The 72,089-nt window shown below is 47.4% G+C and overlaps 1 protein-coding gene, 1 long non-coding RNA gene and 1 other non-coding gene across 5 annotated transcripts; 2 read left to right on the plus strand and 1 right to left on the minus strand.

The window, feature by feature from the left end:
• Positions 1 to 2,251: 2,251 nt before the first annotated feature.
• Positions 2,252 to 26,047, minus strand: LOC140421669 (uncharacterized). Of its 3 annotated transcripts, XR_011946977.1 has the most exons (5): positions 25,890 to 26,047; positions 13,964 to 14,070; positions 13,358 to 13,481; positions 10,321 to 10,465; positions 2,252 to 4,305 (listed from the first exon to the last, which is right to left on the minus strand). It is a non-coding gene; the product is annotated as an uncharacterized lncRNA (long non-coding RNA). The 3 variants fall into 3 exon arrangements; XR_011946976.1 differs by having other exon boundaries at positions 2,252 to 10,465; XR_011946978.1 differs by lacking the exon at positions 13,358 to 13,481 and having other exon boundaries at positions 2,252 to 10,465.
• trnak-cuu (transfer RNA lysine (anticodon CUU)) lies at positions 16,122 to 16,194 on the plus strand. Its single transcript has one exon. It is a non-coding gene; the product is annotated as a tRNA-Lys (tRNA).
• A 345-nt stretch (positions 26,048 to 26,392) lies between the features above and the next one.
• On the plus strand, positions 26,393 to 31,360 carry LOC140421653 (uncharacterized). The gene is made up of 3 exons (XM_072506457.1): positions 26,393 to 26,593; positions 26,764 to 28,636; positions 29,943 to 31,360. The coding sequence occupies exon 2, from the start codon at positions 27,089 to 27,091 to the stop codon at positions 28,157 to 28,159; it is 1,071 nt and encodes a 356-aa protein (XP_072362558.1). The 5' UTR covers positions 26,393 to 26,593; positions 26,764 to 27,088; the 3' UTR covers positions 28,160 to 28,636; positions 29,943 to 31,360.
• The last annotated feature ends 40,729 nt before the right edge of the window (positions 31,361 to 72,089 follow it).

Here is a 72,089-nt window from a genome sequence, read left to right on the forward strand (position 1 = left end):
AAACGAACATCTTGCCAAGGTCATCAACACTACTTGCCTCTAAACAACTGCGCAACCTCAAACAGACCATTGATTGCAGCAAACTACCCAGCATTCAGAATAGCTATCATGACACCACACAACCCTGCCATGGTAACCTCTGCAAGACGTGCCAGATCATCAACATGGGTATCACCAACACGTGTAATGGTGCGACTTGGCCAACATTATGTACTTCATACGCTGCAGCAAAGGATGCCCTGAGGCGTGGTACATTGGCGAGGCCATGCAGATGCTGCAACACGAATGAATGGACATTGTGCAACAATCGCCAGGCAGGAATGTTCCCTTCCAGTCGGGGAACACTTCAGCAGTCAAGGGCATTCAGCCTCTGATCTTCGGGTAAGCGTTCGGCCTTCAGGACGTGCAACAACACAGAATGGCCGAACAGAAACTGATAGCCAAGCACAACATACATGAGTCCGGCCTCAACTGGGACCCTGGATTCATGTTACATTACATGTGCTTGCGAAATCCTACCAACTGTCCTGGCTTGAGACAATTCACACCTCTTTAACCTGTGATTATCCCTCTCTCTTATTGCACCGTCTGGACCTGTAAAGACTTAATTACCCGCAAAGACTCGTATTCAAAGTACCATTTGGCATCATTGAATTTTTCTACATATGTGTTTGTGGAACCTACATCTTCATTCACCTGAGGAAGGAGCTGCACTCCGAAAGCTAGTGATTCTAAACAAACCTGTTGGACTTTAACCTGGTGTTGTAAGACTTCTTACTGTGCCCACCCCAGTCCAACGCTGGCATCTCCACATCCTAAATGAGAAGCATTAAATGCTTCTGCCAGTTTCGGACCAGGCACCTTTTGCGCGTTAGGTGAATGTGATAACCTCCATGCTACAGAAACAGCTGGAAGCACAGTACCCAATGGTCTCAACTTGTAAGACCATAAGATATTGAACTTTAGCATTTGTTCAGCAAATATCTAATGGGACAATGCTCTCTGTTGAATCATTAATGCATCATTCTTATCATCCTGTAGAAAATTTCCATAAATTTTACTCAATATTTGTTTAATTATTCTATGTTGAACATCAGTATATTTATTTGTTATATATGACTTCATTTTGAATTGAATAGATCTCGAATCTTCACCCTGAATAAACTCTGAAATATACACCATTGAATTAAATTGCAAACATGACTGACCAAGAAAAGAAAGCGTTTCACTGGGTAACAGAAGTCGCATGAATCTTTGTTCAGTTTGACCACAGTCAGCTTTTAAACAAAGTCAAATATAGTTAAATGGAAGTGAATTGTGTGTTGCTTAGATTTGACCCCTCTGTGTTTTGGTGTGAAACATTATGCAGCCTAAATCCCGTTCATGTATAAGAAAGGAGGGGTGACAGCAAATCCGTACTGAGCCTGGATTTCCTCATCTCCCTGAGTGGCTTTTCCTGTTTCTCTGTCATTAAGGCCGAATTTTTCAAAAATGTGGTTCAGTTAAATCTCTGCCATTTCCTCTAATTCAGTTACAGTATCGTTTGTGTCTGTCTATATGAGCTGTCTGGATATGTTTCGGAGGCTGATTAAAATCTTAAGAATTTAATGGCTTTGTAGACGTAGATTTTGTGAACTGAGCAAACTGCCAAGATCCGCACTTTGTTTTTTCATGTATGGAACGATCTGTCTGGACTGTACACAGAACAATACTTTTCACTGTACCACGGTACACGTGACAATAAATCAATTCCAATCAAAGAGACAGTTTCTTACTCGCCTTAAGATTGAACAATGAGCCTTCTTAAAAATTATTCATTTCTGGGAGGTGCGGGTCACTGGCGGGGCCAGCATTTTCTGTTCATTCCAATTGCCCTTGAACTGCGTGTCTTGTGAGGCTATTTCAGAGGGCACTTACAAATCAACCACAACATTGCTGTGGATCTGGAGTCACGTGTAGGCCAGGCCACATAAGGAGAGCGGATTTCTTGAAGGATTTTAGTGAACCAGGTGAGTTTTCACAACAATCAAGAGTGTTATCATTAGACTTTTAATTCAAGACTTTTATTCAATTTCAGCATCTGTCATAGGCAGATTCGATCCCTGATCCCCAGAGCATTAACCTGGGTCTCCGGTTTACTCACCCAGTAACAATACCATTCCAATGCCTAGCGCACATATTCTTGGCAGAATATGGTGTCTCGTGTTGTGTTCTGTGATCTTGTCTTGCAATGATTCTACTGAACTGCTGGTGAATTAGCCAGAACGATGATTTATTAATGTACACGTGGTAAGGTAACAATCAGAATGCTACACAGACTGTTATCACAGAGCTACATTAGACTCTCTTGGAACTACCCTTATGTGCGACTGGTTTTGTGTACGCCTGACAACCTTCTGCTGGTAGCCAGTGTCACCTGACTGATGCCAACTACTGGTGGGAGGTCACACTGCTGAGTACATGTAATATTATATACAGGCTTATCAGGGGCTGGCTTAGCACAGTGGGCTAAACAGCTGGCTTGTAATGCAGAACAAGGCCAGCAGCGTGAGTTCAATTCCCGTACCAGCCTCCCTGAACAGGTGCCGGAATGTGGCGTCTAGGGGCTTTTCACAGTAACTTCATTGAAGCCTACTTGTGATAATAAGTGATTACTATTATTATCACCACATCTCGTAACTTCTCGAAATTATCAAGTAATTTATTTTTTCAAACAAATTCTGATAGCTCTGCAGTTTCTCGAAACATTTTGGTTGATCGTGTTATTTTTAAAAATAAAGATCTAATCTTTGCAGTATAATTACCCAATACAACAATTCACTAATCATAATCAATATTCACTTTTGAATAAACTTGAATTTCATTATTTTTTTTTGCGATGAAATCAATACATAGTTAATATAGAAAAGGTACAGAAGGCGAAATGGCTGCAGAAAGCACATGTTAGAGGTATAAAATGGCTTCCTTGACCTTATTACTAAGGCCTGTGAATACACTTTGAAAATAATAATTTACGGGCAACAAGGTGGCACAATGGTTAGCACTGCTGCCTCACGGCACCGAGGTCCTAGGTTCGATCCCCACCCTGCGTCACTGCCGTGTGGAGTTTGCACATTCTTCCCGTGGTTTTGTTGGTCTCACCCCCACATCACAATGATGTGCAGGGTAGGTGGATTGGCCACGCTAAATTGGAAAAACTGAATTGGGTACTCTAAATTTATTTTTTATAATGAAAATAACAATTTTAAAACTAAATGTGAGTACACATGCGCACTTCCAGCTTCCTACATTACAACAGTGAATATGTTTCAAAAGTACTCTGTGAAAGTGTACAAACTCAGCAATAGCATGGTGGGAAAAATAGCCAACTTATGTAACCATGTATAAGAAAGCTGTGTCAGCTATTGCCAAGACCAGACCCTGACAAACTAGACAAAGCTAAGAATCCACATAATCGTATCATACAAGGCCAGAAGAGGGAAAATAGTGCCTAGTAAAACCTGATAACAAAGTCACGATCTAGGAATGTCCTAATAACACAACCTCCTCATGACCTAGGTCCATCTGTGTCAAGGCATCATGAGGGCAGAGGTAAAAGCAAAATAGGACCACGTCTTAAACCCTCTAAAGACAAAATACTGCAAATAAGCCGAGTCAGGGTCTTTCCATGACAACATGTTTGGTCAGAAGTTATGACTGTATTGATTCCTTACTACTGATCTCTCACTACTGATTACATTTGTGAACAAGGTCTGTTTTTGTAAAATGATACAGCTTTTGTATAAATATTGAACGTTTTCTCCATGTCTTTGCGAGCTTGAGAAGGAATGAGCAGTTTTGCTTTAACTGCTCTCTCTCTCTTCAAACTGTAGCCATACTGCCTGCAGACTTTGGTCAATAAAGACAAAGTTATTTTTATCGAAACAGAGTTGTAAAGTTGTTTTCTTCACAGTCTCAAAGTAGGAAAGATTTTAAAGACGACAACTCCATTGGCTTTAAAACACTTTAGGAGGTCCAGTGGAAGTGAGAAGTTTCATAGAAATGTACATTTGTTCTAATTGTCCACAAACGAGGATATATTACACTTGGTGTCCTCACCAATTTATTGATGAAGGTTGAGTCTTAATTTTGTGTAATAACCACTTCATTGACACCATTTCGAATACTCTGTTAAACTCCAGACACACCATAGGCACAATTATTTATTGTAAAGCACGGCGAGTTGTTGTGATTTGGAATGCACTGTCCATACATGGTGCCAGAATCTCATTGGACTGCAACTTCCAAAAGGGAATTTGGTACATTCTGAAAAAGAAAACAAAATAGTCGAACTACGGGGTTAAATGGGTCACTGTACAAAGAGCTGGCACGGGAAAAATGGGCCAAATAGACTCCTCTGTGCTCGAGCAGCCTTGTGTACAAGGAAAGGGAGTGGTAACAACCTGGAACCTACTGCCTATGAGGGGAGGAGATGCAGAGATGACGGAAGGATTTCAATAAGAAATTGGACAGGCACGGAGAGAAATAACCGACAGGGATTTGGGGATAGAACGGGGCAATGGACAGACTGGCTTGCTCCACAGAGAGCCGACATGTTCTCAAAGGGCTGGTTTAGCACACTGGGCTAAATCGCTGGCTTTTAAAGCAGACCAAGCAGGCCAGCAGCACGGTTCAATTCCCATACCAGCCTCCCCGAACAGGCGCCGGAATGTGGCGACTAGGGGCTTTTCACAGTAACTTCGTTGAAGCCTACTTGTGACAATAAGCAATTTTCATATCATTTCATTTCATGGCCCCATTCCCCACCCTCCAGATGCTGTGATCTCAGGAGAGAAATTCAGCTGCTCCAGTCTCTCAAACTGACTGGAGTCCCTTCTCTCTGGTGCCATTCTAGCACGATGGTTAGCACTGTTGCTTGACAGTTCCAGGGTCCCAGGTTGAAAGATTCTTATTTGAAGGATCTTATCCTGCCGAACTACGACAAGTTGTTAGATTCCTAGTATTATTCGACTGTGTAAAGTTGAAGGAATTTATAGTATTCCTACTATTCGGTTACCAGTAGCACTTTGCGATTACTGGGACTCAGCAGAAATGTAAGTTAAAAAAAATTGTTTTATTTTTCTTCTATTGATTACAATTTGAAAGTCATTTAAAAGGCAATTCGTAGACAATTTGAAGCTTTCAGAGAATCAAGACATTATCTTCTTGCTTAGGCAGACAGCTCGAAAGTAACTTTTAAAAGGTCAAAGTCTGGAAATGAAGCATGAAAAAGAGAGAGAGAGAGCTAAACTAAAACTAAACGTCAAGACTTCAAAAACACTCTCCAAAACTACACTCCAAAAACACACTAAACACTACTACAGAAACACACTAAAACACTACATCACTACAAAGACAGACAGACAGACTAAAATGGCGGGGGGAAACGTTTCAGTTATACCCTTCCATATCTGTCTTAAATCATCTAATTAAGCTAGCTTGGCTAATGTAACAATGGAGACTTCATGTCGAGAAAGCTGGAATCAAATATATATTTGATTCAATGTTTTATCCATTAAAATGTTTCGGCCTTATAAGCTATGGAATGTGGTTCACGCTGTAATCACTAATGGCCTGAAAAGAGAACTATAGAGCTTTAGTTACTGGAGTCTTGTCACCTCGTTGCCATGGAATTCAGCCCTTGTCCTTGACAGCAGCACAAGCATAGTGTCAAATTGTCTTGCAACTGTGCTGTTTTAATCTATGATGGAATTATGCTGTTTCATGTATCTATTGAAGCTATATGTTTTGAGATGACCTGAGGTTATGGGTGCTGAAATTCTCATTTTTAAATGGGTATTTAAAACTGGGGCTAAATATTTATGTTTAAACAGCTATCTTTTACCTATACTAGTTGTATTAGAAATACCTGGCTTCTACACAGGTTCGATTCCCGGTTTGGGTCACTGTCGGTGCGGAGTCTGAGTGTCCCCGTGTTTGGGTGAGTTTCCTCCGGGTGCTCCAATTTTCTCCCACAAGTCCCGAAAGATGTGGTTAGGTGAATTGGACATTCTGAATTCTCTCTCGGTGAACCAGAACAGGCTCCGGAGTGTGGCAACTAGGGGATTTTCACAGTAACTTCAATAGAGCGTTAATGTAAGCCTACTTGTGACATTATTTTTATTGTAAATGTCCTCTACACCCCCTCTAAGAACTTCACATCCTTCATAAAGTGTGGGGTTCATCTATAGGGTTCCATTCTAGAGGGATAGAATTGAAAAGTACGGACGAAATGTTCAACTTGTTTAGAACCAGGGTTAGACTACACTGGGAGCACTGTCAACATTGGTGATCTCCATTTAGAAAAAGGAAATAAAGGCATTGGATAAAGTGCAAGATTCATAATATACAGAACTGAGAGCATTTAACACTCAGGAAAGGCTGGGGCTGCTTTTTTCTGGAAAAGAGAAGACTGATGGGTGACCTGATGTTATCTTTAAGATTATGAAGGGATTCAATAATCCAATAGGACTTTCAGCAGAAACCTCTTTACCCAGCGAGTGGTGAGAATGTGGAACTCACTCCACAGCGAGTGGTTGAGGTGAACAGCATGAATACATTGAACGGAAACCTAGATACATACATGAGGGAGAAAGAATAGGAGATGCTGATGGGGGAAATATAGAGGGGTGGGTGGAGGATCATGTGGAATATAAATACTGACACCGACCATGGATAATCTCAGCCGGTATGGGAATTTAACGTGTGCTGTTGGTGTCACGCAGCACAAACCAGCCATCCAGCCAACTGAGCTAACCGATCCCCGTGTAAATCTGTAATAATTCCTTAAATATTAGTGATTGCCTGTCTCCCACCATACTATTTAATGTAGTTTCCCAGTGCACCTCAGACAACATGCCCCTCAGACCCTGATATTCTGTGAGAAGCATCAAGATAACTTAAACAAAAGAACCATCGGGCATCACGGTGGCGCAGTGGGTTAGCCCTGCTGCCTCACGGAGCCGAGGTCCCAGGTTCAATCCCAGCTCTGGGTCATTGTCTGTGTGGAGTTTGCACATTCTCCTCGTATTTGCGTGGGTTCACCCCTACAACCCAAAGATGTGCAGGCTAGGTGGATTGGCCACGCTAAATTGCCCCTTAATTGGAAAAAATGAATTGGGTACTCTACATTAAAAAAAAAAGAACCATGTAACCACCATAGCCCATCGTCATGGCAATGTGGCATGCTTTTTGGGGTTTCTAAACAGAAATGGCAATGAAACATCTTCCAACCTCCAAACCCCCTTTCACCCCTTGTGAAAGGGCAGCACGGTAGCATTATGGTTAGCACAATTGCTTTACAGCTCCAGGGTCCCAGGTTCGATTCCTGACTTGGGTCACTGTCTGTGCGGAGTCTGCACATCCTCCCAGTGTGCGCGTGGGTTTCCTCCGGGTGCTTGGGTTTCCTCCCACAGTCCAAAGATGTGCGGGTTAGGTGGATTGGTCATACTAAATTGCCCATAGTGTCCAAAATTGCCCTTAGAGTTGGGTGGGGTTACTGGGTTCTGGGGATAGGGTGGAGCTGTGGACCTTGGGTAGGGTGCTCTTTCCAAGAGCCGGTGCAGACTCGACTCGATGGGCCGAATGGCCTCCTTCTGCACTGTAAATTCTATGATCTATGAAATGTGCAACCAGATATTCGCAAGAAGGCTCAGAGAGAATCAGCCCACTAGAGGCGAAGTTGTGAGACCGGCCAGTCCAGCAGAAAGAAACCCTCTGACCATCCCCATTGACCAACAGAATGAACAAACTGCAGTCCTGGATGTAATTGAGAACAGAAACAATAACAGCAGAATCCAATCCCTGTAATCAGTTGTGAACTTGTTGGTGTCTCAGGGAGTGCGATGAATTACAAAATCCCTTTGCACATTGAGAGCAGGTGAACGGCCTCTCCCAGTATGAACTCCCTGGTGTGACTGCAGATGGCATAACCGAGTGAATCGCGCAAATAGACATAAACGGGTGTGAGATAATCGGGATTATGGAGACATGGCTGCAGGATGACCAGGGATGGGAATTGAATATATTCAGTATTTAGGAAGGACAGACAAAAAGGAAAAGGAAGTGGTGAGGCAGTGCTGGTTAAAGAGGAAATTAATGCAATAGTGAGGAAGGATATTAGCTCCGACAATGTGGAATCTGTATGGGTAGAGCTCAGAAACACTAAGGGGGAAATAAATTAGTAAAGAGACCCCAAAACTGCAGTGGTGATGTTGGGAATGGCCGAATACAGGAAATTAGGCTGATTGTAAAAGTTCCTATGGGTACATGAAGAGAAAAAGATTGGTGAAGACACATTTAGGTTCCTTTCAGCCAGAAACAGTGGAATGTATAATAGGGGACAAAGAAATGGGTGAGCAAATAAATACATAATTTGGTTCTGTCTTCACAAATGAGGGCACAAATCAGATACCAGAAATGTTGGGGAACGCAGGATTTAGTGAGAGGGAGGAACTGAAGGAGATCAATATTAGTAAAGAAATGGTGTTGGGGAAATTTATGGGATTGAAGGCCGATAAATCCCCAGGGCCTGATAATCTGCATCCCAAAGTACTGAGGGAAGTGGCTCTAGAAATAATGGATGCATTGGTGTCACCTTCTATAGACTCTGAAGCAGTTCCTGCAGATTGGAGGGTGGCTTATGTAACACCACTATTTAAAATGAGAGAGAAAACAGGGAATTATAGATCAGTAAGCCTGACATCAGCAGTGGGAAAAATTCTAGAATCCATTATCAAAGATTTTATAGCAAAGCACTTAGAAACCAGTGGCAGGATCGGACAGAGTCAGCATGGATTTATGAAGGGGAAATCATGCTTGATGAAATTGACTGGAATTCTTCGAGGGTGTAACTGGTAGAGTTGACGAGGGGGAGCAAGTGGATGTGGTATATTTGGACTTTCAGGTGGCGTTTGACAAAATCACTCACAAGAGATTAGTGTGTAAAATTAAAGCACACGGGATTACGGGTAGTGCATTGAGATGCACAAGAAACTGGTTGGCACACAGGAAACAAAGAGTAGGAATTAATGGTCTTTTTCAAAGTGGCAGGCACTGACTAGTGGGGTACTGCAGGGATCGGTGCTAGGAGCCCAGATGTTCAGAAGACAGATTAATGATTTTTTAAAAAATTTAAAATACCCAATTCTTTTTTCCAATTAAGAGGCAATTTAGCGTGGCCATTTCACCTACGCTGCACATCTTAAGAAGAATAATCTTTATTGTCACAAGTAGGCTTGCATTCACACTGCAATGAAGTTGCTGTGAAAAGAGTTGGATGATAAGCCATGATCATAATGAATGGCAGAGCAGGCGCGAAGGGACAAATGGCCTCTTCCTGCTCCTATTTTCTATGTCATCCCTTCCCACACTAAGAGCAGGTGAATGGCCTCTCCCCAGTGTGAACTCGCTGGTGTGTCTGCAGGATGGATAACTGTGTGAATCCATTCCCACAGAGGGAGCAGGTGAATGGCTTCTCCCCAGTGTGAACTCGCTGATGTCTCTGCAGACTGGATAACTGTGTGAATCCCTTCCCACACTGACAGCAGGTGAATGGCCTCTCCCCAGTGTGAACTCGCTGATGTTTCTGCATGCTGGATAGCTGTGTGAATCCCTTCCCACAGAGGGAGCAGGGGAATGGTCTCACCCCAGTGTGAACTCGCTGATGTTTCTGCAGATTGGATGAATGTGTGAATCCCTTCCCACAGAGGGAGCAGGTGAATGGCCTCTCCCCAGTGTGAATTCGCTGATGTTCCCGCAGGTTGGATGAATCACTGAATCCCTTCCCACACACAGAACAGATGAACGGCCGCTCGCCAGTGTGAATTCGCTGGTGTCTCTGCAGGGCGGCTGAATCACTGAATCCCTTCCCACACTGAGAGCAGGTGAATGGCCTCTCTTCAGTGTGAACTCGCTGGTGTGACTGGAGGGTGGATAACTGAGCAAATCCCTTCCCACACACAGAGCAGGTGAACGGCCTCTCCCCAGTGTGACTGCGTCGATGAGACTCCAGCCGAGATGGGACTCTGAATCCCTTCCCACAGTCCCCACATTTCCACGGTTTCTCCATGTTTTGGGTCTCCTGGTGTCTCTCCAGATTGAACAATCAGTGGAAGCCTTGTCCACACACAGAACATGTGCACTGTCTCTCCTCACTGTGAATGGTGCGATGTTTTTTCAGGCTGTGTAACTAGTTAAAGCTCTTTCCACAGTCAGTTCAATGGAACACTCTCACTCGGGTGTGTATTCTGTGGGTCTCGGTGCTTTTCCAGTCACACTCACGTTTAAAATCTTTTGAAGCCAACAGATCGGACAAATATTTTGCCTTCTCGCTGAGGATATTCAGTTCAGGAGGAATCGATTGAGTTTGTCACATCGAGACGTGACCTTTGAGATTTCTGTCTATAATTCCTCCTCTTCCAATATCCTTTGAAAACAATTAGCAAAAGTCATCATTGTTAGTACAGGATAGAAACTCAGAACAGACAATTCTAGTTCGTATGAAATGTAATTTCCTCTATTGTTCTCCAAAAGCTGTAAATCTCCATCCCGCACAATCTCACTCCATTCTCACTCTGCTGTATCTAATATTCACCCTCCCAACTCTCCTGCAGGTGCTGATTCATGTTGATTGACAGATCAGAGCTCAGCTCACTGCTTCCTGACCAGGACACAGAGATTATAATAGGAGCAAGAGTAGGCCATTCGGCCCACCAAGTCTACTCAACCATTCATTGAGATCCCTGGCCGATCTACTTCAGCACCATTTTCCCACATGGTCCCCATATCCCTCGATATCTTCAATATCTAGAATCCTAGCAATATTTGTCTTGAACATACCTGATGACTGAGGCTGCACATTCCTCTGGGGTAGAGAATTCCAAAGCTTCACCACATCCTCGCGTGAAGAAATCCCTCCTCATCTCAGCTTTCTCTCTATTTTCCTACCTGTTCCCCATAACCCTTAACTCCATTGTCAATAAAATATCTGTCAAACTTGTGCTTCAATATATTCAATGACCCCCAGATACAACTGGTCCCTATGGAAGAGAAATCCAAAGACTAACAACCCCCTGAGGGAAGAGACGACTGGAAATCTATAACGTAGCTACAGTCTTATATTACAAAGTGAAAAATATTACATTTACTTTATTACACAACGGTAAATAATATATCTAATCTGTACCATGTAACAACACTGGACATATCCCTGTCCATTATTAATTTAATTGCCCTGAAATGCCAGCCATCTCCTGGGGAACCCACCCCTTTAATTGTGAACATGAGGAAAGAGACAAGCCTTTTTTGAAATAAATTTAGAATAACCAATTTTTTTTTTGCAATTAAGGTGCAATTTAGCGTCGCCATTCCACCTACCCTGCACATCTTTGGGTTGTGGAGCTGAGACCCACACAAACACGGGGAGAATGTGCAAACTCCGCACAGACAGTGACCTGGGGCCAGGATCGAACCGGGTCCTTGGTGTTGTGAGGCAGCAGTGCTAACCACTGTGCTGCCAGAGACCATCCTTTTAGTCAGTCAAATAAATGCGTCAACCTGTTAAGGAGATGGGTGGGAGGAGATGGAAACACTTTGTGCAGCCGCTAACCTTCATGTAATTCTTTTCCCCAATTAAGGGGCAATTTAGCGTGGTTCCAGGTTGGGCTCAAAGCATCAATGAGGACTCTGATCTCTGGCAAGGAAGGAAACCCTGGCAGGCGGGAGGGAAGAATTCACAAACACCCCCTGGAGACCCCAAACCCCCCAATAACACCCATTGATTTTATTGTCAGTCTGCAGACAGGAGCTGGAGAACTGAACCCAGGCAGAGGAGAGGGAGGGAGAAAACTGGGAGTGGAGGAAAGAAATGGTGCAGATGGTGAGATGGGTTTGGATTTCAGCCCAGGGAGGAGGGAGAGTGTGTGGGACGGGGATTTACAGCTTTGGGGGAACAAGAGAGGAACAAATGTTCAAGAGAAACTAGAATTGTCTGTTTAGAATTTCTACCCTGGATTGACAGTGATGTCTTTTGTTTATTTTTAATTAAAAGTTGTTTTTTTTTAAAAAAAAGAGTACCCAATATTTTTCCCCCAATTGAGGCGTAATCTTTGCGAGGCCAATTCATCGACCTGCACATCTTTTTGGATTGTAGGGGTGAGTCCCACACAGACACGGGGAGAATATGCAAACTCTGTACGGGCAGTGACCCGGGCCGGGATCAAACCCCGGTCCTCGGTTAACCAGATGGAAACTCAAATCAAACTTCACATCAAGACTTAAGTCACTTCATTCATCAGGACCTGAATATCATTGGCCTGTGAATGTGGAAGACAAAATGTTTGTCTGTTCTGTCCGTAGGTAAAGATTTTCTTTTTTAAAATAAATCTAGAGTACCCAATTATTTTTTTCCACTTATGGGGCAAGAGAGATAGGAGGGAGAGAGAGGAGAGAGACGGGCCCGTTGGAAACTAGATCTAGTAAGGGACTGCATTCCGAAATATGTTTTACCCTCGAAGTGGGTAATATTGTTGTTTTGCTTTTCTTGGTGTCCTAAGAGAGCTGCCCCGGCAGCAGTAAGCTGGTGAATGAGAGTGAGAAGGGGGGGTGGGTAAAGCTGCAGCCGGTGAACCAGTTTTGGCTGGTTCGGCAAGCTTAGCTTCTGGGTCAGAGCCTGGGGAGTGGGTTTGATTTCAATTTGTGTGTCTAGCTGGGGCGTTGGTGGGAAATGGGGGCATGGGGGGAATGTGGTAGCTCACTGATGATGACTATAGAACTGTTTTTGATTTACTCTGAGGATAGGGGTATGGCAGTCATCTTGGGTGGACCCTATGCCTGTACTTTTTGAAGATTTGCTGGATAGTCCCTCACAGTGGAAATGGCTGATTCCGTGATTTTCATAGAATTTTACAGTGCAGAAGGAGGTCATTCGGCCCATCAAGTCTGCACCGGCTCTTGGAAAGAGCACCCTACCCAAGGTCAACACCTCCACCCTATCCCCACAACCCAGTAACCCCACCCAACACTAAGGACAATTTTGGACACTAAGGGCAATTTAGCATGGCCACTCCGCCTAACCTGCACATCTTTGGACTGTGGGAGGAAACCGGAGCACCCGGAGGAAACCCACGGGGAGGATGTGCAGACTCCGCACAGACAGTGCCGGAATCGAACCTGGGACCCTGGAGCTGTGAAGCAATTGTGCTATCCACAATGCTACCGTGATGGGAGGGGCGGGGGGGGTGATCCCCTAATTCAGGGCTGGTCACCTGGACCGTAAAGGAATTGGGTGAACCAGTGAAGGTCAAGGGTTTTCACTCACCTGAAGATTCTAAATGCTGGTGTGGTGTTCTTGCAGGAGACTCACTTGCAGGTTAGAGATCCGACCAGATGCGGAGGGGTGAGCCAAGTGTTTCACTCGGGCTTTGACGGAAGGGCTCGATATGCTGCAATTTTAATCAATAAAGGGGTCACTAGGGTCATTGCGGACACTAATGGGAGATACATGGTGGTCAGTGGGTTACTGGCGGGTACATTGGTGGTGCTGGTGAATGTCTATGCCCCTAACTGGGACGATGTGTCATTTTAAAATTAAATTGTTGGGACCTATCTCAGACCGGGATACACATCAATTAATTCTTGGAGCGAACTTCAATTGTGAACTGGATCCAAAAATGGACTGGTACAAGCCCATTCGGCCACTATAAACACAGAAAAATGGAGTGAAATCTGGACGAACCACCCAGCACGACCCAGGCACCGGAAACGACCACAGCAAACCCAGCAAAGGATAAAGAAATCTGTTCCCATCAGTAGATTGTAAAAGGATTATGGGACACAGATTTAAGATTATGAGCAAGATCTACAGGGGGGATATGAGGAAGAAATTTTACACAGTGAGTGATAATGATCTGAACTCAATGCTTACACACAAAGGTTGATAACCTCCAGGTCCTGATAACTCGAATGGTGCTGTCAGAATTTGATGTGAGGATAGGTTGTGAGTTTCCTGTCTGCGAATCCCTTTCTAAGCCCCTGTGAAAGAAGTTTACAAAGGCATCACTGTCAGTCCAGAAATAAAATTCTGGAAAGATAAATATTTCTCCCGGTTTGAATTTGCGGTGTGTAAATCTACCCCGACTAATCCCTGTAAAAGGAGTTTCCAAAATTAATCACTATCAGTCCAGGATAGAAATTCACCACATTCTCTCCTCCTGCTCCCTGGTCCAGGATGACCGCTCATGCCCTCCCGCTCCCCCTCACCGCTGCACACTGCCCTCATCATCAGCAGTCCCCTGATTTTAGGGTGATGTTGACTCAGGGTTGTGAGTTTCTGCCCTGGGTCTTTGTGTGACTGAACAGAGCCTCAGAGCTTTCGACACATGGGACAGGACATCCAATGAGACAGTGACATCCAGAGACCAGGATTGGCTTCCTTTCCATCTCTGCCACCGCTTTGCATCATCAATAAGACATTGGGACTCAAAGACTAATCCAGTTTGATGGACAAGTTGCCTCCATTCTGAACAATGAGGAACAAGCTCCTCCCACTCACTGAAACATCGCCCCCTACAAAGATGACAAACGCGCGTGCGCCCTGATGCACATCCAATAAAGATGGCGGCCGTTAACCCGAGCCGAACATGAGGAGCCGTAGCTCCGCTCAGTACAAACTGGGTACCTTAAACTCTTTTCCTTTTAAAAAAAAAAAACTTTTTATTGGCATTTCTCATATTTATAAACAATCTTAAACTCTTTTCCGAGGTTTGCGGCTTACAACAGCTTTACACGACGTTTCCGCCCACCCCCACGATCTCTCGCTCCCTCCATATTGTTAATCGCCTCGCACCAATTTCGGATCTGAAGACACAGCCCTTCTGCATTGCCATTACCCACACAGCGCATGCTTCAATCGCAGCGGGCCCCGCCACTCATTCATTGGTTGGAGGACCAGCGCTCTCGTCCTCCAGTCCTGCCCCTCCACCTTCTATTGGTCCAGAGCTGCCGTCAATCACCCGGGCATTGTGACGGTTACAGATCGTGAGAGCAGCCACAGGCTCAGGCTGACTCGCTGATTGTCCAATAATAACAGTGAGAGTCTCAGTGGGACAATCAGACAATAATAGTGGAGATGGGGCCCAGAGGAGAAACAGCAAAGTGTTCACTCACTTTGAGAGGAACAAACACAGTGTCTGTTCCAATAATAAGAGTCAGGCTGCAGTGTGTGAGTGAATATATCATTGGGTCCAATGGAGAATCATAGAATCCCCTCAGTGTAGCAGGAGGCCATTCGGCCCATCGAGTCTGTGGCAACCCTCTGAAAGAGCACGCTACCATGGCGAATTCCCCACCCTATCCACGTAACACTTCCAGGGGACAATTTAGCACAGCCAATCCACCTAATCTGCACATTTTTGGACTGTGGGAGGAAACCAGAGCACCCAGAAAGGAAATCTATGCAGACGCAGGCAAACTCCACAGAGACAGTGACCCAAGGTCGGAATTAATCATAGAATCTACAGTGCAGAAGGAGACCATTCGGCCCATCGAGTCTGCACCGGCGTTACCGGATTTGGCCAACTCACTGAAATGTGGTTAATTCTGAATTGCCTAGCAAGCCACTCAGTTTAAGGACAATTAGAAATGGGCAACCAAGCTGGTTTGCCCGTGACACTCACATCCCATAAAGAATAGAGAAAATAAAAGGGCTGTTTCCAGTGCCGGTTTCAAAGGAATCAGTACTGGGCCCTTCACTCCTGGTTTACATCATTGATTTGAAAGTAAATGTAGGAACATGTGGAAGAAGTTTACCTGTGACACAAAAATGATTGAACACTTGATAGTGAGGAAGAAAGCTGGAGGGAAAACAAGGCAAAGGATTACATGATAAATGGCAGGACAGGACTAGTTAGGCCAGAGCTAGATTCCTGTAGAGGAAGATTGCACCAGAGAGAGCACAGAGGGGATTTAAGATCATTGACCTGAAATTGACAATGTTTGCTCAGAGGAAAGTTTGGATAAACTGGGGCTGTTTTCTTTGGAACAGAAAAGGCTGAGGGGAGACCAAAATGAAATTATGGAAAGCAGCCTGGCTGGCTCAGTCGGCAGAGCATGGGAGTCTTAATCCCAGGGCCGTGGGTTCAAGACCCACGTAGGGCGCTTCAGCTTCTTTAATCTGAGAACATTGAGCTCAACTGTTTTATGGACGGCACGGTAGCACAGTGGCTAGCACTGTTGCTTCACAGTGCCAGGGTCCCGGGGTTCAATTCCCACTTGGGACACTGTCTGCGCAGAGTCTACACATTCTCCCAGTCTCTGTATGGGTTCCCTCCCACAAGTCCCGATCGACGTGCTTGTTAGGTGAATTGGATATTCTGATTTCTCCCTCTGTGTACCTGAATAGGTGCTCGATTGTGGTTCCGGGGATTTTTACAGTAACTTCATTGCAGTGTTAATGTAAACCTACTTGTGATAATAGTAAAGATTATTCTAAAGGTATAAAATTCTGGGGGATCATGGTGGCACAGTGGTTGTGTGCCTGCGTGCTGGGGACGCGGGGTCGATCCTGGCCCTGGGTCACAGTCTGTAAGGAGTTTGCACATTCTCCCATTGTGTGCGTGGGTTTCACCCCCACAACCCAAATATGTGCAGGGTAGGAGGCTTGGCAAAATTAAATTGCCCCTCAATTGGAAAAAAATATAAATTTATATATTTTTAAAATTTCTGAGGGATCTAAATAGATTGGATAGGAAGGTCCGAATCCCTTTGATTAAGGGATACATATAAAAGGAGGCAGAGATTTAGTGAAGGACTAGGAGGTTTAGAGGGTGGTGAGGATCTGTGACATGCTGCCTGAAATAATGGGACAAACCCTCATAACAATTAAAAAGTATTTAGATAGACATTTGAATTGATATAACTTAAAAATCTACAGACCACAATCTGCAGAGGGCAGTAGAGTGGAGCTGCTGATTGGCTGTTGTGGGGGAAATTTACATACGTGCATTGTGGTCACTGTAACTTGAAGGTGTACCTGTGCAAGAGACCCTAGCTGTTCAAGTGAAGGCAAGCATCCAGCAGAGGGCAGTAGACCTTCACTGAGTGAGTGCTTCCTGAGAAGGGAAGTAATTTTTTTTTTTAAAAACTTACTGTAGGGAGTTTCCAGCTGAACCCAGTCGGAGTGAGGACTGAGTGACTGCTGGGTAAGTAGTAAAGATTTAAATTGTTTGCGCAGGCCCATAACAGCTGATTGCTGTTTTCGTGTGGGGCGCAGTGGGTGCTGGTTAAGTGTTTTATTTTTACCTGTATTTAAGTTGGGCAGTTTCTAAACCCTAGACACTACACTTGTAGTGACCCCACCCTTCCACCTCCTTTAAACTAAGGGGTAGAGTGAATAACAGGTAAGCACTTTCTTTCTTTTTCTTTTTTTATCTAGAGGGGATGGCAGGGAAGGCAGTGCAATGTTCCTCCTGCAGAATGTTTGAGGTGAGGGATGCCGTCAGTGTCCCTGCTGATTTCATCTGGGCACTCATCTCCAGCTCCTCAGAAACCACGTTAGGGAACTGGAGCTGGATGAACTTCGTATTATTCGGGAGGCAGAGGTGGTTAGAGATAGAAGCTTCAGGGATGTAGATACTCCAAAGAATAAAGATAGATGGGTGATGGTGAGAGGGGCTGGGAAGAAGCAGTCAGTACAGGGATCCCCTGTGGTCGTTCCCCTTAGTAACAAGTATACCGCTTTGGATACTGTTGGGGGGGGGGGGGGGAGACGTACCAGGGGTAAGCCATGGGGTAGAGGTCTCTGGCACAGAGTCTGCCCCTGTTGCTCAGAAGGGAAGGGGGGAGAGGAATAGAGCATTAGTCATTGGAGATTCCATAGTTAGGGGGATAGATAGGAGATTCTGTGGGAACGAGAGAGACTCGTGATTTGTGTCGGCTCCCAGGTGGCAGGGTCCTTGATGTCTCGGATCGTGTTTTCGGGATCCTTAAGGGGGAGGGGGAGCAGCCCCAAGTCGTGGTCCACATAGGTACCAACGACATAGGTAGGAAAAGGGATAGGGATGTAAGGCAGGAATTCAGGGAGCTAGGATGGAAACTTAGATCTAAGGCAAACAGAGTTATTATCTCTGGGTTGTTACCCGTGCCACGTGCAAGCGAGACGAGGAATAGGGAGAGAGAGGAGTTGAACACGTGGCTACAGGCATGGTGCAGGAGGGAGGGTTTCAGATTTCTGGATAATTGGGGCTCATTCTGGGGTCGGTGGGACCTCTACAAACGAGATGGTCTACACCTGGACCAGAGGGGTACCAATATCCTGGGGAGAAATTTGCTAATGTTCTTCGGGAGGGTTTAAACTAGTTCAGCAGGGGATTGGGAACCTGAATTGTAGCTCCAGTTTACAGGAGGTTGAGAGTAGTGAGGTCATGAGTAAGGTTTCAAAGTTGCAGGAGTGTACCAGCAGGCAGGAAGCTGGTTTAAAGTGTGTCTCCTTCAATGCCAGGAGCATCCGGAATAAGGTGGGTGAACTTGCTGCATGGGTTGGTACCTGGGACTTCGATGTTGTGGCCATTTCGGAGACATGGATAGAGCAGGAACAGGAATGGTTGTTGCAGGTGCCGGGGTTTAGATATTTCAGTAAGCTCAGGGAAGGTGGTAAAAGAGGGGGAGGGGTGGCATTGTTAGTCAAGGACAGTATTACGGTGGCAGAAACGGCGTTTGATGAGGACTCGTCTACTGAGGTAGTATGGGCTGAGGTTAGAAACAGGAAAGGAGAGGTCACCCTGTTAGGGGTTTTCTATAGGCCTCCAAAAAGTTCCAGAGATGTAGAGGAAAGGATTGCAAAGATGATTCTGGATAGGAGCGAAAGCAACAGGGTAGTTGTTATGGGGGACTTTAACTTTCCAAATATTGACTAGAAACGCTATCGTTCAAGTACTTTAGATGGGTCAGTTTTTGTCCAATGTGTGCAGGAGGGTTTCCTGACACAGCATGTAGATAGGCCAACGAGAGGCGAGGCCATATTGGATTTGGTACTGGGTAATGAACCAGGACAGGTGTTAGATTTGGAAGTAGGTGAGCACTTTGGTGATAGTGACCACAATTCGATTACGTTTACTTTAGTGCTGGAAAGGGATAGGTATATGCCGCAGGGCAAGAGTTATATCTGGGGGAAAGGCAATTATGATGCGATGAGACAAGCCTTAGGATGCATGGGATGGAGAGGAAAACTGCAGGGGATGGGCACAATTCAAATGTGGAGCTTGTTCAAGGAACAGCTACTGCGTGTCCTTGATATGTATGTACCTGTCAGGCAGGGAGGAAGTGGTCAAGTGAGGGAACCGTGGTTTACTAAAGCAGTCAAAACACTTGTCAAGAGGAAGGAGGCGGCTTATGTAAAGATGAGACATGAAGGTTCAGTTAGGGCGCTCGAGAGTTACAAGTTAGCTAGGAAGGACTTAAAGAGAGAGCTAAGAAGAGCCAGGAGGGGACATGAGAAGTCTTTGGCAGGTAGGATCAAGGATAACCATAAAGCTTTCTATAGATATGTCAGGAATAAAAGAATGACTAGGGTAAGAGTAGGGCCAGTCAAGGACAGTAGTGGGAAGTTGTGCGTGGAGTCCGAGGAGATAGGAGAGGTGCTAAATGAATAATTTTCGGCAGTATTCACACAGGAAAAAGACAATGTTGTCGAGGAGAATACGGAGATTCAAGCTACTAGACTAGAAAGACTTGAGGTTCTTAAGGAGGAGATGTTAACAATTCTGGAAAGTGTGAAAATAGATAAGTCCCCTGGGCCGGATGGGATTTATCCTAGGATTCTCTGGGAAGCTAGGGAGGAGATTGATGAGCCTTTGGCTTTGATCTTCAAGTCATCTTTGTCTGCAGGAATAGTGGCAGAAGATTCGTGGATAGCAAATGTTGTCCCCTTGTTCAAGAAGGGGAGTAGAGACAACCCTGGTAACAATAGACCAGTGAGCCTTACTTCTGTTGAGGGCAAAGTCTTGGAAAGGTTTTGTGATGAATGATATCTGTATACACATGTACCTTTAATGCGTAGGCCCCTTTAAGACCGGGTTTGGAACCCTGGGGGACTCCGGCTCCGCCCCCAGGAAGCTGTATGTAAGGTTACGTTCAGTAGGCAGCGTGCAGTGAGCACACTTCTCGGCAGCTGTCTGGTTTTCTGGTAATTAAAGCCTTTGTATTATCAAACTCCTCTCCTGAGTCGTAATTGAGGGTATCTCAATTTAATTACCAGATTACATCAAGATGGACAGCGGTCTAAAGCCATAGAAGCTCAATTTGGACGCTCGGTCGCCGGAAGCCACTGAAATTTTTAAAAACTGCTCCGGTGCTTTGAGGCCTGTCTGAATTCCTCAGAGACTGAAGTTGACGGACCTCGCAAGCTGAGCTTACTACATGCCCTGGTGGGCCACCCACTATCCTCCGTGATCGAGAAAGCTACGACGTACGAAACGGCAGACATTTGCTCTCGCCCTGCTGCCAGGGCTCTGGGGAAACGAGCTCGCCAGGAACTGCGACCATAAAGAGGTGACGGCAAAAGTCCACATGAACTTCCATATTCGTGATGCTTTCATGTCCGGTATCCGATCCACGTACATCCGGCAGTGGCTCCTAGAAGACGGAGCGAAGGAACTCCAAGGCACGGTAACGCTCGCCTCTTCCCTGGAAGCGGCCCACCAAAATCTCTGCACGTACTCCGCGGAACTTGCGAACCCCTCCAGACTCGGCCACGCTTCAGGCCTGCGCCGCGTGGCGACCCGCTCACACCGGGGGGCCCCCAATGCCATTTCTGTGGGCAAGGCCAGCACTCACGCCAGCATTGCCCGGCCCGCTCCGCTATCTGCGGCGAATGCGGAAAGAAGGGGCACTTCGCAAAGGTCTGCCTGGCTGGGCCCAAAGGTCTCATCGGACCCAGAAATCGAACTCCCGGGACCACAGGCCCCGCAACGCGGCCGCGCGGTGGCTAGACACGCCTACTTCCGACGCACCGTAGGACTCGTGCGAGTCATGGGGTGGCCATCTTGGCGGCAGCCATCTTCAAAACTCAAAACATGCGACCGACGGCGGCGGCCATTTTGCAAGTCCGATTCAACCGAGGGCTCTGACTGCCCGCAACTAGGAGCGATCACGCTCTATCAATCTTGGCCAAAGCACCTGCGAAACTCAATGATGCAGGTTCAAATCAACGGCCGCGACACCCCTTGCCTTTTTGACTCCGGGAGCACGGAGAGTTTTATCCATCCAGACACGGTAAGACGCTGCTCCCTGCGCACCTAATCCCACCTCCCAAACTATCGCCCTCGCATCTGGGTCTCATTCGGTCCAAATCACTGAGTATTGTTTCGCGAACCTCGCTATCCAAGGCGCCAAATACGCCCGTTTTAAACTTTATGCCCTCCCTCACCTCTGCGCCGCCCTGCTGCTCGGTCTGGACTTTCAGTGCAGCCACCGAAGCCTGACCCTGAAGTTCGGCGGACCCCTGCCCATGCTCACGGTATGTAGCCTGGCGACATTCACAGTTGCAACCCCCCCCCTCTTCGCGGACCTCACCCCTGACTGTAAGCCCGTCGCCACCAGGAGTCGACGGTACAGTTCCCAAGACATGACTTTCATCAAGTCAGAGGTTCAGCGGCTACTAAAAGGGGTCATAGAGGCTAGCAACAGCTCTTGGAGGGCACAAGTACTGGTAGTCCGCTCCGGAGAAAAACAATGTATGGTGGTGGACTACAGCCAGACCATAAACCGCGTTACGCAACTCGATGCGTACCCACTTCCCCGCATTGCAGAAATGGTGAACCAAGTCGCCCAGTATCGCGTATTCTCCACAGTCGACCTAAAATCGGCCGATCATCAACTCCCTATCCGCCCAGAGGACGGCCCCTATACAGCCTTCGAAGCAGCCGGTCGGCTCTTCCACTTCCTCGGGGTCCCTCTTGGTGTCACAAACGGAGTCTCCGTTTTACAAAGGGCAATGGATCAAATGGTGGACCAGTACGGCTTACGGGCTACATACTCGTACTTGGACAACGTCACCATCTGTGGCCATGATCAGCAGGACCATGACGAAAACCTGAGGAAGTTCCTCCAGATCGCCCGGGCCCTCAATCTGACATACAATGAAGAGAAATGCGTGTTCCACACAACCCAGCTAGCCACCCTCGGCTATGTCGTGGAAAATGGGGTCCGAGGGCCAGACCCCGGCCGCATGCGCCCCCTGAAGGAACTTCCCCTCCCCCGTAGCCTCAAGGCACTCAAACGTTGCCTGGGCTCTTTTCCTATTATGCCCAGTGGGTCCCCAGATATGCGGACAAAGCCCGTCCACTCATTAAGACCACGGTTTTTCCCCTGACGGCTGAGGCTCAGTCAGCTTTCAGTCGTATCAAGGCCAATATCATCAAGGCCGCCATGCACGCGGTGGACAAAACTATTCCCTTCCAGGTAGAAAGCGACGCATCAGACGTCGCTCTGGCTGCTACCCTCAACCAGGCGGGCAGACCTGTAGTGTTCTTCTCCCGAACGCTCACCGCCTCGGAAATTCGACACTCTGCAGTCGGGAAGGAGGCACAAGCCATAGTGGAGGCCGTGCGGCACTGGAGGCACTACCGAGCCAGTAGGAGGTTCGACCTCGTCACCGACCAACGGTCGGTCGCCTTTATGTTCGATAACGTATAACGGGGCAAAATAAAGAATGATAACATTCTGAGGTGCAGGATCGAACTCTCCACCTACACGTACGATATTACATATCATCCGGGAAAGCTCAACGAGTCCCCAGATGCCCTGTCCCGCCACAGATGCGCCAACGCGCAGAAAGACCGTCCACGGGCCATCCACGATGACCTCTGCCACCCGGGGGTCACCCGGCTTGCCCATTTCATCAAGTCCCGCAGCCTGCCTTACTCCACCAAGGAGGTCAAGGCCATGACCATGGCTTGCCAGATCTGTGCGAAGTGCAGACCGCACTTTTATCGGCCAGACAAGGCTCACCGAGTCTCTGGGCCCTTTGAGCGATTAAGCGTGGACTTCAAAGGGCCCTTCCCTTCCACCAACCGCAACAGTTATTTCCTCACTGTCATCGATTAATTCTCCCGCTTCCCCTTCGCTGTCCCCCGCCCCGATATGACCTCGGCCTCCGTAATCAAGGCACTGCACAGCATCTTCACGCTGTTTGGTTTCCCCGCTTATATCCACAGCGACCGGGGTACATCGTTCATGAGCGATGAGCTGCATCGAGATCTGCTAAACAAGGGCATTGCCTCGAGCAGAACGACCAGCTATAACCCGCGGGGAAACGGGCAGGTGTAGAGGGAGAACGTGACAGTTTGGAAGGCTGTTCTTCTAGCCCTATGGTCAAGAAGTCTCCCAATCGCCTGCTGGCAGGAGGTCCTACCCGATGCCCTACACTCCATTACACTCGCTCCTCTGTATGGCCACAAACGAGACCCCTCACAACCGTTTGTTTGTCTTCCCCAGGAGGTCCACCTCTGGGGTCTCGCTTCCACGTTGGCTGACGACTCCGGGGCCAGTTCTACTCCGGAGGCACGCGAGGAGCCATAAGACAGATCCACTGGTCGAGAGGGTCCAACTACTACACGCAAACCCTCAATACGCCTACGTCGAGCACCTCGATGGCAGGCAGGACACCGTTTCCCTGCGAGACCTGGCACCCGCTGGTTCGCCCCCCCTTCCACCGATGCTCCCCTCCCAGCACCAGCAGTCGACTCCGACAGCGCCCCCCCCTCCCCTCCCCCAGCCGGCGCCGGCACCAATCACCCTAGACACCGCGGATACCCCCCCTGCTCCAACGCGGGAAAAGGCTCAGACAACCGTGCTCCCGGATATACCACCACCGAGGACGACCGTATCTGTCGCACCACCGCCGGAGCTGAGAAGGTCGACACGGGCAATCAGGCCACCCAAAAGACTGAACTTTTCATTCCACTTCACCCCCGATGAACTATGCATTTTTTTTAAACAGGGGGTGATTGTGATGAATGATATCTGTATACACATGTACCTTTAATGCGTAGGCCCCTTTAAGACCGGGTTTGGAACCCTGGGGGACTCCACCTCTGCCCCCAGGAAGCTGTATATAAGGTTATGTTCAGTAGGCAGCGTGCAGTGAGCACACTTCTCGGCAGCTGTCTGGTTCTCTGGTAATTAAAGCCTTTGTATTATCAAACTCCTCTCCGGAGTCATAATTGAGGGTATCTCAGGTTTATAAGAGATTGGATGTATAATCATCTGGAAAGGAATAATTTGATTAGAGATAGTCAACAAGGTTTTGTGAAGGGTAGGTCGTGCCTCACAAACCTTATTAAGTTCTTTGAGAAGGTGACCAAACAGGTGGATGAGGGAAAAGCAGTTGATGTGGTATACATGGATTTCAGTAAAGCGTTTGATAAGGTTCCCCATGGTAGGCTACTGCAGAAAATATGGTGGCATGGGATTCAGGGTGATTTAGCAGTTTGGATTAGAAATCGGCTAGCTGGAAGAAGACAAAGGATGGTGGTTGGTGGGAACTCTTCAGACTGGAGTCCAGTTACTAGTGGTGTACCATCAGGATCTGTTTTGGGGCCACTGCTGTTTGTCACTTTTATAAATGACCTGTGAAGAGGGCGTAGAAGGATGGGTGAGTAAATTTGCAGATGACACTAAAGTCGGTGTAGTTGTGGACCGTACGGAAGGATGTTACAAGTTACAGAGGGACATAGGTAACCTGCAGCACTGAGCTGAGGGGTGGCAAATGGAGTTTAATGCAGAAAAGTGTGAGGTGATTCATTTTGGAAGGAATAACAGGAAGACAGAGTATTGGGCTAATGGTAAAATTCTTGGCAGTGTGGATGAGCAGAGCGATCTCGGTGTCCATGTACATAGATCCCTGAAAGTTGCCACCTAGGTTGAGAGGGTTGTTAAGAAGGCATACGGTGTGTTAGCTTTTAATGGTAGAGGGATTGAGTTTCAGAGCCATGAGGTCATGTTGCAGCTGTACAAAACTCTGGGGCGGCCGCATTTGGAGTATTGTGTGCAATTCTGGTCGCCGCATTATAGGAAGGATGTGGAAGCAATGGAAAGGGTGCAGAGGAGATTTACCAGAATGTTGCCTGGTATGGAGGGAAGATCTTATGAGGAAAGGCTGAGGGACTTGAAGCTGTTTCCGTTAGAGAGAAGAAGGTTAAGAGGTGACTTAATTGAGGCACACAAGATGATCAGAGGATTGGATAGGGTGGACAGAGAGAGCCTTTTTCTTCGGATGGTGATGTCTCACATGAGGGGACATAGCTTTAAATTGAGGGGAGATAGATATAGGACAGATGTCAGAGGTAGGTTCTTTACTCAGAGTAGTAAGGGCGTGGAATGCCCTGCCTGCAACAGTAGTGGACTCGCCAATACTAAGGGCATTCAAATGGTCATTGGATAGACATATGGATGATAAGGGAATAGTGTAGATGGGCTTTAGAGTGGATTCACAGGTCGGCGCAACATCGAGGGCCGAAGGGCCTGTACTGCGCTGTAATGTTCTATGTTCTACGAATACCTACTTTGTAAACACGATGAGCGGAATGAAATGCAACAGGAACAACAAACCTAACAAAATCCCGGATCGTAACTCTCACTACTAAGAAGGTCAGCAGTTTGCCCAGTTGACCTGCCAAGTATGCTAATTCGGTAATTTCAAAATGTACCTGCATACATAAGAGTACAACAGCAAATTATTTAACTTCCCCAATGTGATGTATAATTAGTCTCAAATTTACCCTGGAATGGTCATTTAAAATTTCCCAGTCACTCTGAAATCTTTATCCACGGACAGAACAGACAAACCATTTTACCTCCCAATGATATTCAGGTCCTGATGAATTGAGTGATGATGATGATGTGATGTTTGGTTTGAAGTTCCCGTGAGTAAATCCTCCTCTTTCTAAAGGAGTTTCCAAAGAAACTCCACTCTCAATCCAGGAGAGAAATTCACAAGATTCTCTCTTCCGGCTTCCGGGTGAACGACGGCCGCGCATGCGCTCTGCTGCACCTGAGAAAGAGGCGGCCGCGCAGGCGCCCTGTGGCATATCGCCCCCTAAACAGATGACAGCCGTTAACAGGGACCGTTCAGAGAGAAAAACACCGATGCGGCCGCCCCATTCGGTACAAACAACGAACTGTATGAAAAGTGCCGGAACCAATTTAGCACCCTGAGGAACGTAATGAAATAATGGCGGGTAAGACTACCCCCAATGCCGGGCGAGGATGAATACGCCCTATCTTCGTCACTGGAGCCAGGACGCGCCCCGGAAGTCGCCTCTCTGTGTGGAGCATGCGCGGTGCTGCTCCGGGCTGAGCGCAGCCGCAGTGAGAGTGAGTGCGGCTTCCAGAGGCTGAATGAGAGCCGCTGCGAGCGGGGACAATGGTGAGAACCCAAACCCCCCAATAAGACCCATTGGTTTTATTGTCAGTCTGCAGACAGGAGCTGGAGAACTGAACCCAGGCAGAGGAGAGGGAGCGAGAAAACTGGGAGTGGAGGAAAGAAATGATGCAGATGGTGAGATGGGTTTGGATTTCAGCCCAGGGAGGAGGGTGAGTGTGTGGGACTGGGATTTACAGCTTTGGGGGAACAAGAGAGGGAAAATTGTTCCAGAGAAACTAGAATTGTCTGTTCAGAATTTCTACCCTGGATTGACAGGTGATGTCTTTTGTAAACTCCTTTTACAGGATATTGGAAGTGGAGGATTGGCCGACAGAAAACTCAAACCAAACATCACATCGAAATCTGACAGTCACTCAATTCATTGAGAGCTCAATATCGTCAGGCTTTGAATTTGGAAGGAGAAGTGTTTGTTCTGTTTCAGCAGTGTGACTGCAAAAGCACCAAGACCCACCCCCAATGAGAGTTTTCCAGTCCACTGACTGTGGAGAGAGTTTTAACCAGTTACACAGCCTCAAAAAAAGTATCGCATCATTCACGGCAGGGAGACATTAAACGCATGTTTGTGTGTGGACAAAGCTTCAACCGGGAGAGACATAAAGACCCCTCACCATGGAGAAACTGTGGAAATGTGCGGACTGTGGGAAGGCATTCAGTTACCCATCACAACTGGAAGTTCATCGTCGCAGTCACACTGGGGAGAGACCGTTCCTCTGCTCCATTTGTGGGAAGGGATTCACCCATTCATACAACCTTCTGACACACCAGCGAGTTCACACTGAGGAAAGGCCATTCACCTGCCCTGTGTGTGGGAAGGGATTCACTCGGTCATCCCACATTGTGACTCATCAACTTGTTCACACTGATAAAAGACCGTTTACATGTCCTGACTGTGAGAAGAGTTTTAAATGTAAAAAGGATCTGCTGACACATCAACGTATTCACACTGGGGAGAGACCGTTTTCGTGTTCCTTGTGTGGGAAAAGATTCATTCAGTCATCCCACCTGCAGACACATCAACTTGTTCACTCTGATAACAAATTTTTTAACTGTCCTGACTGTGAGAAGAGCTTTAAAAACAAAAAGGATTTACTAACACACCAATACGCTCACACTGGGGAGAGACCATTCACCTGCTCTGTGTGTGGGAAAGGATTCAGCCGTCCATCTGCCCTACTGAGCCACCAGAGAATTCACACTGGGGAGAGGCCATTCACCTGCTCTGACTGTGGGAAAGGATTCATTAATTCATCCAACCTTCTGATACACCAGCAACTTCATACAGGGGATAGACCGTTCACCTGCTCTGAATGTGGGAAGGGATTCACACGTTCGTGCAACCTTCTGACACATCAGCAGGTTCACAGCGAGGAGAGGCCGTTCACTTGCTCAGTGTGTGGGAAGGGATTCACACGTTCGTACAACCTTCTGACACATCAGCAGGTTCACAGTGAGGAGAGGCCGTTCACTTGCTCAGTGTGTGGGAAGGGATTCAGTCAGTCATCCAACCTGCTGACACACCAGAGAGTTCACAGTGGGGAGAGGCCGTTCACTTGCTCCATATGTGGGAAGGAATTTTCTCATTTATCTTATCTTCTGAAACATCATCGAGTTCACACTGGGAGCGGCCATTCAACTGCAATGTCTGAGGAAAGGGGTTTACTCACTCATCCCACCTGTTAACACACCAGCGAGTTCACAAGCGACTACAAGGTTTAGATTAAAGACTGATTGATGCTGTTAATCATGTCCAGCACTGAATAATGTTCACTCTGACAGTCTTAATCTGCTGATGAGGTTTATTATTCTGAATAAATGTGTTTGAAACGTTGTTGCAGATTTTTGTCTTTCCCACCTGAGTTTTGAACATCACTGGTCTGGAGCTCAGAAAGGACAATCTGGGGGAGGATCATTTGGCAGGAACAGAACTTCAGCCTGGACACAGTCCTTCAGGGTCACACTGAGAGGAACAAATGACACTTTGGTCTTTCTCATCACTCTTCACTGTCAGCAAAGTCCCCGTGTGGACTTAATCCTGAGATGTGTAAGAAATATGTTCCATCCGCTCTCCTCCAAATCTCAGAACCCCTAGACATGGAACAGCAGTCTTCTTTACAACTGTGTTCAGAGTCGGGAAGAACAATGGTGAATGCTGGAAATGTAATAATAATAATTGCTTATACATGTAGGCTTCAATGAAGTTCCTGTGAAAAGCCCCTAGTCGCTGCATTCCAGCGCCTATTCGAGGAGGCCGGTACGGGAATTAAACCCACGCTGCTAGCCTTGATCTGCATTACAAGCCTGCTGTTTAGCCCACTGTGCTGTCAAATCCGCGATTGGTGTAAAACTGATGTTCCTGATTGAATGCAAAGCAGCTGGTTTCAGTTTCCAGGCTGAAAATGCATTGGAATCGTCTAAAACATTTTAATGTGTTTGTGTGACAGTCACAATGAATTCATTGAATTGAAACCTACTTAAAATAGATTGGTTGACGTTTGCATTAAAAACCAGCAGGAGGTCATCACAGGAACCTGGTAACAGCAGGGAGAATTAGACAATAGTTTCATTCCCAGATAAAGAAGGAGCTGCAGCCTGTGTCCAAGAATTCCCAGTTTCACTGATCTGTGCTTCCCACATTCTGTCCTTTTAAATAAACCTCACCTCTACCAGCCTTTAACAATCATAAACATAACCGAGAAAAGGGCGAAGCTGTGCCTGCCCTTTTAACTGGGAGCTGAGCAGTGTCAGAGCTCCGACTGTCCCTTTAAGAATGTGTGATGTTTTCAGCTGAAGATTCCTATTGGCCGTTTTCTGGGTTGTCTCCTTATTCTGATCGTTCTCAGTGATCCTCGGGTATGTGAACCTGCTCTCCTGTCTCTCATTCTCTTCTCTCTCAGATTCTCACTTAACCTCTCTCCGCTCTCACACGCACTCATTTCACATACCTCCCACCTCTCTCTGTCTTTCTCTCTGACACTCACTCCTTTAACCTTTCTATTTCACAGAGCGCCTAAATTCACTAAACATTTCTCTCATTATCTCTCTCTGAAGAAGCACCGAACACACTGAACCTCTCCGTTTTCTGAGTGAACATCTCATTTATGGAGACTCAATCCTTTCTCTCTCCACCTCTCACTTTCTCTCTCTCTCCCTCTGATTGGCCCTGACTCACTTTATATCTCCTATTTTCTAATAACCCTCTTTGAGGAAAATGTAATTTTGTATAATGTCCCCTTATTTCTCCCAGTGATAATCCTCAGTCCATCTTCCAATTCAGTGAACATGTAAAAAAATTAAATAACCTCATATTTTGTTGTTTAAAATGGAAAGTGATGTGAATGTAATGCTGAGACCAGCAGCAATCTGTGTGGGTGTTCTTGATGCTGTCAGAGTGAGTTCACCCTCACAGGCAGGAAGACTGTTCACGGTGATAACATGAAACTGACGCCTGCTTTTTCATTCTCAGGTAACACAACTTCCTGTTTCTGTGCTGCCGGTTCCAATCCGCACATCTCACTTCTGAGCAGAAAATAAACCCATAGGCCACAATCTGGTGAGAACATCTGTCAGTGCGGCCTATATCTGTCCACAGAGTCAGGGCAGAGTCACACAGATCACATTGTGGTGACATTTACAAATGAGCCGGTTATTTCCGTTCAGAGTCTCCATTCCCGGACAGAACCGGCTGTGTCTGTGAATCAGTCACTGAGTTCCCTCTGCTCTCTGTAGCTGGGAACTGATAACCTGCTCCCTTATATTCTATATCATTCTTTCTGTGTTACTTGTTTCCTCCATTTCTCAGTTTTTATCTCTCGCCACCTCATCTTTCTGTTTTTTTAAATCTCTCAGTTCTTCTCCCAGTCAGTCTCTCTCCTTTCCTCTGTATCTCTCTTGATCTTTGTCTGTTCCTATTCAATTGAGGTGTTCAAATCATGAAGTGTTTGTGATAGATTGAAGAAAGAAAAAGAGGGAGAAAAACATAAAATGTTGGAAAAAACTTTTTTTTTCTTTTTTTGTCTGTAGGAAAAACTCAGCAGTTCTGGCAGCATCGGTACAGAGAGAAACAGAGTTAACATTTTGAGTCCTTAGAAATCATAGAATTTACAGTGCAGGAGTCCATTCAGCCCATCGAGTCTGCACCGGCTCTTGGAAAGACCACCCTTCCCAAGCCCACACCTCCACCCTATCCCCATAATCCAGTAACCCCACCCAACACTAAGGGAAATTTAGCATGGCCAATCCACCTAACCTGCACATCTTTGGACTGTGGGAGGAAACCGGAGTACCCGGAGGAAACCCACGCACACACCGGGAGAACGGGCAGACTCCACACAGACAGTGACCCAAGCCGGGAATCGAACCTGGGACCCTGGAGCCGTGACGCAATTGTACTAACCACTATGCTCCGAGCTGCCTTGTGACTCTTCAGTGCAGGGTAAACCGGGATTGTCCCTCTGATATCAGGGAAGGTGAAGAGGAGATGTAATAGAGGTGTTTAAAATGAGGAAGGATTTGTGATAGTGTCGATGGGGAGAAACTGTTTCCCAAGAGCAGGAGGGTTTGTAACCAGAGGACACAGAGATTTAAGGTATTTGACAACAGAACCCAAGGGGGTGATGAGGAGAATTGTTTTTACACAGTGATGTGATGTGATCTGGAATTCACACCAACCGGCTGCTGGAAGCAGATTTCACAGTAACTTTCAAAGGGAATTGGATAAACACTTGCAGAGGGTAAATTGGCAGAGTTATGGTGAATGGGGTTAATTGGACAGTTCACTCATCTTTGTGACATTCTGAATTTTGCTCAAACTGATGTTTTAACATTTGACCTTTTCAATCACAGTGTGTCTCAAAGAGAAGATTAAAACTTTGGTTTTGATGAGCTGTCAGATACATTTCCTGTGTGACTGTGTAACTCGAGAACTGTGAGAAGGATCTGAAAATTTTCAGTTCCTCGACCAGATGTACCTCAGATATCAGAAATCTCTGGAGTTCCCCATGTCCTCATTGCTGTCTCCTTGGGTATAACAGCTCTCAGTCAGGTGGAGTCAGTCACACGTTTCCATTCCTGTTTCCATTCCTGTTTTATCCCACACCTCCCAGTGACACTCACCACAACACAACCCTCAAAATATCATTGCTTCCTTTCACCTTGTCCTCCTATTACAATTGGATGTTTATTGGGCCTTTTGTCTCCATTAACATCAGATTATCTGCAGTTGAAATGACCTCAGAGACACTGGAACCACACTCTGTTATACCAGACTCCAGTCAGCCCAGGACCTGCAGTGGTGACATACACCAGAATTGGAATAAAAGGCAGGTTATTGTCCAATAAAGGGGGCAGCACGGTGGGAGTGCTTAGCACTGCTGTCTCACGGTGCCAAGGTCCCGGGTTCGATCCCGGCCCAGGGTCACTGTCCGTGTGGAGTTTGCACATTCTCCCTGTGTCTGCGTGGGTCTCACCCCACAACACAAAGATGTGCAGGGTAGGTGGATTGACCACACTAAATTTCCCCTTAATGGGGAAAAAAATGAATTGGGTACTCTAATTTTTTTTTTTTTAAAGGTTATGGTCTAACAGTGGCAGAGTAACAGACACCAGAAGCGGATTATGTTATGTTGTCAACAAACCATGACTAACTCACTGTGAAAACCAAACTTTAGTTATGATTCTCTCGATACTGACTGTATTATCATTATATTGGATCCAATGATGTGTTCACTCTCACACTGCAGCCTGACTCTTATTATTGGAACAGACACTGTGTTTGTTACTCTAAAAGTGAATGAATCCTTTGCTGTTTCTCCTCTGGGCCTCAGCTCCACTATTTTTGTCTGAGACCCTGTGGTTTTACAGGGTTTAACAATTTCATATGAGAAGGGCAGATAATTATAACTTTTTTATTTTTTGTTTTTTGAGATTTGTGAGTGATAACCTGCTGCGTTTATCACCACACAGCATCCGCCACTTAATCTGGCGTGATACACTGTGTGAAAACTATGTAAAGGAACAAAAATTAACTTATGGTCAAAACAAAGGGGGCTGCTCCCAAACAACGAATGGAGCACAGCCCAAAAAGAACTGGAAAGGAAACGGAAACTTAACAAAACCCGTCAAATCAAAGTGCTGAAATCAGGGTCTATAAGGCAGCCCAACCCCTGAGGCGCCCACCGAGCACGGAAGGCCTCGACCGTACCCATGGACACCGCATGCTCCAGGGACACCCGGCCGCGAACAAGACTGCGGAAGAGGGTCAGACAGTCAGGTCGGATGACCCCCTTGGTCGCCGCTGCTTGGACCTATTAATGGCAAGTTTGGCCAGGCCCAGGAGCAGGTTCACAAGGAGGTCCTCCGCCTTCCCCGCCCCCCTCCGCACCGGACGTCCGTAGATCAGGAGCGTGGGGCTGAAGTGCAAACAAAATTCCAACAACAACATTGTAAGGAAAGCAAAAAGGAAGTGCAGCATAGGACAGACAACATACACGGTCCACAGTCTCCACCAGGCCGCAAAAGTGTGAGGTCTCTGGGGAGGCCGTGTGGTGGCTTAACTTTACTTAGTTTTCACACCGCGTATCACACCAGACTAAGTGCTGGATGCAGGATATACTCCAGTTGAACGGCACTGCCCTGTGCAACACCCTCCACCCCAGGTCCCCATGTTTTATGGGGAGGATGCGTCCGTAGAGGGACCTCCACCGCCGGACGACAACAAGGCACGCCAAGGCGTGTCCGGACGGCAGGCGAGGGCAAGGAGGTGGAAAGTGTGCAATTGCAGGCCATACAGGAAACCCCTCCGCGCGGTGCGAAAAGGAGGGTATTTTCGAAAGGCGGCTGGGATTGTGGGGCACCGCCGCCTGCGGAGGGGGGGGGGGGCGGGTCCCAGTGCCTGGGACAAGTGTAGAATTCCATCCAAGCTGGCATCCGCCCAGACGGGATGCCACCGCACAACTGCGCCGTCTCGAGTCCAAGTGTGCCCACTGGGCCAAGCACGACTGATTTGAGGCCTCGGATGCCTTTGGCCGCGCGCTGGACGGACACTTCTCTGTGCTCGGCGAGCTTGTAGGGCATTATCCAGCCCACACCTCCACCACCCAGCACGTCCCAATCCTGGTCACCCGGCATCCACAGCCCTCCGCTCGGCCAGTCACCGGAATGGATATTGGCGGAGGTGCGGATTCCTGAACAGCGGCTCCCTTACGTTAGCCACTACTCCTAACGGGGGAGAGCTGCGGTGCGTGGCGACCATGTTCCAGACTTTGAGGAGGTCCTGGTGCAAGATGGGCAGTGCCAACAAAGAACTCTGAAAACTTAGCTGGTCAACGAACAGGAGCTACACATGGTAGTTCAGGCCATACACCTGGCAGAAGAAATACGTCGCCAGGGCACACCATCGTGGAGGAGGCTCAACGTACAGGTAACGCTGCAGACTCTGAAGGCGGAAAGTCGCTCCCTGGGTGCGAAGGCACACCAGCGCCAAACTGCCCTCCGCAATCAGGAGATGCAACACCTCCGCAGCGACCCAGTGCAATCCACTGTTCCAGAAGAACCGAATCAGAATTCTCTGGATGCGTGTGACAAAGTCAGGGGGAGGAGTCAAAGTGACCAGCCGGTACCACAACATGGAGGCAACCAGCTGGTTTATGACGAGAACTCGACCCCTGTGGGACAGCACTCGGAGCAGTCCTGTCCAGCGTCCCATGCGAGCGGTGACCTCGGTCTCCAACTCCTGCCAGTTCACCGGCCAGGCTTCCTCTGCCGGGCAAAGATGGACTCCCAGGCAGAGGATGTTGGTCCGGCTCCGGCTGAAGGGCCTGAGCTCCTCTGGGAGGGGGTCCATTTGCCATGGACCGACCAGGAGTCCGGAACATTTAGCCCAGTTAATCCCAGCAGAAGACGCGGCAAAGTACACAGGCACTCTCGCATCCTCCGCAGGTCACCAGGATCAGTGAACATAAGGAGCACGTCCTCAGCATAAGCCGAAAGAACCACCCCAATGCCCGGTTCATGCAGAACCAGCTCCGACAACCTCCTCCGCAGGAGGCGCAGGAAAGGCTCCACGCAAATAGAATAAAACTGGCCGGACAAGGCGCAGCCCTGATGCACTCCTCTCCCAAAGCGAAGGGGCACCGTCAGGGACCCGTTAACCTTAATCAGACACTCCGAGGCAGCGTACAGTAATCGGATAAGGGCAACAAAGTGCGTCTGAACCTGAAAGCTCGCAAAGTCCCGAGCAAATACTCGTGCCCCACCCTGTCGAACGCCTTCTCCTGGTCAAGAGACAGGAAGGCGCTCGACATACCAGATCTCTGCTTTGGACACGAAAGCAGCGCCAGATTTCCCCAGCTCTCCAGGGCCAGCCGCACACAGTCCCGGTGACCATGATGCTCTTCAAAAATGCCCGGGGGGAGACTGAGTGCCGGGCATGAGGGCACTAGCTGCAGAGAGCATCTAAATCCTCCTCGCCCGCTACTGAGCAGCCTTCCTCCTGCGAGCGGTCACTGCCTGAGCACGAGCCCCCCGCTACGTGGAGTGTGGCGGGCGCCGTGGGCCCACCGGCTAGCCCTTGGTCCGAGTTGATCCAGGGCTGGTTTAGCACAGGGCTAAATAGCTGACTTTTAAAGCAGATCAAGGCAGGGCAGCAGCACAGTTCAATTCCTGTACCAGCCTCCCCAAACAGGCTCCGGAATGTGGCAATTAGGGGCTTTTCACAGGAACGTCATTTGAAGCCGATTTGTGACAAGCGATTTTCATTTAACTTCTCATTTCATTCCACCCCCAGGATCGTTCTCAGGCGGGTTCCTTGCAGGCTCCCCACCACGATACAATGTCCGTGGACGGCTCCGACCCCGCCGTCGATGCCGAGCCCTGGGAGAGACCACCAAGGAGGTCCGGGAACAGCTCTGGGATGGAACCTGGCATCATCTGCTTGGGTGTTGTGAGCGGGGAGCCTTCCTCGCCGTCGCACGCCCATGACCCGAATATATAAGGACACTGGTGGTTGCCGCGATGAACAAAAGGAGGTGACCGGGGTGTAAAACTGTACCGGGCGGAACGAGCCCTCGGGGGTCACGTCTCCGCCAGGCCCCGGGCCTCCATGCTCGGGCATCTCGGTGGCCTTGGAGGCCACCTTGACCTTTTTAACGGGACTGGGCATCAGGGTGATGGGAATAAACACAGGAGATACCAAACCCCGCTCGCCTGGAGAGGGGGTAGCGAGATGCACCAGCTCCTCCACCCGAGGCAGGCGGAGCTTGCAGGGGGCAGGATCACCTTGCTGCGGGGCCTCCACCGCTGGAGGGCCCTCAGCAGCGTCAACACCACCCCCCTCCCCCCCGCGCATCGCCCAGCCCCTGGGACTGTGGTGAGGCTGAAACAGCCTCATGCTCGGGGCCGTACATAGGGTCCCCACTGCCCTCTGGAGCCCGTGTGGTGGTCTCTCCAGGCACCCCAGGATGTTGCGAGGCGGCGGATGTGTCCCAAGGTCAGGCTGCGGCCTTAGAGTTGGTTGGGGCGGGCACAGGGTCAGTACCCGTGATGGGACCAAGTTGTGGATGGGCGCGGTCCAACCGCTGTGCCGTCTTTGGCCTTTTTAGGCCGCTCCTGGTCTAGCGGAGGCTCCTCCGGTGTTGTCAGGGGCCGGCTGTTGGGAAGACGAAGAGGAGATGGGGTCAGTGCCAGCCGCAGCCGCCCTGGAGGTGGTGTTGGTGGTGGCCATTAGGGTGGGGCAGTTCCGACGAATATGCCCCAGCCCTCTGCAGGCATGGCACCGCATGCCAGCCACAGACCAGAACACTTTATGGTCCTCCCCTTGGTGGGAAACCACAAAACCTCCCTCTGTGACCTCCTCCCGGGTCAGGTGGACAAAAACCTGACGCCGGAAGTGGTATACATGGCGGAGAGAGAGGTCCCGCAGGCCGAGTGTCAGTGGCTCCACCCCGGACCTGACCTCCCCCAGTAGGTTGAGATGGGGAGGAGAAGCTCGGTGGGGAGGTAGGCCAGGACGTTTGAAAGAACCACACGTTCAGCGATGGCCTCCAGTGGATCCACCGCCACGTGTGTCCCACCCACCGTGAGCTCCCTTTCCAGGACATGGTGGATCGCCTGCTCGGCCCTCAGGAAAATCATGCCCTTGCCGTACATCCTAGAGGCGGCTACAATGGTCGAGTCGCCGAAGCCCCCGGCCATCGCATGAGTGCACGCCTCGATGGGCATGGTGGGGTGGGCATAACATTTGACCCCCAGGTTGCCTCATTAGTAGGTGGAAAGGCGAGAGGGCCGCCCCCGCATTGGTTCTTGGCCGCCCTGCCCCCGGCAGAGTGGAGGATGCCCCTGACCATCCGAGGTACAGCTCGGCGGTGTAACTGAGACCAGGGTAGTAGGAAAAGGGGGGAATGGACGTGGCACCACAACAGCAGATGCCACGAGGAAAGGTGCTGCAGGGCAACAGCAGAACGGGACAGCGTTCTTCAGCCCTGGAGGGGCCTAAAACAATGTCCCAGGCTGCCCCACACCCGCCACAGGTGGTGAATAGGTGGGTGGACGGCACTCTTCAGCCCTGTGGGACCCAAAACAAAGCCCTTGGTCTTCACGACAGCCCCAGGTGGTCCCACTTCCACCTCAGACAGAGGGGTGGGAGGACAGAGGTCAGGGCCTGCAGTCCCAGGTGGCCCCACTCCCACCTCAGACAGAGTGGTGGGGGGGGGGGGGGGGGTCAGAGGACAGGGCCTGCAGTCCCAGGTGGTCCCACTCCCACCTCAGACAGAGGGCAGGGCCTGCAGTCCCAGGTGGTCCCATTCCAACCTCAGAGGGGAGGGAGGACAGAGGGTGGGGCAGCAGAAGAGGGGATTGGAGAGGCGGAGGAGTCAGAGACAGGAACAATCAGCGAGTCAGCCTGAGCCTGTGGCTGTTCTCACCATCTGTCACCGTCACAATGTCCAGGTGATTGACGGCAGGTCTCGACCAATAGGAAGAGGAGGCGGTAGTGGAGGACCGAGTGAGGGCGGCTGGTCCTCCAACCAATCGGAGTGAATGAGGGGCGGGGCCCGCTGTGATTGAAGCATGCGCAGTGTGGGTAATGGCGAAGGAGAAGGAAGTCTTTTTCAGATCGTAAATTGGTAAGAGGCGTTTAACAATATGGAGGGAGCGAGAGATGGAGAGGGTGGGCGGTAACGTTGTGTAAAGCTGTTGTCAGCCGCAAACCGCGGAAAAAAAGTTCCGGGACCCAGTTTGTACCGAGCAGAACTGCAACTCCTTTTGGCTGAGGTTAACGGCCGCCATCTTTATTGGATGTGCATCAGGGCGCATGCGCGTTTGTCATCTTTGTCGGGGCGATGTTTCAATGAGTGGGCGGAGCTTGTTCCCCATTGTTCAGAATGGAGACAACTTGTCCATTAAACTGGATTTGTCTTTGAGTCTAAATGTCTTATTGATGATGCAAAGCGGTGACAGAGATGGAAAGAAAAGGAAGCAAATCCTGCTCTCCGGATTTCACTGTCTCATTGGACATCCTGCCCATGTGTTCAAAGCTCTGTGGCTCTGTTCAGTCACATGAAGATGCAGGGCAGAAACTCGCAATCCTGTGTCAACATCACCTTCAAATCAGGGGAGTGCTGATGACAAGGGGGTGAGTGTGCATCCTGGATCAGGGAGCAGGAGGGGAGAATGTAGTGGATTTCTTTCCTGGACTGACGGTGATTAATTTTGGAAACTCGTTTTACAGGGGATTAGTAGGGGAGGATTTACACACAGCAAATTCAAACCAGGCGAAATATTTATCTTTCCTGAATTAAATTTCTGGACTGACAATGGTGCCTTTGTAAGCTTAGAAAGGGATTCGCAGACAGGAAACTCACAACCAATCCTCACATCAAATTCTGACACCACTGTTCGAATTATCAGGACCTGGAGATTATCAGCCTTTGTGTGTAAGCATTGAGTTCCAGATTGTATAAAATGACTACCTCCTATCTCCCCTGTAGATCTTGTTCACAACCTTAAATCTGTGTCCCGTCATCCTTTTATAATCTGCTGATGGGAACAGTTTTTAAAAATCTTTTGCCGGGTTTGCATTGTCGTTTCTGGTGCCTGGGTCGATGTTGGATGGTCTGTCTGGTTTCATTTCCTTTTTCTGTGATATTGTAGAGGTTGAATGGGCTTGGACCAGTTCATTTAAGATCCAGAACACAATTGAAGTCCCCTCCAAGAATCAATTGATCTGTGTCCAGGTCTGGGATGGATCCCAACATTTTTTTCACAAATGCTGCATAATAATAATCTTTATTATTGCCACATTCTTTATTGTTAACACTGCAGAGAAGTTACTGTGAAAATCCCCGAGTCACCTATTCCAGCGCCTGTTCAGGTACTCTGAGGGAGAATTCAGAATGTTCAAATTACCTAACAGCACATCTTTTGGAACTGTGGGAGGAAACCAGAACACCCGGAGGAAACCCACGCAGACACGGGGAGAACGTGCAGACTCCGCACAGTGACCCAAGCCGGGATTTGAACCTGGGTCCCTGGCGCTGTGAAGCAACAGTGCTAACCACTGGGCTGCCGTGCTGCCCATCGTCCCAGTAAGGGGCATAGACATTCACCACCAATGTACCTGCCAACGACCCATTGACCACCATGTATCTCCCATTAGTGTCCGCAACAAGCCCAGTGACCGAAAGAGGAATCTGTTTATTGATTAGAATTGCAGCAGCTCGAGCCCTTCGTCAAAGCCTGAGTGAAACTCTTGGCTCACCCCGCTGCCATCTGGTCTGATCTCTATTTTTTTCTTCTATATATTTAGAGTACCCAATTATTTTTTTTTCCAATTAAGGGGCAATTTCACGTGGCCAATACACCTAACCTGCACAGCTTTGGGTTGTGGGGCGAAGCCCATGCAGACATGGGGAGAATGAGCAAACTCCACACAGCCAATGACGCGGGGCCAGGATCGAACCTGGGACCTCAGCGCCATGAGGGAGCAGTGCTAACCACTGCGCCACTGTGCCACCCTGGTCTGATCTCTAACCTGCAAGTGAGTCTCCTGCAAGAACACCACACCAGCATTTAGATTCTCTCAGTGAGCAAAAACACTCGACCTCTTCACTGAACCACCCAATCCCCTAACATTCTAGATGACCAGCCGAATCCAGGGTCTCCCACCCCCACTTCCCCATCATGGAGTCAGCCATTTCCATCGTGAGGGACGATCGAGTAAATCCTCAAAAGATACAGGCCAAGGGCCCACACAAGATGGCCGCCACACACGCCCTGAGAGTAAAACAAAAACAGTTCTATAGTCATCACCAGCAAGCTAACCCCTCTCTCCCAACCCCATTTCCTGCCAACGCCCCACATAATACATAAATTGAAACCAAACCCCCCCAGGCTCAGACCCAGACAAGACCAGCCAAAACTGGTTCAACAACTGCAGCCCCCATCTCACTCTCATTCACCAGCTTCTGGCGGGGCAACCCCTCTCAGAACAAAAAGAAAAAGAACGATGATATTGCCCACCTCGAGGATAAATCCTCACTGGAATAACTGAGTGAATCCCTATCCACACTCAGAACAGGTGAATGGTCTGCCGCCGGTATGACTATGGTGATCAGTCTCCAGCTCACATGGGGACCTGAATCCCTTCCCGTATTTCCATGGTTTCAGCATGCTGCTGGTGTCCTTGTCGCTTTCCACGTTTGATGATCTGTTGAAGTCTTGTCCCAACAGAGAGCACGTATACGGTCTCTCCCCACTCTGAATGGTGAGGTATATTTTCAGACTGTGTAACTGGTTAAAGCTCTTTCCACAGTCAGTTCACTGGAACACTCTCACTCGAGTCATGTGTGAATCGGGTTTTTTTTTAGTCACACTGATCTTGAAAATCTTTTCCCACAGACACTCGAGTCATGTGTGAATCGTTTTTTTTTTAGTCACACTGATCTTGAAAATCTTTTCCCACAGACAAACATTTCTTCTTCCACATTCACGGGCCAATGATATTCAGGTCCTGATGAATGGAGTGACTCTGTAAAATCTTGATGTGAAGTTTGTTTTGAGTTTCCATCTGTAAATCCTCCCCTTGTAGTATCCTGTAAAAGGCGTTCACAAAAGTCATCACTATAAGGGCAGGTACAGTGGTTCAGTGGTTAGCCGAGGACCCGGGTTTGATCCTGGCCCTGGGCCACTGTCCGTATGGAGTTTGCACATTCTCCCCGTGTCTGTATGGGTCTCACCCCCAAAACCCAAAGATGTGCAGGGTAGGTGGATTGGCCACGCTAAATTGCCCCTTAATTGGAAAAAAATAATTGGTTACTCTAAATTTATTTCAAAAAAGGATTGTCTCTTTCCTAATGTTCACAATTAAATGGGTGGATTCCCCAGGAGATGGCAGACACTTCAGGGCAATTAAATTAATAATGGACAGAGATATGTCTAGTGTTGTTACATGGTACAGATTAGATATATTATTTACCGTTCTGTAATAAAGTAAATGTATAATTATTTCTCGTCTTGTAATATAAGACTGCAGCTCCATTATAGATTTCCAGTCATCTCTTCCCTCAGAGGGTTGTTAGTCTTTGGATTTCTCTTCCACAGGGACCAGTTGTATCTGGGGGTCATTGAATATATGAATATATTGAAGCACAAGTTTGACAGATATGAGGGCAGCATGTGGAGCAGTGGCTAGCACTGGGACTGCGGCGCTGAGGACCCGGGTTCGAATCCCGGCCCTGGGTCACTCTCTGTGTGGAGTTTGCACATTCTCCCCATGTCTGTGTGGGTTTCGCCCCCACAACCCAAAGATGTGCTGGTTAGGTGGATTGGCCACGCTAAATTGCCCCTTCATTCAAAGAAAAATAATTGGCTACTCTTAAAAAAATTTTTTTTTTTTAAATAAATAAATAAATAAAGTTTGACAGATATTTTTTGACAATGGAGTTGAGGGTTATGGGGAACAGGTAGGAAAATAGAGAGAAAGCTGAAATGAGGAGGGATCTCTTCACTCGAGGATGTGGTGAAGCTTTGGCATTCTCTACCCCAGAGGAATGTGGAGCCTCAGTCATCAGGTATGTTCAAGACAAATATTGATAGGTTTCTAGATATTGAAGTGATCGAGGGATATGGGGACCGTGTGGGAAAATGGTGCTGAGGTAGATCGGCCAAGGATCTCATTGAATGGTTGAGCAGACTCGGTGGGCCGAATGGCCTACTCTTGCTCCTGTTCTAACGGCTGTGTCCTGGTCAAGAAGCAGTGAGCTGAGCTTGGATCTGTCAATCAAGATGAATGAGCACCTTCAGGAGAATTGGGAGGGTGAGTATTAGGTACAGCAGAGTGAGAATGGAGGGAGAGTGTGTGGGATGGAGATTTACAGCTTTTGGAGAACGAGAGAGGAAATAATGCCCCATCGGAACTAGAACCGTCTGTTCTGAATTTCTATCCTCTACTGACAATGATGACTTTTGTAAATTGTTTTTAAAGGATATTGGAAGAGGCGGAATTACAGACAGAAATCTCAAACATCACGTCTCGATGTGACAAACTCACTCGATTCCTTCTGATCTGAATATCATTGGGCTCTGAATATCATCGGCGAGAAGGAGAAATGTTTGTCCAATCTGTCGGCTTCAAAAGATTTTAAATGTGAGCGTGACTGGAAAAGCACCGAGACCCACACAACACACCCGAGTGAGAGTGTTCCAGTGAACTGACTGTGGAAAGAGCGTCAACCAGTTACACAGCCTGAAAAAACATCACACCATTCACAGTGAGGAGAGACAGAGCACATGTTCTGTGTGTAGACAAAGTTCCGCTGATTGTCCAATCTGGAGAGACACGAGGAGACCCAGAACATGGAGAAACCGTGGAAATGTGGGGACTGTGGGAAGGGATTCAGATTCCCATCGAGGCTAGAGATTCATCGACGCAGGCACACTGGGGAGAGGCCATTCACCTGCTCTAAGTGTGGGAAGGGATTTATTGATTCATCCATCCTGCAGAGACATCAGCGAGTTCACACTGAGGAGAAGCCGTTCACCTGCTCTCTCTGTGGGAATGGATTCACACAGTTATCCAGTCTGCAGACACACCAGCGAGTTCACACTGGGGAGAGACCATTCACCTGCTCCATCTGTGGTAAGGGATTCACTTCGTTATCCATCCTGCAGACACACCAGCGAATTCACACTGGGGAGAGGCCGTTCACCTGCTCTCAGTGTGGGAAGGGATTCACTTCGTTATCCATCCTGCAGACACACCAGCGACTTCACACTGGGGAAAAGCCATTCACCTGCTCTCAGTGTGGGAAGGGATTTACTTCGTTATCCATCCTGCAGACACACCAGCGACTTCACACTGGGGAAAAGCCATTCACCTGCTCTCAGTGTGGGAAGGGATTCACTTGGTTAGCCAGTCTGCGGAGCCATCAGCGAGTTCACATTGGGGAGACGTCATTCACGTGCTCTCGGTGTGAGGAGAGATTCAGTGATTTATCCAGCCTGCAGACACACCAGCGAATTCACACTGGGGAGAGGCCGTTCACCTGCTCTCAGTGTGGGAAGGGATTTATTGATACATCCATCCTGCAGAGACATCAGCGAGTTCACACTGGGGAGAAGCCATTTACCTGCTCCCTCTGTGGGAATGGATTCACACAGTTATCCAGTCTGCAGTCACACCAGCGAGTTCACACTGGGGAGAGACCATTCACCTGCTCTTAGTGTGGGGAAGGGATTACATAGAAACATAAAAAATAGGAGCAGGAAGAGATAATTTGACCCTTTGCACCTGCTCCGCCATTCATTCTGATCATAGTTTATCATCCAACTCCATAGCCGAATCCCGTTTCCCCCTCCATATTCTTTGATCCCCTTCGCCCTCAATGCTATATCTAACTGCTTCTTGAAAACATACAATGTATTGGCCTCAACTATTTCCTGTAGTAACAAATTCCACAGGCTCACCACTCTCTGGTTGAAGACATTTCTCCTCATCTCTGTCCTAAATGGTCTACCTCGTATCCTCAGACTGCGACCACTGGTTCTGTACACTCCCGCCTTCGGGAAAATCTTTCCTACATCTACCCTATCAAGCCCTGTTAGAATATTATAGGTTTCTATGAGATCCCCCGTTCTCTGAACTCCAGCGAATACAATCCGAACAGATTCAATCTCTCATACGTCAGTCCACAGTCCCACCATCCCAGGAATCAGTCTGATAAACCTTCGCTGCACTCCCTCTAGAGCAAGAACATCCTTCCTCAGATAAGGAGACCAAAATTACACACAATATTCCAGGTACGGCCTCACCAAGGCCCTGTATGGAACAAAGAACAATACAGCACAGGAACAGGCCCTTCGGCCCTCCAAACCTGCGGTGATCACGTGTCCTATCTAGACCAACCGCCTGTATCCTTCTAGAACCCGTCTGTTCATATGGCTATCCAGATAAGTCTTAAAAGTCGCTAACTTGTAAAAACCTTCCCCCGCACATCTCCACTGAACCTTTTCCCCCCTCACCTTGAACTTGTGTCCCCTTGTAATTGTCATTTCCGCCCTGGAAAAAAGCCTCCAACTGTTCACCATATCTATACCCCTAATAATTTTATAAACTTCTATCAGGTCGCCCCTCAACCTCCGTCTCTCTGGGGAACACAATCCCGTTTATTCAATCTCTCCTCATAGCTAATACCCTCCATACCAGGCAACATCCTGGTAAACCTTTTCTGTACTCTCTCCAAAGCCTCCACGTCCTTCTGGTAGTGCGGTGACCAGAATTGGACACAGTATTCCAAATGTGGCCTAACCAACATTCTATGTGAAATGAAATGAAAATCACTTATTGTCACAAGTAGGCTTCAAATAAAGTTACTGTGAAAAGCCCCTAGTCGCCACATTCCGGCACCTGTTCGGGGAGGCTGGTACGGGAATTGAACCGTGCTGCTGGCCTGCCTTGGTTTGCTTTAAAAGCCAGCACTTTAGCCCTGTGCTAAACCAATTCTATGTAATTGTAACACAATGTTCGAGCTTTTATACTCGATACCCCCGTCCTACGAAGGCAAGCATGCTATCTGCTTTCTTCACCACCACCATAAGGGGCTGGTTTAGCTCACTGGGCTAAATCGCTGGCTTTTAAAGCAGACCAAGGCAGGCCAGCAGCACGGTTCAATTCCCGTACCAGCCTCCCCGAACAGGCGCCGGAATGTGGCGACTAGGGGCTTTTCACAGTAACTTCATTGAAGCCTACTCGTGACAATAAGCGATTTTCATTTTCATTTCCACCTGTGCTGCCACTTTTAAGTATCTGTGGACCTGCACGCCCAGATCTCTCCGCTTGTCTATGCTCCTGATGGTTCTGCCATTTATTTTATAGCTCCCACCTGCACTGGATCTACCAAAATGCATCACCTCGCATTTGTCCGGGTTAAATTCCATCTGCCATTTCTCTGCCCAATTTTGCAGCCTATCTATATCCTGTTGTATTCTCTGACAATCTTCACCACTGTCCGCAACTCCTGCAATCTTAGTATCACCCGCAAACCTGCTAATCAGACCCGCTACGTTTTCTTCCAAGTCATTTATATATATTACAAAGAGCAGAGGTCCCTGAACTGATCCCTGAGGAATCCACTAGTTACAGACCTCCATTTGGAAAAACACCCTTCCACTGCTATCCTCTGTCTACTGTGGGGAAACGAGTTCTGGATCCATCCAGCTAGTTCACCCCTGACCCCATGTGATCTAATCTTTTGCACCAGCCTGCCATGAGGGACCTTATCAAATGCTTTACTGAAGTCCATGTAGACAACATACACAGACCTTCCCTCATGAATCATTTTTGTCACCTCTTCAAATAATTCAATCAAATTAGTGAGACATGACGTCTCTCGTACAAAACCATGCTGTCTGTCACTAATAAGACCATTCATTTCCAAATGTGCATAGATCCTATCTTAGAATAATTCTTTGAGTATAATGAGTACAATTGCAGCAAGATAACCCTGCTCCTGTACTCCAATCCGCTAGCATACCATTTACTTTCTTTACCGCCTGCTGTAGCTGCATGCTTCCCTTCAATGGCTGGTATCCGAGGATACCCAGGTCTCATTGCATAGACCCCTCTCCTAATCTATGGCCGTTCAGATAATAGCCTGCCTTCTCACTTTTGATCCCAAAGTGGATAACCTCGCATTTCTACAAATTATATTGCATCTGCCATTCATTTGCCCACTCACTCAACTTGACCAAATCACACTGAAGGATCTCTGCATCCTCCTCGCAGCTCACCCTCCACCTAGCTTTGTGTCATCTGCAAATTTGGAGATATTGCATTTTGTTCCCTCATCTAAATCATTAATATATAGGGTGACACAGTGGTTAGCACAGCTGCCTCGCGGTGCTGAAGACCAGGGTTCAATCCTGCCCCGGGTGACTGTCTGTGTGGAGCCAAGTTCTCCCCCTGTCTCCAGGGGTCTCACCCTCGCAACCCAAAGATGTGCAGGATAGGTCAATTGGCCACACTAAATTGCCCCTTAATTGGAAAATACGAATTGGGTACTTAAAATTTTTTTTTTAAATCATCAATATATCTTGTGAATACTGGGGTCCCAGCAGGGATCCCTGCGGTGCCCCACTAGTCACTGCCTGCCAATTTGAAAAAGAGCATTAATTCCTCTTTGTTTCCTGCCTGACAAACAGTTTTCTATCCATCTCAATATACTACCGCTAATCCCCTGTGCTTCAATTTTACACACTAATATATTGTGCGGGACTTTGGTCAAAAGTCATCTGAAAGTCCAAATATACCACATCCATTGGCTCTCCCTCGTTAACTCTACCAGTTACACCCTCAAAGAATTCCAGTAGATTTGTCAAGCATTATTTCCCCTTCATAAATCCATGCTGACTCTGTCTGATCCTGCCACTGATTTGTAAGTGCTTTGCTAAAAAATCTTTGATAATGAATTCTTGATATTTCCCCACTGCCGATGTCAGGCTTACTGGTCTAAAATTCCCTGTTTTCTCTCTAGATCCCTTTTTAAATAGTGGAATTACATACTCCACCCTCCAATCTGCAGGAACTGTTCCAGCGTCTATAGAATCCTGGAAGATGACCACCAATGCATCCACTATTTCTGGAGCCACTTCCTTAACTACTTGTGAATGCAGATTATCAGGCCCTGGGGATTTATCAGCCTTCAATCCCATCAATTTCCCCAACACCATTCCTCTACTAATATTGATCTCCTTCAGTTCCTCCCTCTCACTAAATCCTGCGTCCCCAACATTTCTGGTATCTGATTTGTGCCCTCATTTGTGAAGACCGAACCAAATTATGTATTTATTTGCCCAGCAGTTTCTTTGTCCCCTATTATACATTCCCCTGTTTCTGAATGTAAGGAAGATGCATTTATTTTCATCAATCATTTTCTCTTCACATACCTATAGAAACTTCTACAATCAGCCTAATTTCCTGTTTGTGCTAATCCCAACATCACCACTGCAGTTTGGGGGCTATGTACGATGTCCATTATTTTTTTTGTCCCTTGCTGTTTCTCAGTTCGACCCATACAGATTCCACATTGTCGGAGCTAATACCCTTCCTCTCTATTGCATTAATTTCCTCTTTAACCAGCACTGCCACTTCACTGCCTTTTTCTTTTTGTCTGTCCTTCCTAAACACTGAATATATTCAGTTCCCATCCCTGGTCATCCTGCAGTCATGTCTCCATAATCCCCATTATCTCACACCCGTTTACGTCTATTTGCTCGATTAACTCGGTTATGCCGTCTGCAGTCACACCAGGGAGTTAATATTGGGGAGAGGCCGTTCACCTGCTCTCAATGTGTGAAGGGATTTTATTAATTTATCGCAGTTCCTGAGACACCAACAAGTTCACAACTGATTACAGGGATTGGATTCTGCTGTTATTGTTTCTGTTCTCAATTACATCAAGGACTGCAGTTTGTTTATTCTGTTGGCCAATGGGGATGGTCAGAGGGTTTCTTTCTGCTGGACTGGCCGGACTCACGACTTTGCCTCCAGTGGGCTGAATCTTTCTGAGTCTTCTTGCGAATATCTGGTTTCACATTTCACAAGGATCAAAGAGTGAATGGGGGTTTGGAGGTTACAAGCTGTTTCATTACCATTTCTGTTTGGAAACTCCAAACATCATGCGACATTGCCATGAAATTGGGCTATGTTGTTACATGGTTCTTTTGTTTAATTTATCTTGGTGCTTCTCACAGAAGAAAACTATTAGGGTATGAGGGGCAAGTTGTCTGAGGTGCACTGGAAATGTACATAAAATAGTATGGTGGGAGACAGGCAATCACTAATATTGAAGGAATTATTACAGATTTACACGGGGATTGGTTAGCTCAGTTGGCTGGATGGCTGGTTCGTGCTGAGTGACACCACCAGCACAGGTTAACTTCCCATACCGGCTGAGGTTAGCCATGGTCTGTGTCAGTATTTCTGCTCCACATGATCCTCCACCCACCCCTCTATATCTCCACCCCCCCCCCCCCCCCCCCATGAGCATCTCCTTCTATTCCTTTCTCCCTCATGTATGTATCTAGCTTTACGTTCAATGTATTCATGCTGTTCACCTCAACCACTCGCTGTGGTAGCGAGTTTCACATTCTCACCACTCGCTCGATAAAGAGGTTTCCACTGAAATCCCTATTGGATTATTGAATCCCTTCATAATCTTAAAGATTCCATCAGGTCACCCACCAGTCTTCTCTTTTCCAGAAAAAAGCAGCCCCAGCCTTTCCTGAGTGTTAAATGCTCTCAGTTCTGTATATTATGAATCTTTGTTGCACCTTATCCAGCGCCTCTGTTTCCTTTTTCTAAATGGAGATCACCAATGTTGACAGTGCTCCCAGTGTAGTCTGACCCCAATTGAACAATTCCTCTGCTTTTCAATTCTATCCCTCTGCAATGAAACCCTATATATGGGCCCCATACTTTGGGAAAGATATGAAGTTCTTAGAGAGGGTGTAAAGGACATTAATGAGAATGGCACCAGAGTTGAGGGACTCCAGTTACTTGGAGTGACTGGAGCAGCTGAATTTCTCTCCTGAGATCACAGCATCTGGAGGGTGGGGAATGAGGCCATTCAGCCCTTTGAGACGGTGTCGGCTCTATGGAGCAAGCCAGTCTGTCCATTGCCCATTCTATCACTAAATCCCTGTGGTTTATTTCTCTCAGTGCCTGTCCAATTTCCTATTGAAAGCCGTCATCTCTGCATCTCCTACCCTCATAGGCAGTAGCTTCCAGGTCATTACCACTCGCTTTCCATGTACACCAGGCTCCTGGAGCACAGAGGAGTCTATTTGGCCCATTTGTTCCATGCTAGTATTGTACCATGACCCATTTCATCCCACAGTTCGACTATTTTTTTCAGAATGCACCAAATTCCTTTTTGGATGTTACAGTCCAATGAAATTCTAGCACCATTTATAGACCGTGCATTCCACACTTGATGTGTTTTAGAACAAATAATTGTGGATATGGTGTATCTGGAGATTCACAGAGTATGCAAAATGGTATCAGTGACGTGGTTATTACACAAAATTATGACTCAATCTTTATCAATGATTTTGGTGAGGACACTGAGTGTAATGTATCCTAGTTTGAAGACAATTAGTACAAATGTACTTTTCTATAAAACCTCTCATGACCACTGGACCTCCTAAACTGTTTTAAAGCCAATGGAGTACTTTTGAAACATATTCACTGTTGTAATGTAGGAAGCTGTAAGTACACATGTGTAATCACATTTAGTTTAAAAATTGTTTTTTTCATAGTGTATTCACTGTCATTAGTAACAAGGTCAAGGAAGCCCTTTTATACCTCAAACATGTGGCTTCCTGCAGCCATTTCACCTTCTGTCCCTTTCCGATTTAACTATGTATTGATTTCATCGGAAAAAACAATAAATAAATTAATGATTATTCAGTAGCGAACATTGATTATCATTAGTGACTTGGTATATTAGGTTATATTGCAAAGACTCGATCTTTATTTTAAAAAATAAACAAGATCAACCAAAATGTTTCCAGAAACTGCAGAACTATCAGAATTTGTTTGAAAAAATCAATTCCTTTATAACTTTGGGAAGTTACAAAACATCATATTCTGCCAAGACTATGTGGGCTAGGCAGTGGTGTAATGGTATTGTTACTGGGCTAGTAATCCGGAGACCCAAGTTAATGCTCTGGGGATCTGGGATTGAATCTGCCTATGAAAGATATTGAAATTGAATAAAAGTCTCAAATTAAACGCCTCATGATTGTTGGAAAAACCTGTCTGGGTCACAAATTCCTTTAGGAAATCTGCTCTCCGTACGTGTCCTGGCCTACACGTGACTCCAGATCCACAGCAATGTTGTGATTGACTTGAACGTGCCCTCTGAAATAGCCTCAAAAGAGACGCAGTTCAAGTGCAATTGGAATGCCAGTAAATGCTGGTCCAGCCAGTGACCCCCACCTCCCATGAATAAATAAGTTTTAAGAAGACTCTTTTCAATTTGAAGATGAGTAAGAAAATGTCTCTTTGATTGGATTTGATTTATTAATGAGGTACAGTGAAAAGTATTGTTCTACAGTCCAGACAGATAAGTCCAGACATGAAAAAACAAAGTGCGGATCTTGGCAGTTTGCTCAGTTCACAAAAGAATTTAATGGCTTTGTATTTTTTTTTTATAAATGTTTTATTGAGAATTTTTTCCCAAACAACAATTTTTCCCCTCTTACAAAGCAAACGCAACAATAACAATACAGAAATTTTAAACAATACACAAGTAACAAAACCCCTTTATCTTTGACCTAAACTAAACCCCTCCCCCCCTGGGTTGCTGCTGCTGGTCATCAGTCTTCCCTCTAACGTTCCCCTAGGTAGTCGAGAAATGGCTGCCACCGCCTGGTGAACCCTTGAGCCGATCCTCTCAGGGCAAACTTTATCTGCTCCAGTTTAATGAACCCCGCCATATCATTTACCCAGGCCTCCAGTCCGGGGGGTTTTTAATGGCTTTGTAGACGCAGATTAACATTTTAGTCAGCATCTGAAACATATCTAATGGTAATGTATGCTCATATAGACAGACACAAACAATACTGTAACTGAATTCGAGGAAATGGCAGAGATTTAACTGAACCACCTTTTTGAAAAATTCGGCCTTCATGACAGGGAAACAGGAAAAGCCACTCAGGGAGATGAGGAAATCCAGGCTCAGTGCGGATTTGCTGTCACCCCTCCTTTCTTATACACGAACGGTATATAGGCTGCAGAATGTTTCACACCAAAACACAGAGGGGTCAAATATAAGCAACACATAATTCTCAATTCTCTTCCATTTAACTATATTTGACTTTGTTCAAATGCTGACAATGGTCAAACTGAACAAAGATTCATGGGATTTGTATTACCCAGTGAAAAGCTTTCTTTTCTTGGTCAGTCGTGTTTGCAATTCAATGGTGTATATTTCAGAGTTATTAAGAGTGAAGATTCGAGAGCTATTGAATTCAAAACAAAGTCATATATAACAAATAAATAAATATATTGAATACTGAAACATATTGAGTAAAATTGGTGGAAATTTTCTGTTGGAAGATAAGAATGATGCATTAATGATTTAAAAAATAAAATATTTAGAGTACCCAATTCACTTTTTCCCAGTTAAGGGGCAATTTAGCGTGTCCAATCCACCGACCCTGCACATCTTTGGGTTGTGGGGGCAAAACCCATGCAAACACGGGGAGAATGTGCAAACTCCACAGGACAATGACCCAGAGCCGGGATCGAACCTGGGACCTCGGCGCCGTGAGACAGCAGTGCTAACCACTGTGCTGCCCTGTGATGCATTAATGATTGACCAGAGAGCATTGTTCCGTTGGATATTTGCTGAACAAATGCTAAAGTTCAATATAAGTTCTAAATCTCATAGTCTTACAAGTTGAGACATCTGTTTTAAAGGAACCGCTGTCTTCATGTAATAAGTGACCTGGCCTTCCAGCCGAACCATTGAAAGCTGCAGCAAGACTGCAGTTGAATGTTGCACAGGGCCACTGGGTACTGTGCTGCCAGCTGCTTCTGTGGTGTAGCGGTTATCACATTCACCTAACGTGCGAAAGGTGCCTTGTTCGAAACTGGCAGAAGCATTAAATACTTCCGATTTATGATGTGGAGATGACGGCATTGGACTGGGGTGGGCACAGTAAGAAGTCTTATAACACCAAGTTGAAGTCCAACAGGTTTGTTTCGAATCGCTAGCTTTCGGAGTGCAGCTCCTTCCTCAGGTTAATGAAGAGGTGGATTCCACAAACACATATATAGAAAAATTCAATGATGCGATATAGTTCTTTGAATGCGAGTCTTTGCAGGTAATTAAGTCTTTAAAGGTCCAGACGGTGCGACTGGAGAGAGGGATAATCACAGGTTAAAGAGGTGTGAATAGTCTCAAGCCAAGCCAGTTTGTAGGATTTCGCAAGCCCAGGCCAGATGATGGGGGGTGAATGTAATGCAACATGAATCCAAGATCCCAGTTGAGGCCGTACTCATGTGTGCGAAACGTGGCTATCAGTTTCTGCTCGGCGATTCTACGTTGTCGCGCGTCCTGAAGGCCGCCTTGGAGAATGTTTTCCCGAAGATCAGAGGCTGAATGCCCTTAACTGACGGAAGTGTTCCCTGACTGGAAGGGAACATTCCTGCCAAGCGATTGCCGCGCAATGTCAGTTCATCCATTGTCGCATGGTCTCGCCAATGTACCACGCCTCGGGACATCCTTTCCTGCAGCATATGAGGTAGAAAACATTGGCCGAGTCGCACGAGTATACTGGGTACCTGGTGGGTGGTGATCTCACATGTAATGATGGTATCCATGTCGATCTGGCACATCTTGTAGAGGTTGCCATGGCAGGGTTGTGTGGTGTCATGGTCGCTGTTCTGAAGGCTGGGTAGTTTGCTGCAAACAATGGTCTGAGGTTGCCCGGTTGTTTGAAGGCAAGTAGTGGGGGTGTCGGGATGCCTTTGGCAAGATGTTCGTCTTCTTCGATGACGTGTTCAAGGCTGTGAAAATGATATCCTAGTTTCTCCGTTCCAGGGAATTTGTCAGACGAATGAAGCTCCAGAAGTTCTTCCACAGACCCCAAGAGACCTACAGCGAACCCAATGAGACAACCAATGAACCGGAACAGCAGACCGAGAGACCTGTGGGACTGGAAGATCCAGCCAGCAGGAAGGGCTGGAAAACCCCACCCATTTGAAACAAACCGATCAGCTGATTCTGCTGCTCCTCTTCCACGAAACCACTCAGTAAAACTGCCTCGAAAGTCCTTTCTTGTCGAAATTCATCTTTCCCCTCTTTTCCTGGTCTCTCCCATCATGCTCCTTCAGAGCTCATCTTGTCTGTGAGACTTACCCTTTGCTCCTTTGACCCGATTCTCACTAAACTGTTGAACATCCAACTTCCACAATCTCCACCTTTCCACGGTATTTCCATGGAGTCAGTGTCTTTGTGCATTTCCTCTTTAGATAATCAAGTGAAGCTTCGTCCTCACACAGAACACGTGTATGTTTCTCCCCTTAGTGAATGGTGTGGTATTTTTTCAGGCTGCAACTGGTTAAAGCTCCTTCCACAGTCAGTTCACTGGAACACTCTCACCCGGGTGTGTGTTGTGTGGGTCTCGGTGCTTTACCAGTGACACTGATGTTTGAAATATTTTCCCACAAACATTTTTCATTCCACATTCATCGTCTGAGGATATTCAGGTCCTGATCAACTGAGTGACACAGTCAGATCTTAATGTGATATTTGGTTTGTATTTCCTGTCTGAAAATCCTCTCCTCATGCCCTGGAAAAGGTATTTTCAAAGGGCACACTATCAGTACGGGATAGAAATTCAGAACAGATAATTCCAGTTTCTGGGGAACATTTTTCTCTCTCTTCTGTCCCCAAAGCTGTAAATCCCCATCCCACACACTCCCTCCTACCTGGGGCTGAAATCCAAATAAAGTATTAGATCATTATTTCTGCATCCTTTTACCAAAGTTCTCATTAGAGGTAAGAATATGCTTTATAAGTCACTTCATTCATGACTTATGACAGATATTAATCTGAATCACCCTGACTGAGCAAACAGAATAACAGATGTTAACCTTGTGTCCAGAACTGACTGTGTGGAGATTAGATGAGCAATCACGAAGGTTGTTTCTCCAAATCTTCCAGGGTTTCCTTCGTTCTTCCTCTCCCACTCGAACTAAGTTACACCGGATATCAGACTCAGGGTCCATTCTGGTTCTCTTTCTGCTGACTAAATAACTTCAATCAAATATGGGGAAGACTGAATCCACTGTTCGTTTCCTGCTCCAACCTTCATTCCTGACATACCGACCCTATCCCTCTCCCTGGCAAAAGTCTGAGACTTCGCCAGTCTCTGTAAACTTTGTTTCACATTTGATCCCAATATGAGCTTCTGACCTCATAGAATCATAGACTTTACAGTGCAGAAGGAGGCCATTCAGTCCATCTGCACCGGCCCTTGGAAAGAGAATCCTACCTCAGCTGACATCTCCACCCGATGCCCGTAACCCCACCTAATCTTTTTGGACATTAAGGCAATTTAGCATGGCCAATCCACCTCACCTGCACATCTTTGGACTCATGTCTGTGCTATCACTAAGACTTCCTGTTTCCACCTACGTTACATTATCCGGCCTCGCTCCTGTGTCTGTGCGCCTGGGGCTGAAACCTCGGTCATGCCATCGTAACCCCCTGATTCGACAATTCCATTTCACACCTGGCTGCTCTCCCACATTCTACCTCTGTAAAAGTAAAGCCATCCAAAAGTCTGCTACCCATGTCTTAATTCACAGCCAGTTCCTTCCCCCTATCACCCCTGTGTCCGAGACTTGCATTCGCTCCCAGTCTATTCCCACCCTTGTTTTCAAACCCCTCCATGGCCTCATCTCTCCCTGTCTCTGTCATCTCCTCCCGCCCCACAAACCCCTGAGATATCTGCACAGCTCTGATCCTGGACTCTTGCACACCCCCGATTCTAATTACTCCGCCGCGGTTTTAAGTTCCTTCGGACCCAAGAACTGAATTCCCTCCCTAAACCTCCCCGTCTCCACCTCACATACCTTATTTATAACTCTCTTTAAAACTCACCTCTTTGACCAAATTTTTGGTCACCTGTCCTGATATCTCCTTTTGTGTCTGACTTTGTTTTATAATGTTCCTGTGAAGTTGACTGGGATGACTTATGATGTTAAAGGTGTTATATAAATAGAAGTTGTCGTTGTTGACTGTAACCCTGACCTCCTGTTTTACAATAACCCATTGGTTTCACAACAAACTCTATCTCTGATTTATTTCCCCCTGCAGGTTTGCAGCCTCTATAAAAACTGTGGCCGTTAACTCAGGCCTGTCACCGGGGGCAGGCCGCAGCTGTCTCCATGGAGCTCAATGCAAAGCCGAGCCCGGAAACTTCTTGTTGGGATTTGCAGCCTCCACCGGGCTTCAGTGAAACCTCGCAGCCTGGTGCATCATCGGCACTGCGCATGCTCCAGTTCACAATGCCCGGCGACTGATTGACTGCTGCTCTGGACCAATTGCAAGAGATGGGCGCATCTGGAGGACCAAGCGGAGCTGCTGGTCCTCCAACCAATCAGACTGAATAAGGGGCGGGGCTGGGACCCGGTCTCACACGTTGGTTGGTTGACAGTTCAGGATTCAGGCGATCGGGTGGAAATCGTGAGCCGGTCAGATCCCGCCTGGTGAGTCCTGAGGGAGGGATGGAGCCGGCGGGTGCGTCGGGAGGCTTCATAAACACTCCGTGCAGCCCGAAACTCCGAATACGAAGCTCGGATACAGTTGAACCGGCGAAAGCTACTCGGGCTTTTCCCGAGACAGGCCCGGGTCGCCTGGCGCATGCCGAGGGAGCGAGAGCCACGGCTTTGCTCCGCCTCCCATTCACTCTGATTGGCTGAAGGACCGGCTGCTCTCGTTCCATCCGCCAGCCCCGCCCCTTCTTCCCATTGGTCCGAACCCGCCGTCAATCAGTCCCCGGGCATTGTGAGTTGGAGCAAACCCTTCACCATCATTGTCAGCTCCCTGGTTTGCAGCTGCGGAGCTTCTCCCTCCCGGGAACAGGCCCAGGTTAACGGGCACCATCCTGCTTCAGACACTGGAGGATGGTTCACATCAGAGGATGGGGGCGGGGGACAATAAATAAGACCGTACACTTTTTACTCAAATCAATGAGGACAGCAATTTCACACTTGGAGTATAGTGTTCAATTCTGGTCGCCACACTACCAGAAGGATGTGGAGGCTTTAGAGAGGGTGCAGAAGAGATTTACCAGAATGTTGCCTGGTATGGAGGGCATTAGCTATGAGGAGCGATTGAATAAACTCGGTTTGTTCTCACTGGAACGAAGGAGGTTGAGGGGAGACCTGATAGAGGTCTACAAAATTATGAGGGGCATAGACAGAGTGGATAGTCAGAGGCTTTTCCCCAGGGTAGAGGGGTCAATTACTAGGGGGCATAGGTTTAAGGTGAGAGGGGCAAGGTTTAGAGTAGATGTACGAGGCAAGTTTTTTACGCAGAGGGTAGTGGGTGCCTGGAACTCGCTACCGGGGGAGGTAGTGGAAGCAGGGACAATAGGGACATTTAAGGGGCATCTTGACAAATATATGAATAGGATGGGAATAGAAGGATACGGACCCAGGAAGTGTAGAAGATTGTAGTTTAGTCGGGCAGCATGGTCGGCACGGGCTTGGAGGGCCGAAGGGCCTGTTCCTGTGCTGTACATTTCTTTGTTCTTTGTTCTAGCATGGCGGCATAGTGGTTAGCACAATTGCTTCACAACTCCAGGTTGAATTCCTGGCTTGGCTCACTGTGCGGAGTCTGCATGTTCTCCCTGTGTCTGCGTGGGTTTAGAACAGAGAACATACAGTACAGAAGGAGGCCATTTGGCCCATCGAGTCTGCACCGACACACTTAAGCCCTCACTTCCACCCTATCCCCGTAACCCAATAATCCCTCCTAACCTTTTTGATCACTAAGGGCAATTTATCATGGCCAATACACCTAACCTGCATGTCTTTGGACTGTGGGAGGAAACCGGAGCACCCGGAGTAAACCCACGCAGACACGGGGAGAACGTGCAGACCCCGCACAGACAGTGACTCAAGTCGAGAATCGAACTTGGGACCCTGGTGCTGTGAAGCCACAGTGCTATCCACTTGTGCTGCCCCCTTGTCCAAAATTGCCAGAGAAATTAGAATTGCTTGTTCAGAATTTCTATCCTGGACTGAAAGTGATGGCTTTTGTAAACTCCTTTTACAGGGGGTTAGAATTGGAGAATTTGCACACAATAAACTGAACCCAACAGAAAGGTTTGTCTCTTTGCAAATTCTATCCTGCATTGACTTTTGTAAAATGATAGATTACAGCGGTCAGGAAATATTAAATGGAGTGGGGCCTTTTTTCTATTGAAAACAAGGAATTAAGCAGTGGCCTGATACAAATCTTTAAAATTATCAGTAGTTTGGAAAGGGATAGATAGATAGAATTTACAGTGCAAAAGGAGGCCATTCGGCCCATCGAGTCTGCACCATCTCTTGGAAAGAGCACCCTGCCCAAGCCCACACCACCCTATCACCATAACCCACTAACCCCACTCAACCAACACTAAGGGCAATTTTGGACAGTAAGGGCAATTTAGCATGGCCAATCCACCTAAGCTGCACATCGTTGGACTGTGGGAGGAAACCGGAGCGCCCGGAGGAAATCCACACACACATGGGGAGAACGTGCAGACTCTGCACAGACAGTGACCCAGCCGGGAATCAAACCTGGGACCCTGGAGCTGTGAAGCAATTGTGCTAACCACTATGCTACCATGCTGCCCACTATGGGATGATGTGGGAGAGTCCAATAACAGGGATCATCAATAAACAATGAGTCATAAATTCAAGAAGTTATGAATAAATCAAAGGGGGCAATATGGACAAATTTATTTACTTACAGGTTTGGAATGTGCAATTCATTACCATGGAAAGATGAGATAGGTGGGACAGTAGGAGATTTGTGCCAAGTGAGGACAGCAGCAGAATCTGTGCCAGAATGGCCTGTTTGTGTCTTATATATTCACAGTAATTCAATGCAATCACCTTTTACAGAATATTTGCAGATGCAAACATCATGTTGAGATCTGACAGAGACACTTGATTCATCAGGACCGGCCTTTCAACGTGGAAGGACCATAAGACATAGGAGCGGAAGTAAGGCCATTCGGCCCATCGAGTCCACTCCACCATTCAATCATGGCTGATTTCAACTCCATTTACCCGCTCTCTCTCCATAGCCCTTAATTCCTCGAGAAATCAAGAATTTATCAACTTCTGTCTTAAAGACACTCAACGTCCCGGCCTCCACCGCCCTCTGTGGCAATGAATTCCACAGACCCACCACTCTCTGGCTGAAGAAATTTCTCCTCATCTCTGTTCTAAAGTGATTCCTTTTTATTCTAAGGCTGTGCCCCCGGGTCCTCGTCTCCCCTGCTAATGGAAACAACATCCCTACATCCACCCTATCTAAGCCATTCATTATCTTGTAAGTTTCTATTAGATCTCCCCTCAACCTCCTAAACTCCAATGAATATAATCCCAGGATCCTCAGACGTTCATCATATGTTAGGCCTACCATTCCTGGGATCATCCGTGTGAATCTCCGCTGGACCCGCTCCAGTGCCAGTATGTCCTTCCTGAGGTGTGGGGCCCAAAATTGCTCACAGTATTCTAAATGGGGCCTAACTAATGCTTTATAAAGCTTCAGAAGTACATCCCTGCTTTTATATTCCAAGCCTCTTGAGATGAATGACAACATTGCATTTGCTTTCTTAATTACGGACTCAACCTGCAAGTTTACCTTTAGAGAATCCTGGACTAGGACTCCCAAGTCCCTTTGCACTTCAGCATTATGAATTTTGTCACCGTTTAGAAAATAGTCCATGCCTCTATTCTTTTTTGTCTGTTTCGTCTTTGGGGGAAAAGGTTAAAAATCACTGTGATTGGAAAAGCACCGAGACACAGACATCTAAGTCATTTTCCACAGTTAGCTGGAACTGAGTTTTAACCAATCACACAGCATGAAATTAAATTGCAGCATTTACATCAGAGTGAGGCCGTACTCAGGCTTCAACTGATGATCCAAGCTGGAGAGAGATAAGGACATTCGCACCAAAGGAATAAAGAAGCAGCAATTGGACATTCAGCCCCGTGAGCCTGTTCCACCATTTAATAACATCACGGCTGATCTGATAGTGATGTAAAATCTGCATCCCACCTACACCTGATAACCTGTCAATAACTATGAAGAAACCATGGAAATGTGGGGACTGTGGGAAAGGATTCAATTCCCCGTCTGAATTGGAAACTCATCGACGTGTTCACACTGGGGAAAGGCCATTCACCTGCTCTGTGTGTGGGAAGGGATTCACTATGTTATCCAACCTCATCACACACCAGCATGTTCATACTGACCAGAGACCGTTTAAATGTGCTGACTGTGAGAAGAGCTTTAAAAGCAGAAAGGATTTACTGTTCCACCAACGCAGTCATACTGGGGAAAGGCCATTCACCTACTCCGTGTGTGGGAAGGGATTCACTCAGTCATTGAACCTCCGGACACACCAACGTGTTCACACTGATAAGAAATCTTTCAAATGTTCTGACTGTGAGAAGAGCTTTAAAAGTAAAAGGTGTTTAATGATACATCAACGCACTCACACTGGGGAGAGGCCGTTCACTGTGTGCGGGAAGGGATTCACTTGTTCATCCCGGCTTCTGATTCATCAATCTGTTCACACTGACCAGAGACCTTTTAATTGTTCTGACTGTGAGAAAACATTTAAAAGCAAAAGGGATCTTGTGAAACACCAACGCATTCACACTGGGGACAGGCCATTCACCGGCTCCAAGTGTGGGAAGGGATTCACTCGGTCAGCCCACCTTCTGAGACACCATCGAGTTCACACGGGGGAGAGACCATTCAGCTGCCCTATGTGTCGGCAGGAATTCAATGTTTCATCCAACCTTCAGCAACATCAGCGAGTTCACACTGGACAGAGACCGTACTCTTGCCCCGTGTGTGACAAGAAATTCACTCAGTCATCCCACCTGAATACACACCAACTTGTTCCCACTTGTTCAGAAACCTTTTAAATGTTGCGACTGTGAAAAGGGATTTAAAAGTAAACCGAATCTGCTGAAACACCAGCGAGTTCACACTGAAACAGAATCATAGAATTTACAGTGCAGAAGGAGGGCATTCAGCCCATTGAGTCTGCACCGGCCCTTGGAAAGTGCACCCTACTGAAGCCCATACCTCCACCATAACTCCATAACCCCACCAACCTTTTTGGACACGAAGGGCAATTTAGCATGGCCAATCCACCTAACCTGCACATCTTTGGACTGTGGAGGGAAACCAGAGCACCTGGAGGAAACCCACACAGGCACGGGAAGAACGTGCAGACTCCATGCAGACAGTGGCCAAAGCCGGGAATTGAACCAGGGACCCTGGAGCTGTGAAGCAACAGTGCTAACCACTGAGCTACCATGCTGACCACACATGGGAGCGGTGCTGGGGAGTCACTGGGAGAGGCTGTTCAACTGCTCCGCGTGTGGGAGGAGATTCACTCAGCCAAACAACCTGCACAGCAGGTTCACAGGCAACAGCAGGGTTTGGATTCAGCTGTTTTTGCTGCTGTTAGTCACATCCAGGACTGAATGATGCCTGGACGCCTGTTTCCAGTGGAGCTCCACAGTTTTCCGGTATATATCAATGAGTTAGACTGAAACGAATGCACCAGGATTCTACAAAAGTTGCTCATGTGTTTTAGACAATGAGGGAGAAAGCCATGGACTGGGCCAGGTGGACAGAAAAGTGGTAAATGGAAATTTAGATAATGAGAGGTTACTAATGTTAATAATGAAATAAATAAAGACATGGCAGGACATCCCAGCCCAGTGGAATACACATCCAGTTCCATGTGGGAAAACCAGGGCACTTCCATTATGCTGGAAATGTCATCAGCTGGAGCAGCAGGAAGCAAAGGGGATTGGTCCAGGGGTAATTTTGTGACCAGAAGACTGTTTCCAGCGGAGTTCTGGATTGTTCAGGACAAGATTCCAAACTTTGTGTGTTATATAGAAATGATTTAGACTTCAACAAAGGGTCATGGTTGAGACATTTGCAGTGTTGTGGTTGACAGTGAGGAATAAAGTTGTAGACTACAGGAAGCTATCGGTAGACTGATCAGCTGGACAGCAAAGAAGCAAATGGAGATCAATCTGGAGGAGTGTGAGGTTATAAATACACTTGTGGTTCGTGTACAAGGACACAGATCCTTCTCTACTGTGGTATTTATCCTGCAGTCTCTCTATTTAAATTATTATTATTCCCAACTTAACTTTATTATAAGACAACTTCACTTTTTCCCCAAATTATACTTTGGGTGGGATTCTCCCAGCCCTGGGCCGGAGAATCCCCGTAATCGCGCCCCGACGCCGGCATGAGATTCTCCGCTCTGCGGAGAATTGACGGCGGCGCGTTTGGCACGGCGCCGGTTAAGGCCGCTGCATGCGGCCGGGCCAATGATTCTCTGGCCCGCATGGGCCAAGTGGCACTCTGAAAAGGTAGTCCCGCTGGCGCCGTCCACACCTGCTCGCAGTCGGCGGGAACTCTGCGCTCAGGATCAGGGGTGCGGCCTGTGGGGGAGGGGTAGGGGGCTCTGACCCTTGCGGGCGGGGGGGGGCCTCCGGGGAGAAACTGTGGGAATGTGGGGACTATGGGAAGGGATTTTATTTGCCATCCCAGCCAGTAGTTCATCAGTGCACTCACACTGGGCAGACGCTTTTCATGTGCTCTGATTATGGAAAGGGATTCACACACTCATACCACTTGCAGACACACCAACATATTCACGCTGGGGAGAGGCTGTTCACCTTCTCCCAATGTAGCAAGGGATTTGTTCATTCCTCCAATCTGTTGAGAGACCAGTGAGTTCACACTGGTAGAGACCATTTAAATGCCCAGACTGTGAAGAGTGTTATAAAGATTCTGGGGAACTGATGTCCCATTATCATGTTCACACTTAAGAGAGACCATTCAGATGCTCTCACTGTATCATAGAATTTACAGTTCAGAAAGAGGTCATTTGGCCCATCGAGTCTGCACTGGCCCTTGGAAGGTGCACCTGACTTAAGCCTATACCTCCACCCTAACCCCGTAAACCATAACCCCACCTAAACCTTTTGGACAATAAGGGCAATTCAAAATGGCCAATCCACCTAACCTGCACATCTTTGGACTATGGGAGGAAACCGGAGCACCTGGAGGAAACACACAGAAATACGGGGAGAATATGCAGACTCCATACAGACAGTGACCCAAGCCAGAAATCGAACCTGGGACCCTGGAGCTGGTAAGCAACAGTGCTAACCACTGTGCTACTGTGCTGCCCAATCAGCAGCTTACCACTCAAAGGTCTGGGTTCAGACAATCGTCTCACCTCACTGTACAGCAGCGTCTTCACACAGAGCCATTCACCTGCTCTCAGTATGGGAGGGGATTCACTCAGATTCCAACCTACTGATGCACCAGCAAGTTCACAAGTAACTTCTGTGATTGGATTGATTTGCGAATCACAGCCTGGACTGAACCATATTCATTGGGGTCTGTCTCTCCCACAAGCCCCGAAAGATGTGCTTATTAGGTGAATTGGACATTCTGAATTCTCCCTCTGTATACCCGAACAGGGGCCGGAATGTGGCGACTAGGCGATTTTCACAGTAACTTCATTGCAATATTACTATAAGCCAACTTGTGACAATAATAGAGATTATTATTATTATGATGTTCATAAATTCCAACCCTGTTGTAAGAAATTAAATTCTGAATAAAAATCAAGTCAAATCAGTTTGTGTTAATCATAGTTAATCAATGGGCGGCACATTAGCACAGAGTTAGCACTGTGGCTTCACAGCGCCAGGGATTCGGGTTTAATTCCTGGCTTGGGTCACTGTGCGGCGTCTGCACGATATACCCGTGCCTTTGGGGGTTTGCTCCAGGTGCTCCGGTTTCCTCCCACAAGTCCCGAAAGACGTGCTTGTTAGGTGAATTGGACATACTGAATTCTCCCTCAGTGTACCCAAACAAGCGCCGGAATGTGACAACACGGGGCTTTTCACAGTAACTTCATTGCAATGTTAATGTAAGCCTACTTGTGACAATAATAAAGATTATCATTATTATGACTGTGGGATTAATTGGATGAATCTTCCAAAGAGCCAGCACTGGTATAATGGGCTAAATAGTTTCCATCTGTGCTGTATCGTTCCATAGAATAATTAATATTCAATGGGAACAGCAGTAAGCCATTCAGCCTTTCAAGCCTGCTCCTCCATTTAATAAAAAAATGACTGATCCAACACGAAGTCCATTTTCCTGCCTTCTCTCCATAACCCTGATTTCCCTAAATTATTAAAAACCTATTGATCTCAGCCCTGAAAATGTTCAAGGACATCCACCCAATTTTTACCCTGTCTAACCCTCTAAAAATCTTATGTTTCAGTCATATCATTTCTCACACTTCTGCACTCCAGGGAGTACAGACTCAACTTGTTTAATCTTTCCTCATATGGAAATGTCTCCATACCCGGGATCATTGGCGTAAATCTCCTCTATACTGCCTCCAATTATATATCTTTCCTTAAATGAGGGGACCAAATCTCCCTTGAATAAGCACCCGCATCACATTTGCCTTCCCTATTTCCTTCTGCTCCTCTATGCTAGCTTTCTGAGCTTCATGAACAAGAACCCCAAGTCCCTTTGGGCTACAGCTTTCTGCAGTCTCACGATTTAAACAAGAATCCGACTTCTCATTCATTCTTCCAAAATGAACAACTCACATTTTCCCTCATTGAATTCAGCCATTGAGTTCAGCATCAGTAAATAGAGGAGAGGAACCAGTGACTGTCGGATTGACGCAGACAGACTTAGCACCCTGAGAGAAGGAGTCAGGGAAAAGTTGGAAAAAGTTCAAAAAACGAATCATGTACCGACAAGAAAATAAAGGTCTTTTGGGAATGGAATACAACAGCGCAGATATTCACAAGAATGTAGGTGTTGTATTTATTAATTTCTTTGAATGGCGTAACAAAATTTGTTTCCTTCTGTTTGGATACTTCAATGGCGCTGCTGTTACCCAACATTCCCTGCGGGTGTGAATGTGCCCTATTCACTGAGGGAGGCCAATACGCAGGCGTAGTGCTGAATTCTCCGGAACATGCGCAGTGTCACCTTGCTCAGAGGCGGGTGAGTGCGGGAGAGGTTTTTGTTAATGGGAGAGAGCGGGCGGGGCGGAGGGAGGAATGGAGCCGGGAGGTGAGGGTGGGGAGGGAGCGGAGGCTTCATAAACACCGGGTGTAGGCCCCAAACCCAAATATGACCCCGCAGGTCCGGAGTTTGTAGCTCGGAGGCTTTTTCCTGAGAATAGGCCCAGGTTTAAAAAGCATCTTGTTTCAGCAGGAGCAGTGCGCATGCGGGACTATTTGTTCACGTAGTGCATTGTGCTGGGCTTCAGGGTCCCAGTGACCTGAGGCGAAATTCTCCCGAAACGGCGTGATGTCCGCCAACTGGCGCCCAAAACGGCGCCAATCAGACGGGCATCGCGCCGCCCCAAATCTTTAGGGGCCGAGCCCCAACATTGAGGGGCTAGGCCGGCGCCGGAGGAATTTCCGCCCTGCCAGCTGGCGGAAACGGCCTTTGTTGCCCCGCCAGCTGGCGCGGAAATGACATCTCCGGGCGGCGCATGCGCGGGAGCGTCAGCGGCCGTTGACAGTTTCCCGCGCATGCGCAGTGGGGAGAGTCTCTTCCGCCTCCGCCATGGTGGAGACCGTGGCGGAGGCGGAAGGGAAAGAGTGTCCCCATGGCCCGCGGATCGGTGGGCCCCGATCGTGGGCCAGGCCACCGTGGGGGCACCCCCCGGGGCCAGATCGCCCCGCGCCCCCCCAGGACCCCGGAGCCCGCCCGTGCCGCCTTGTCCCGCCGTTCAAAAGGTGGTTTAATCCACGCCGGCGGGACAGGCAATTTATCGGCAGGACTTCGGCCCATCCGGGCCGGAGAATCCAGCGGGGGGCCCGCCAACCGGCGCGACGCGATTCCCGCCCCCGCCGAATATCCGGTGCCGGAGACTTCGGCAATCGGCGGGGGCGGGATTCACGCCAGCCCCAAGCGATTCTCCGACCCGGCGGGGGGTCGGAGAATGATCCCCCAGGAGAGAGAATTTCTGACTCGTTGATCTCAATCTGCTAATGGATGGGAAATGCCTCAACAAGTAAATAACGGCTGATTATAGGAGGGTAATTGAGGTGGCAGAATGGACGTGGGGGCTCCATAAACACCCTGTGGAGATGGCAGAATAAAATTAAGAATCTAATGTTTAATGGGGGGGGGGGCAACATCTGGGTGACTGACATTTTGGGGGGGGGGGCAGGAGTGCGCATGCGTACTGTCAGCAGGAGGAGAAAATGTTGTGAATTTCTCTTCTAGACTGACAGTAATGGATTCTGGAAACTCCTTTTACTGGAGGTTAGAAGGGGAGGATTTACACAAAGCAAACTCAAACCAAGAGAAATGTTTTTCTCTTCTGAATTTTTAATCCTGGACTGACAGTGATGACTTTTTACAGGACATTAGGAAAGCAGAATTTTAAGCTGAAAAACTCACTGAAGATTCACTTCAAAACCTGAGAGTAACTCAGTTTATTAGTACCTGAATGTAAGTGTTTCTGTTTTATTTGTGGTTCAAGATTTAAACATCTGTGTAGCTGGAAATCGGGTGGAGCAAGATTTGCAAACAAGGATGTTGCTTTACTGGGGCCCAGTGTAGATCAGTGAGAACAGGGGTGATGAGTGAGTGAGTGGGACTCAGTTCAGGGGGCATGGCCACAGAGATTTGGATGAACTCAAGTTTGGCAGGTTTCCTACCCTAAACAACATCACTGAACCAGTTTGGTTTTTACAACAATACAGCAGTTTTTATGGTCACTTTTTCCTAGTGTCTGCCCCACAAATGACCAGATTCATCAGCTCAATTTTACAACCTGTCTCTGTCTCTTTGTAGGTTTCCACTGACACCTTTTTCTGGTTTTAATCAATTTCACAGGGTGTTAGAAAGAGACAATTTGCAGTTTGGAAACTCGAATCCAATATCACAACAGGATCTGATTGAGTCGCCCAATTTATTGTAACCTGAATATCTTTGGATTTTGAATATGGAAGGAGAAAGCACCATTTGCAGTTGGGAGAAACTGAACACATGCTCTGCGTGTGAACGAGACATCAGCCAATTGTCTGACCTCTTGAACCACAAGTGCAGACACAACGGGGAGAAAGCATGGACATGTGGAGACTGTGGGAAGGGATTCAAATATCCAGTTGAGCTGGAAACTCATCGGCGCAGTCACACTGGGGAGAGACCGTTCACCTGCTCCATGTGTGGGAAGGGATTCAGTCTGTCTTGCAACCTGTTGGCTCACCAGCGTGTTCACTCTGATGAGAGACCTTTTAAATGCCCAGACTGCGGCAATTGGCACAAAAGTTCTGGGGAAGTGATGCACCATCAACGTATTCACAGTGGCGAGAGACCATTCAGGTGCTCTGACTGTGGGACTGGGTTCAGGTAATTATCTGACCTCACTGTACACCAGCGAATTCACACTGGAGAGAGCCCGATTACCTGCAACGAGTGTGGGAAGGGATTCAGTCGGTCGTCAGGCCTGATGACACACCAGCGAATTCACACTGGAGAGGGACCATTCTCCTGCTCTGTTTGTGGGAAGGGATTTACTAATTCCTCAGCCCTGCTGAAACACCAGCGAGTTCACACTGGGGAAAGGCCATTCACCTGTTGTGTGTGGGAAGGGATTCACTGGGTCCACCGACCTGCTGGAACACCAGCGTATTCACAGCGGGGAGAGACCATTTGGCTGCTCCATGTGTGGGAAGAGATTCACTCAGTCATCAACCCTGCTGACACACCAGCGAGTTCACACTGGGGAGAAGCCATTCACCTGCTCCATATGTCAGAAGGGATTTGCTCACTCATCCACCCCACTGAGACACCAGCGAGCTCACAAATAACTGTTTTGATTGAATTTTGCTGTTTATCCATTTGTCCTTCAGGGTTTGTTTCGGAGTTTAAGAAAGTCCAGCCCTGTTCTAGGAATGAATAATCCGGTTAAAAGTCAAATCAGTTTTGTGCTGAGCACACAGTGTGTTAGGTCTTTTTAATATCTTCAACACAAGTTAGTTCCTTTTGAAGGGATCTCCCTCTCCCCTCTATTCCCTATCCTCCCCTCCAAAAAGACAGAGGAGCCTTGAGTTCTTTGAGGATATAATAAGCAGGGTGGATAAAGGGAACCAGTAGATGTTGTGTGTTTGGATTTCCAAAGGCTTTCAGTAATGTATCACAAAGAAGGTTACTGCATAAGATAGGAGGAGCTCATGGTGTTGGGGGTGATATATTCGCACAGATCGAGGTCTGGGTAACTAACAGAAAAGAGTGAGTTGGGATAAATGAGTCATTTTCAAATTGGCACACACTAACTAATGGACTGCCCCTGGGATCAGTGTTGTGGCCACAACTATCTAGATCTATGTTAATGACTTAGAACCATAGCAGTTGTACAGTGCAGAAGGAGGCCATTCAGCCCTTTAAAACTGCACCAACTCTCTGAAAGAGCACCCTACCTAGGCCAATCCCCCACCCTATCCCCATAACCCGCACATCTTTGGACACGAACAGGAAATTTAGCATTGCCAATGAAATGAAAATGAAAGTCACTTATTGTCACAAGTACGCTTCAATGAAGTTACTGTGTAAAGTCCCTAGTCACCACATTCCGGCGCCTGTTCGGGGAGGCTGTTACGGGAATTGAACCGTGCTGCTGGCCTGCCTTGGTCTGCTTTCAAAGCCAGCGATTTAGCCCTGTGCTAAACAGCCTCTATCCATCTAACCTACACATCTTTGGATGATGGAACAAATTGTATTGGAACTAAATTTGCTAATGGACATGGCAGTTCTTGTTGAGAGAGCAGTTAATAAAACAGAAAGGCTTTATTATTAGGGGCATTGCATTGAGTACACAGTAAGGAAGTCATAGACATAGAACATACAGTGCAGAAGAAGGCCATTCGGCCCATCGAGTCTGCACCGACCCACTTAAGCCCTCACTTCTACCCTATCCCTGTAACCCAATAACCCCATCTAACAGTTTTGGACACTAAGGGCAATTTGGCCTGTCCAATCCACCTAACCTGCAAGTCTCTGGACTGTGGGAGGAAACCAGAGCACCCGGAGAAAACCCATTCAGACACAGGGAGAAAGTGCAGATTCTGCACAGACAGTGACCCAGCGGGGAATCGAACCTGGGACCGTGGCGCTGAGAAGCCACAGTGCTGACCAATGTCTTACCGTGCTGCCCTACATTTGTCCGGATCAAACTCCATCTGCCATCTCTCCGCCCAAGTCTCCAGACAATCTAAATCCTGCTGTATCCTCTGACAGGCCTCATCGCTATCCGCAATTCCACCAACGTTTGTGTCATCCGAAAACTTACTAATCAGACCATTACATTTTCCTCCAAATCATTTATATATACTACAAAGAGCAAAGGTCCCAGCACTGATCCCTGCGGAACACCACTAGTCACAACCCTCCAAACAGAAAAGCACCCTTCCCTGCTACCCTCAGTCGTCTATGACCTAGCCAATTCTCTATCCATCTTGCCAGCTCACCTCTGATCCCGTGTGATTTCACCTTCTGTACCAGAGTACCAAGAGGGACCTTGTCAAATACCTTACTGAGGTCCATGTAGACAACATCCACTGACCTACCCTCATCAATTATCTTCGTCACTTCCTCGAGAAACATGATCAGTTAGTGAGACTCGACCTCCCGTTCACAAAACAATGCTGCCTCTCGCTAACAAGTACACTTGCTTCCAAATGGGAGTAAATCCTGTCTCGAAGAATCCTCTCCAATAATTTCCCAAGCACTGTTGTAAGGCGGCTCATCAGCCTGTAATATCCTGGATTATCCTTGCTACCCTTCTTGAACAAAGGAACAACATTAGGTATGCTCCAGTCCTCTGGGACCTCACCTGTAGCCGGTGATGATACAACTATTTCTGTCAAGACCCCAGCAATTTCCTCCATCAGTATTCTGGGGTAGATCCCATGAGGCCCTTGGGAGATATCGAGCTGGATGGTTTCAAGGCGCCCAACATCTTTTCCTTTTTGATCTCACTGTGACCCAGAATATCTACACGCCCTTCCCCAGATTCATCATCCACCCAGTCATTCTCTAGGGGCTGTTTAGCACAGGGCTAATTTGCTGGCTTTGAAAGCAGACCAAGGCAGGCCAGCAGCATGGTTCAATTCCCGTACCAGCCTCCCCGAACAGGCGCCGGAATGTGGCGACTAGGGGCTTTTCACAGTAACTTCATTTGAAGCCTACTTGTGACAATAAGCGATTTTCATTTCATTTATTTGGTGAATACTGATGCAAAGTACTAATTTAGTACGTCGCTCATTTCATCTGGCTCCATTCATTGATTCCCTCCCCTGTCATTGAGTGGGTCAACCCTTTCCCTGGCTACCCTCTTGCTCTCTATATATGTATAAAAAGCCTTGTGTTTTTCCTTAATCCTGTTTGCCAATTACTTTTCGTGACCTTTTAGCCCTCCTGAATCCTTGATTAAGTTCCTGCTGAGTTTGTCCAGTGTTTGCTCTTTGTATTTGAGATTTTCAGCAACGACAGTCTTTTGCTTTTATTTTATAGCAGCCAATGGTCACTGAATCTATTCTAGATATAGAGATGGACCAATTAAACATTGAATTGTATTGGGGGACGTATTGGGTGTGCAGGTTGGTCCCTTGTATTGGGGGACGTACTGGGTCTGCAGGTTGGTCCCTGGCCTCCGGGATAGATTACTGTGGGTAGGCAAAATGTCCAGTTGTAGTTATTCTTCGATCAGCCATGATGTTACTGAATGGCAGAGCAGGCTAGAGGGGCCGAATAACCCACTTCTCCTAATTTGTATGTTGTGCTGCAATAGAATGATTACAATACAGAAGGAGGCCATTTATCCTATTGTGCCCCTGCTGGTTCTCTGCAAGAGCAAATCAGAAAGTCCGATTCCCCAACCCTTCCCTAGTAGCCCAGCACTTCTATTCTCTTCAGGGGCTTGTCCAATTCCCTTGTGAAAGCCTTTTTTGTTTCAGTTTGAGTTGGAGTGGAGATGGTGTAGATTGTGGTTAAGCTTATCTCAGGGTCACATATTATACTGGCGTTGTGATCTGTCTGGTTCAGTTTCCAGGGAGATGGATGGTCAGTGGGAAGGGAGTGGAGTTTGTGGAAGGGATTGAAGACATTGGCTTTGATCTTCTCAATATTTACTTGAAGGAATTTTCTGCTCATTCTATTCTGGATGCCAGTCAGGTCAGGATGAATGTGACTTTGTGGGAAACTTAGAAGTGATAGTTTTCACATACACCTGTTCTGGGCGGCAGGGTGGAGCAGTGGTTAGCACTGCTGCCTCACGGCACCGAGGACCCAGGTTCAATCCCGGCCCCGGGTCACTCTCCATGTGAAGTTTGCACTTTCTCCACGTGTAAGTGTGGCTCTCACCCCCACAACAAAAAGATGTACAGGGCAGGGGGATTGGCCATGCTAAATTGCCCATTTTGGGGAAAAAAGAATTGGGTACCTAAATTTATAAACTATTGTCCTGGTTTTTCTGGGTGGAGGTTCCGAGTTTGGGTGATTCTATCAAAGATCTGATGGAGTTGTAAGAATATAATATACTGTCCATCACCCCGCCTCACCCCCTCTCTCTTTCTGACATGAGGTTAGCATCGTCTGTAAGTCCAGACCGGGTGGCAGGTTCCCTGAAGGACATGAGTGAACCAGTTGGGTTTTTATGACAATCCAGCCGTTTTCATGGTCACTTTTTCCCAGTGCCGGCCCCATAAATGACCAGATTCATTCAGCTCAATTTCACAACCTGTCTTTGTGTTTCTGTGGGTTCTCTCTCACTCCCTATTTTCGGTTTTAAATCAATTTCACAGGGTATCAGAAAGGGACAATTTGCAGCCAGAAAATTCAAACCAAGCATCACATCAGGATCTGATGAACTGGTTCAGTTTATCATACTCCGAATATTATCAGAGTTTGAACATAGAAGGGAATAGCACCGTTCACAGTGGGGAGAAACCGTACACGTGTTCTGTGTGTGGACGAGGTTTCAGCCATTCTTCTGGCCTGTCAAGACACAAGCGCAGTCGCACATGGAAGCAACCCTGTAAATGTGGGGACTGTGGGAAGGGATTCAATTACCCATCATTGCTGGAAGCACATCAACGCGCTCACACTGGGGAGAGGCCATTCACCTGCTCCGTGTGTGGGATTGGATTTACAAAGTCAAACAACCTTCTAAAACACCAGCGGACTCACACTGGAGAGACCTTTCAAATGCTCAGACTGTGAGAAGTCCTTTAAAAGCTCCAGTGAACTTATGTCCCATCAACGTGTTCACAGTGACAAGAGACCATTCAGGTGCTCTCACTGCGGGACTAGGTTCAGATGGTCATCTCAACTTACAGTACACCAGCGAGTTCACACTGGGGAGAGACCATTTACCTGCTCCGAGTGTGGGAAGGGATTCATTCATTCATTCATTCCACCTGCTGACACATGAGCGAGTTCACTCTGGGGAGAAACCATTCACCTGCTCCATGTGTGGAAAGGGATTCACTACCTTATCAAACTGGCTGATACACCAGTGCACTCACACTGGGGAGAGGCCATTCACCTGCTCCATGTGTGGGAAGGGATTCATTCAGTCATCTGCCCTGCTGATACACCAGCGCACTCACACTGCGTCAGGCCCATTCACCTGCTCCAAGTGTGGGAAGAGAGTCACTACCTTATCCAATCTGCGGATACATCTGCGGGTTCACACGGGGGAGAGGCCATTCACCTGCTTTGTGTGTAAGATGAGATTCACTCACTCATCCGCCCTGCTGAGACACCAGCGACTTCACGAGTAACGACAGTGATTGAACTTTGCTGTTAATCACATCCAGGACTGAACCATGTTCATTGGGGCCTGTTTCTGCTGTTGTTAATAAACTCCAGCCCAATTATTGTAGTTAATAGTGTGGACAAAAGTGAAAAAAGTCAACTTTCTATTTCACACACATCATGTTGAATCTTTTTAATATCTCGAAGACAAGTTAGGTCCTTTTGAAATATTCTCCCTCTCCCCTGTCTCCTCCATCCCCACCTCCAATAAGTGCGAGACAATCCAAACAGCTGCCTCTGCTAGTTTCCTCACTTCCACCAATTAAGAACAAACAAAAGAACAAAGAAATGTACAGCACAGGAACAGGCCCTTCGGCCCTCCAAGCCCGTGCCGACCATACTGCCCGACTAAACTACAATCTTCTACACTTCCTGGGTCCGTATCCTTCTATTCC

The sequence above is a fragment of the Scyliorhinus torazame genome, chromosome 5 (genome assembly GCF_047496885.1).
Source record: "Scyliorhinus torazame isolate Kashiwa2021f chromosome 5, sScyTor2.1, whole genome shotgun sequence".
Lineage (NCBI taxonomy): Eukaryota > Metazoa > Chordata > Chondrichthyes > Carcharhiniformes > Scyliorhinidae > Scyliorhinus > Scyliorhinus torazame.

Coding starts and splice junctions, on each gene's coding strand:
- LOC140421653 (XM_072506457.1), top strand. CDS start 27,089: ATGGAGAAACTGTGGAAATGTGCGGACTGTGGGAAGGCATTCAGTTAC.